The 72,089-nt window shown below is 42.4% G+C and overlaps 1 protein-coding gene across 1 annotated transcript; it reads left to right on the top strand.

Annotated features, from left to right (window-relative positions):
• The first annotated feature begins 24,884 nt into the window (after positions 1 to 24,884).
• Positions 24,885 to 68,776, top strand: LOC311437841 (uncharacterized protein). Its single transcript, XM_084521604.1, has 4 exons — positions 24,885 to 25,240; positions 27,772 to 27,878; positions 67,453 to 67,601; positions 68,694 to 68,776. The coding sequence occupies exons 1-3, from the start codon at positions 24,987 to 24,989 to the stop codon at positions 67,584 to 67,586; spliced, it is 495 nt and encodes a 164-aa protein (XP_084377730.1). The 5' UTR covers positions 24,885 to 24,986; the 3' UTR covers positions 67,587 to 67,601; positions 68,694 to 68,776.
• Positions 68,777 to 72,089: the final 3,313 nt, after the last annotated feature.

The raw sequence follows: 72,089 nt of genomic DNA, 5'->3' as shown, positions 1-72,089 counted from the left end.
GATGAAGGAAGATACTGTTCAGAGAGGAGATGAATAAGAAGGGGTATGTGTTAGAAGTATATAAATAATTAATAATATTTTAAAAGGTTCTTGCTACTGGGATAAAGGGATATGCTCTAAAATTAAAAAGGCAACATCAATTTGGAAGTGTTGAGAATATTATTTTTTATGATACCCCGTTAAATTGTGGAACTCCCTGCTGCAGGATATTAACCACTGAGCTTACAGACTTGGTTAAGAAAACAAAATAAAGGGGGAAGAAAGAAAAAGAAAAAAAAGAAAAAAAGAAAAAGCTATTTCTGTGGATAGTGAGAACATTCACAGTTACATTAGAGAAAATAAAAAATTTATAAGAAATATCAGCCCTTGAGATTCAAGGCATAAATCCAACCACTAACTGCCTGGGGTTATAAAGAAACTTCCCCAATGGACATATTAGTTAGTTATTTCCCATTTTAAGTGTTTTACATCTATCCTTGATGCTGGCCACCATCTGAGACAAGGTGTTACAACAGTTGGACAATTGGTTTGATTGGCTATGAAGGTTGTTATATCCTTGAGAAGCGTGGCAGCTCTCTCCCTCCCTTCCCCGCTGTCTCCAGCTGTGCCACTGAGCCACCCTTTCGTAGCACACAGCGATCAGCTGACAACAAGACACGGCTTCTCCTTTGCTCTCCGGGTACTCAGATGTGTGGGTAACCCAGGGACAGACACAGTCCTGATGTGAACGTGGGAGGATGGCACAGCCACAGATCAGGCTGCCCACTGCAGTCCTGCAGGCTGGTACCACATAACTCTGTCAGGGACCTTGGTGCTGCTGTGCAAGAGCTGTCCCCCTGCTTTGACCCCAAGGAGAACCTACATCTACGTGTCAGTACCCGTTTCCAGCTCCCATCTGCAGCTTTGGCAATAATAGTCCTCCCCATGACAGCACTGGGGCTTCTCTAGTCTGCAGCAATGCAAAAACAGTCATGCTACAGCAGACAAGCAAGCGACACAAGGAGTACCTAGTTTGCTTTCTCCTCTTCCTGCCTGCTTAAATTTGCTCTTCATCTAATCTCCTCTGCCAGGCAATTTGAGATAATCAGTGTGGCTTTTCAGCTGTTGTTCATCTATCCCAATTTCTCTCTCTCTCTCTCTCTCTTTTTTTTTTTTTTTTCTTTTTTTCTTCTGTAAACACTGCCCCATCTCATTTGCCTCATTTCTCTTCATACAATACCTTGAATGGAGAAAGCTCCGTTCCTCCAAGGCAGAGGGGTGAGAACTGGCTGTAACCACTCTGCCAACATTCACTGGCCTGTGCTGGAGGAGCTGAACTGCTGCCAGCAATTAGAGGTATTTAGCAGTTCCCTGGTTAGGGCAATTACTTAGGGGAAGCAATTTCAACTTCTCACTCAGGAAGGAAGGTGCTATGTTGTTTTTGACCTCAGGAAGAGTTGTGACTGGTATACTAAGAAACACCAACCTGTAACAGTGGAGTCCTCATGTGAGTGCCTCAGTGTGTTTTTTGTAATGGGTCAGCTGCAACTGCTCTAGGAAACGTTCTCCCCTCTTGGCTGTCTCTTTACATTAATTCAAGGAGACTGGCATGTGCCACCTGCATTGTTGTACAGGATGCTGAACTGCCATTTGCGTGCTCTCAGCTGCTGAGGCGATGAGGAGAGACAATAGGTAAAGCAGACTGTTCCTTTCCAGGGGTGTAAGGACTGGAAGAAGTGCAAGGGGAGGCTCTTGGGAAGTAGAAAATGTCAGGTTATGCTTTCCCCACAGGTGTATTGTTACATACTCTTAATTGCTTGATTTCACAGCCTCTGGGGAGGACTATTTGCTTACATACATACTCAAAGAAAAGATCCCACCCTGATGGACGTAGCCTGCAGAGGCTGGAAAGTTACCCTATTAATGTACTCTTCAGACCTATTTACCAACAAACTGTCTTACCTCTTGACTTTATTATCTGTCAGCATGATGCTGAGTGTTTCTGGGAAGGGATGCAGACATGGACAGCCCCTCTGACCTCCACCATAATCTACATTTCTTTGGTCTTCCCTCCATAAAAATATTCAGGGAATGGGGGGTTGGAAGAGGAGTAAGTTTTTTGTTTTAAGCCACGTATTGATTCCCTGGCTCCCCTCTCAGCTTGGCCTGGTCTCCTGGCTTTGTACATTCACTTGTGCATTCAGTTCACCATCTTCTGGCTGAAGCCTTCCTGGTCTTCAGTGTAACCCGACATGTTTTAGCCTCACTATTTAGATAAACACCTAGACCTCAAGGTCCATCACCACATGGGTATCTGGGAACCTTCTACAATACCTGGTTGTATCGTCACAGAAGAGAATCAGGGAAGTCCCCTATTTTCCTGCATTTTTCTTGTCTGCTCAATCACCTAGTGTCTGGACACCTTGCAAATGTTACCGTGCTCTTACTGCATCTTCTGAAGTGGTTTATCGGCATTATTTCACTCTCATGATTAAGGAAATTGAGATTTATAACAAGGTGGACTGGTAGTGCTCAATTCATTCATAAAAACTGTTCTGGGGTGAAAATAAATCCCTAATCTCCCACATCTCTACGTAGTGTCCTGACTGCAAGACCTTAGTTTAGCCTTAGAATTTCTCATTGCCTGCCTTACTGTACTTGGATGTCTGAACTTAAATTCTCTGTTCAGCCATTTACTTTATATTTGCCTTCTTTTGTACCACAGCTTTCTGTTGGCATTGCTATGATCTTTTGGAAAATATTGCTTAAATGACATCTCCTTGAATAGAATGGACTATTGCACTCTTCTGCTCTTCAACTCTTTCAGGGTTTCTTTAGGTTTGGTTTTGTAAGTTTATGAACAGAGCTGGGTCTGTTTCCTTAATGTTTGAATCCCTTCTGAAGATAGTGTTTGTCCGAGAGTCAACTTTATACAGTAAGTTAGGGTGACCTTAAGTTGCCCAGTTTGTTTCCTAAACTGTTTTTTGATGGTTCCCTTAAAATGGATGTCTGGAAGATGAGGTCATTATTAGGCACAGTGCAAAGGCAGGTCTGTGTGGTGCTATGACCTGAATGAGAACTTTCCCTTTGTCTGGGGCTGCTCACAGTATCTGTTTTACCTTAATGATTGCCAGTTAGTGCATGTGGAATAACGTGGTACTGAGCCTCAGCCATCTTCCCTGTCCCACCCTTTTCTTTTCTTACACTGAAGAAAAGTGGACTTCTTCTCAGTGCAGAGAAGGAAGCCTGAACACAGTGCAGAGGAGCAAGCTCCCAAACAGGGCAGAAAAAATGAGCTTTGGCTGCATGCCCTTGCTTGGCACTGAACAAAACAAGCATATGGAAAATGAAAGTGAATGAAGAATGCTTTGTCTGGGAGGATTGGTACAGGATGTGGAGCCCTGCAAGACCGGCTTCTAGACAAGAGTTCACCACCGTTCAACATGCCCTGTGCCAGCTCTGGTGCTCCCCCACTTCTGAACTTTTCTCAGAGCAGTGTTTTTCAGAAGGACTGTGCAGGGAGCATCCTTTTTCCCCCACTCTCCTTTCCACTCCTTTTTACTTGCTCTCTGCTTTATACTCAGACAAGCAGAATCTGCAGTGGTTGGCAAATTTAGCTGCTGCTTTGTTTTGTTCCCCCCTCCCTCCCCTTTCTGTTTTTTTCCTCTTCATGTTTGCCAGTTGTCTGCTCTCAGCCAGTAGTTGTTTTATGCAGTGGGTTTGCATTGACTGACCCTCAGCCTCGGTTTTTATGCGTATTTTGGTCTGGGAGCTACCTGCAGACCCTTTGCTGCGAGTAGTCGATATTCATGATTCGATATTCGGGTGACATGATTGGTCAATGAGGTGACAGAGCTGTGCTTTTGTTCCCTGATTAGATGGCTGAACCTTTGTTAATTACTTCTGCCAGAAATGAAGTCTGTTGTGTGATTAAGTGGTTCTAAGCTACAGGCCCGAGATTTACTCTCTATGAACTCTTGTTCCAACGGGGCTTTGTGTGTGTGACGGCTCTCTAAAGCAAGTATAAACAGCATAAAAATGACCAGAGTCATATTCTATTTCTAAGTTATTAAAAACGGTTGCCCTGCATGCCTTTGCTACACATTTGATTCTAGTAATGAGAGTCTACCTTTACAGACCATGAAGCTTCTTTTGGGACAGGTTCTCCCAGCGCGTCATTACGTACCAGTGTGGATCAGACAGGCTAAAATCCCCGTACCAAAGCAATAGCAGCAAATAATCCTATGCTGACAGAGATGGAGTGAGATGGGAGGAAAACAGCCCCTCTCTGAGGCCATGTGCTCTGCTGCATCAGCCCATTATAATTTTGATCAAATGTGGGTACACAAGTAACCCTCTTGACTTAGCAAGAGCATAACCTACAGTGTTTATGGTGTCTTTCATAAATTTTTATTTTTTATGTTGTCTTGATGCCATGTGGTGGAGGACAGGTGGTATCTGGTGCCCTGTGCAGTGCTTTGGAGCAGAGTTGATGCACCAAAATCTTCTGGACAAATTTTCAGCCGAGTGACTGAATACTGGATTGGTTCTTGTTGTCATGTTGCCACAGCGTCTCCAAGCCAGTGGTGAAATAATGGATGCTATGTATTATTAACTGTGTGTTCAGAGCCTCAGCATCATATCATAAATTCAAAATATTCATAAATGGAGCTATTTGGGTAAAATGTATGTTATCATTCATCCGTGTTTTATCCACTTTTTATTATGTAAGTGAGAAGGCGTTCAGAAGTAGGCAGTTTCTTCCAGCCAACAACCTCCTCCACCCCAATCCAAACACTACACCTGACCTAGGGGGACAAAAAGCAAAATATTTTAGCATTTGTTTTGGTTGAATGTGAGTTCCAGTGATTCCCACTACAGTGGATCAGAATAAAACACTGGCAAAAAGACACTGTCACCCAGCATGTGGAAAATTTTGGCGATAGGTGCTTTATGAATCCCTTGGAGAGGCAGACAGACAGACACAGCTGCTTTTTATTTAGCCCCTTCACTCCACCTTTTACCGGTCTAATGGGAAAAGGCCTGAGTTAAGATTCAGAGCAAACTCACGTACAAGAACAGCCTTAATTTGAGCATACTGTTGAATACAATGCGATCTTAAAATGATGCATGATGGAAATTCCTCGCAGGCTGGCGCAGTGCATTAGCATTACTCATTGCAGTAAGACTGGGTGGAGCGGTAGAAGTCGTCACTGTGATGGATGCGTGGCACGCATTAGAATGAGAATCATTACAATGGACCAAGCAGAAAACACTGGGATTAGAGTTTCTGTGATGGACCCTGTGAAACACAGTAGAATCTGAGTCACTGTGAGTCATAAAAGGCACAAGGACCCCAAACGTGCCTCATCCTTGCAGAGGCACTTTCAAAGGGATGAATGACTTGGCTGGCTGTTATATTACTTACTTGCAGCAATGTGAACAGCCTCGTGGATGGAGTAAATGATGAGTCAGGATTCCTTGCTTCTGCTGCCAGCCCTGCTGCTGACTCATTTTGTACCCTTGAGTGATCAACTTGCTTCTTTCTTGCACATCATGCGTGTGACACTGTATTTACCCTTCCTTATGAAGTATTGAGACCTGTTTCTACCATGATGCTCCTGTATGCCTAATATTGTGCATTGTAAACGGTCTCAGTGCCTTTGTGAATGAGTCTTTGCAGGGTGGAAGCTGTAGAATGTGTGGATGAAAGATACGCAATGTACCAGCATTCCATCAGGCTTGTGTGGTTTTTATTATTGTTGTTTGATGATGTTTCTTATTTTCAGGGGTTGTTTATGATTTTGAAAAGTCAATACGGCTGAAGGATAAGCCGTGTATGTTTGCTAGCATAGTTGCTTATGTGAGCGTAGATCTCTCTCTCCCAATTCCTCACAAGACTGACCAGAACTCTTTCAGCTCCTTTCTTGTGGACTCCAGCTTAGGTCCTAAAGCTGATTTTATTCATCTATCTACAGTATGTTCCCGAGCTAGTTAAAATTAAACTTAGCCATCAAAATGCTAAACTTGATAGCTCATTTATCTTTCTGTCTCCCAACTCTACATTACAATATACCAGTGATTGATCTTGCGTCTTCAAGGTACTATATGGTATAAAAACTAAGAGAAGATTAATTAAAAGCCGTCGCATCCAGACAGGTTTTTAAATAAGTTTTAGATTTAGACAATATATCAGCTGAAGCAGAAAAATTCCAAGACCATAAGCCTGTAACTCCAAGTTTCCTTCAGGACATAGAAAACTCTGTCTCCCCATGGCCTAATATCAAAGTCTGATTTGGCTGGACAGGCGCATGACAGGTAGCAGAATGTTGTATTTGCAGGCTCTCTCTCCATGAATGGTAATTGTGATGTCCTTTCCTCAGTCTTTATCAGCAAGAGCTGTAGTTACACAGTCTAAATCCCAGAAGGCAAAGGCACGGACTGGGAAAATGAAGAGCTGCCCACTGTAGGAGAAGATCAGGTTCAAGACCATCTGAGGAACTTAAGGGTGCATGAGCCCATGGGACCTGTTGAGATGCATCTGTGGCTCCCGAGAGAACTGGTGGATGAAGTTGCTCAGCCACCCTCCATCATATTTGAGAAGTCATGGAAATCTGGTGAAGCTCCCACAGACTGGAGGAAGGGAAACTTAACCCCCATTTTTAACAAGGAAAAGATAGAGACCTGGGGAACTACGGGCCAGTCAGTCTCACCTCCCTGCCTGGCAAGATCATGGAGCAGATCCTCCTGGATACTATGCTAAGGTGAATGGAAAATATGGAGGTGATTGGTGACAGCCAACATGGCTTTGCTAACGGCAGATCATGGCTGACGAATCTGGTGGCCTTCTACAATGGGGTTACAGCATTGGTGGATAGGGGCTCCCAGCACAAGAAGGACATGGACCTATTAGAACAAGTCCAGAGGATGGGCCACAATCTCCTATGAAGACAGGCTGAGGGAGTTGGGGTTGTTCAGCCTGGAGAAGAGAAGGCTCTGGGGAGACCTCGTTGCAGCCTTCCAGTACCTGAAGGGAGCCTACAAGAAAACAAGAGAGGGACTCTTTGCCAGGGAGTGTAGTGATGGGACAAGGAGTAATTAAGGTAAAAGAGGGTAGATCTAGATAAAAGGAAGAAATACTTTACTCTGAGTGTGGTGAGGCACTGTAACAGGCTGTCCAGAGTAGCTGTAGATGCCCCATCCCTGGAAGTGTTGAGGGCCAGGCTGGATGGGGCTTTGAGCAATCTGGTGTAATGGAAGGTATCCCTGCCCATGGTGGGGGGAGCTGGATGGTCTCTGAGGTCCCTTCCAACCCAAGCCATTCTATGACTGAGGACATCTGCTGGCTCAAGGGAGAATGTCAGGCTCATGTAGTTGGAGACAAACTGAGGCAATCTTTTAAAGTCATTCCCTAGCTCCTGCAGGCACAGAGCAACTTGTCTGGGCAGCATCTAGGAGCTATGCAGATGATTAATCCCTGAGTGATTAGGCAGAAACAAAACACTCCAGTATGGAGCAGGCATTTAACCTTCCGATCATTGCTGGACTTTTCTGTACGTCTGTGAAAAAGTTCTTAAACAAAGGACCAAATTTTCATCTGGACTGTTTGTTTTTGTGCTGTCAGTTCTTACTGTCACCCAAAGTTAGACCTTTTAGAAGATATAAAGGTTTGATTTTTTCAAGCATGATCAAGTACTTGCACATCAAAATGACTTAAATTGAGCCCAAATTCAGCGGCAGCTGCATCACTGAGCTGTCAGTATTTTGAGTGTGGGATCTGGAGAACAAAACCAAACAATCCAATCTGGTTTTATGGTATTTTTGGCTAAAGAAAGACACATGACTGCTGGTCAGCATGAGCTTTCTGTGCTTATCCAAGTAGTTCAGATAAGCACCATCCCCAGAAGCCTTCAACACTTGCAGCTCTCAAGCATTGAGGTGTGGGAGCACCCAGAACTCTGTCTGCCTCTTGCCAGAGCCTAACAGGGCCTGAGTCCTTTGGAAAGACTGATCCCTTACTGGTCTACTCACTGGATGCTGGACTCTTGAGAACCTGGCATTTAGACAGATGGGTATTTAAAGAGTCCAAACGGTGTGAGCTTGTTGTCTCTTGCCCACCTTTAGTCTGAGATGGGGCTTCACTGACAGATGTAGCAGGAAAGATTGCAGACTCTCTTGGAATCTGGAGAGGTTCCAGCCTCTCATGGAGCTGCAAAAAGAAGACAAAAAAAAAGAAGACAAAATGGAGAGGCTGTTATATTTTCATGAGTTTGCTTAAAGTAGGATATTAAATCCACCTGACTGTTGAAATATGCTAGCTGGATGTGGGACAGATTCCATGAGAGCATTTGAAAGCTCCCCATTTTGCTTGTGTAGTGGCAAAATGCCTTGATAGTGTATGGCTGATTCAAGGATTTTGCCTTAGGGAAGGGCAAGAGAGGGGAGGAACAAAAAGTAAAGAAGGTGACAGCAGCAACTCCACCTTACAGGGGTCAGCAAAAGTCCCTGTGGCATCAGTTGGCCCAGCTCTGTCCTCTGTCACACATTGGTGTAACTCTGGTCAGAATATGGTTCTTTATCTCTAATTTACAGCATTCCGTTCATTATCGTGAGTTTAATAATAATAGTCTTTTCTCTCTTTCTTTCTCTTTCTCTTTGTTTTCTTTCCACTTCAGTTAATTTCAATAAGTAGACTGTTTCTGTGCTGTTTGGTCTGCTCTCTGACACAGGTAATTAACTGTTTGCACGAAATCAGACAATCCTTTTGAATTTACACTAGTTCAATATTCTTGCCTTCAGATATTAGTTGTCCAGGATATGTCACATTCTGGTATTATTTTTCTGCATTTTGTAAATGGGATATGTTTTGCTTTCAGTGTTGAAAAGTAATTTGAGTTAGGACGGATACTAAAAACACATCTTCCTTCACTCTTTCAGAACTTGATTGTGTGGGTTTTTTTATCAATCCCAAATTCATTTATTTTCCCTTAACAGAGCTGATTGTGCCATGTATTTCCCCTTGAAGAAAATCCTGCTGCTAGAAAGATGGCAGTCAAAAAGCTAATCGCTAGGGATGTGGCAAACTTCTCATGCCTCATATCAAGCTCTCACATGAATCGGATGTGCACACATTTTAATTCAGATGTTTCCCAGTCTGTGCTCCCTTTAGGAATGAGATCAGCAGAGAGACTGGTGAGAAAGAGAAAACAGCTATAAGAGAAAAAAAAAAAAAAAAAAAAAAAGAGGTGAAAAGGCAGTTGGGAATAAAGCAGACTGAAAAACAAATAGAGTGAATGTGAAATACTGGACAGAAATGGAGAGTTTTATTTTTCATGAAATGAAAAATACACAACATATCTGCAAAGAATGGACAATCTATTTGCAGAAAGTTATGGACCTACGACACACTAACATTAGTAAAAGGTTTTTATTAGTTGTCCATGGAGATAAATGGGCAACTAAGTGAGCCAACGGGCATTTATTTTTCCATAAATGAGAAATTATTTACATGAGGCAGGGTTTGTATCTGAGGACTATCTAAGTATCTCCTAACTTAACATTTACCTTAATTTGGGTCTTATCACTTGAGCAGTACTCTCAGTCTCTTTTCATCTCTTGTCCTGTGGCTGTTTCTGGTTAGTGGTGTGGTTTGGTCTTTGGTATGGATGATCTGCTGTTTAACCATCAAAAGAGCTTGATTCTGCCCCTCCAGCAGGCTAGGTGGGGAAGGAGGAGGGATGTGTATAGACACTCAAGTATATTCTAGGGAGGGAGTTTGGTAAGAGCTTCATCTGGTCGGTTTGAACATGTGTACTCTGTAGCCAAATAGTCTCAAGCCCTGGATCTGCTCTGAGAGGTGATAAATCCAGTCTTCCTTCACTTCCTTCACTTATCTTGCTTCTGGGCAAGCAAGTCACCAGGTGAAGTGTTGGGAGCATTAGTAGCCCCATAAGATCAGTATCAAGTGTTCTCAGACAGTTGTGTCCTAAACTGTTTACAATCTTGGTGGCTATCATCAGTATGTGGTAGATGCAAAGTACATGCAGTGGGATGCAGGAAGGTGCATTATTCACCAGCTGAAGGGTCAGTTATGAAGTTTTGGACCTGTGATTCCAGAAGCAATTGCAAATCCATGTGATTTTTTGATAGAGAGGACAGTAGGCAGTGGAGGCCTGCCAACTGATGACCGCCCAAGTCTCATTTGTAAGCAAGTACCTGTTCCTTGTTAAACAGTGCAGAGATGGGTTGGGATTTCTTTCCCAGTGTCTAGTGGAATTCACGACATGGCCTGCAGTCTGAGGCTGTCAGAGCTTGGTTTCATTTAGATGCTGATGTAGGTCCTCCAGCAAAAGCCTTACTGGTTCCCCTGCAGGCTTTACTTGATCATTGATAAAAATTGGTAAAGAGATGAAACATCCCAGGGTGAGTGGGGAGCTAGAGGAACGGCTATGTGTAAGTGATATACTATAATGTGGTAGAGCAAAAGACCTCTGTGCTACCTCTAAGCCTTGGGTAATAGAAAGAAGCTCTCCTCACCGGTTCATTTATTCCACTTGTCATCATTGGTAGACTTGCTTCGGTAAGATAAAGCAATTCATTACAGGCTGCATTGTAGGTCTGCATTGCTGCATGTTGTAGACATACCCATGGTATTAATCTCTCGTTTGTGTATAATCCTTAGTGGTGGAAGTGATTAGAATATCAAGAACAGAGAAAATCTGGCAATACTGCAAACAGACACATACTCTTTAGCTACTATTTTTGACCTGTGAGACTGAAAACATCACAGAAAGCCAGTGAGCTTTCATTTAGGACTGCTGCACAGGACAAAAAGGAGGCAGAGAGCTGAAGTACCTTCTGCAAGGTTGGATCTCATCCCTGTGGCAAGAGCTGCTAGTGAAACCCAGATCCTCCTCGTCCTCTCATTTTGGGCCACCACCCTGTTCCTAATAACATACAGCAGATAATAAGGCAACTGTCTCTTATAGTCAAAAGCATTTAAAACAAAAAGCAAATGCAGTAATACCAGTCTGTCTTTTTTTATATCTGCTAATCATTCAAAAGAACTTCTGCGGTTGATATCACTGATACGAGGCTCAAAGGCTGAGAAACCGCTGATGACCAAAGCTAGTAAAGAAAGATAGCATCTTTTACTTGATCACCAAAGATTTATGCCACAAATAAGAGAGTGTGAATCAGGTCTCTCTGTGAACAGGTGAATGCAAACACAAGATAAATATTGTAAGAAAATAAGTATATACAAACATCCTTGGAAACTGATTCCCAATATGCTTCTGGAAAATACTCACAAAGCATCAGGATGATAATAATTAAAAAATTAATTTGGGTTTCCAAAGTTGTTATGAACTAATGCATGCAGAATAGCAAGTATTCAAGACTGAGAGACAGCAATGGAAGACTGCTTTGCCAGCTCTACTATTCCAGGTTCTGATCACAGGCAGAAAATTTTAGTTTGAAAACATCTGATAATTCCTGCCTCCGGATAATTCTTTCATATTTGGTTCTGGTTGAAAGCAAGGAAAGAAACAACGAAGAAAGTGGAGGTGTCAAAGACATTATTCCCTTTCAGACTTCGAAAACTTTCTAAAATGATTTTGGGTTGAGTCATCAGAGTTTTAGAGACAGTTTTTAGTCTTATTTCATATAAAAATTTCATTGTGGTTCTGAAATCAGTTTAATATGGACTTCTGTCACTCCTGGCATATTTGAAAAAGTGCTTTTAATTTCCAGCTAGGACAGCTCTCTACAAAATCTCAGTTTAGTTTTAAACTTCCTCAGGATGCCTATAAATTAGGGTGGGTACATCTAACAGCCTTGATGGATTGTACCAAAATCTCCAGCTCATTGAGGTTCATGGGAGAAGTGTCACTAGCAAGCGAAGAAACTAAGCAGTGAAGAAAATCTACATCTGGCCCCAGAAGCTCTTGTATTCTTTGTATTCTTGCAGGTCTAGCCTGGCTACAAATTTCTATGAGTCGGACATAAGTTCAGAACCAGATCTGGGTCTGAGCTAGGGTGCAGTGGTGATACAAACACTTTACTGGGTGAAATTTCAAGGTTTTTAGTGTACAGTCTCTCATAGGAGATAGCCAATAAAGTTGTTGTTGAGCAAATGTTACACTGATGTGGATGTCACAGTTTGAAATTTACTTCTGCTGCTCCCTTCCATGCATTTGGGCTCATTGTCTGCCTCTGGACCTCTGGAAAATGGACTTCACACATGTATTTTTCTTCCCTGATCAGGAAGGGAAGAAGAAGAAGAAAAAAAAACCATACACACACAGCATGCAAAGAAGGCAGGGATGACAGTGCGTGAGAATGGCTGCTGGGGAAAAAAAGCCATAGTCACAGGAAATTACCTTAATAGAGTGAAAATTAAGAAACAACCGACAACGCAGTCTGTCTCCAGGATACGAGCGGTATTTTCACGCCTTGCCAATTATTCTGTTTGCATCAATTTTGGTTTATTTTTATTAAGTTTCATGTTTCTTCTTTTCATTTTATTTTAAGAGGTGGTATAATGAAGATGAAAAAGGATGAAAGCTTAGAAAATATTTAATTTTTGTTTTAATAAGGAAATAATTATTCATTTTATTCCATGAGCAGGAACGGAGCCAGCCAATTGGGTTTTTCCATCTTTTCATGTTGTTTTTTGCTTGTTAGAAAGGTTGGGAACTCTATTTAAGTAAATTATCTTGGCACTGAAAGGAAAGTGGGAAATGAGTTGGAGAGGTAGGGTTAATTTCTTTCACAAATATCTAAATGTGTGCATAAGTATACTTGCTGTCTGCTATTTGAGAAATGCACTGATTTAGCTTTACAAGGGTCACTTTAACCTTAAGAATTAATGGAACAGACCATTAGCTACAAGAGGATGTGGAAGTGAAGTCCCCAGATTGCTCACGGATAATGCAAGCCTATTCCTTACCAGCCTAGTGGGGCCCCATTTATAGCTCAGAAACGAAAGAAGGGAAGGACTTGTCTCACTTAGCAATGGGTATGTACAGATTAGGTGTCTATGTCCCAGATAAACCCCTGCTAGATATCTGGATTCCATTATTGTTAATGGATACTGAAGACAGGACTTTAGGAGATAAAATATAGGTGTTTATTTTAGGAGAAGATGAACTGCACCCTAAACAGCATTAGTTATATTGATTAGAGCTTTGCTGACTTACAAGTGATGCTTAGGATGGCTTCTTCAGATGCAAATTTCTTCACCGCAGGTCCTCATATTTACTCAAGCAAATCCCACTGTCCATACCATAAATAATCCTTCTACTACTCCAAAATGATCAACTAAGTGCAAGTTGGAGTGATTCTCTGATGCTCACTAGCTGCTAGATAATTATTATCTTTTTTTTTGTCCTACTTTGCTGTTAATAGACCACCACTTGACCTGAAACAAAACGCTTCTCTCTGAACATGAGGGGTATGACTTCACTGACACCAAATGAAGCAAGGAAGGTCTCAGTGAACAGTGGCTCATATCCCTCAAGAACTTTTGCTATGTAGTGCGTGATTTATTGAGCAGGGAAAGTTGATCTGATGTATCAACAGTCCAAATGTTTCACCGAGGTTACAACAACCTAATACAACTGCTGTATTTCAAAGTCCTTCATCTGCTGGGTATCAGTAGCCAGGATTTGTGGAGTTTGGTCTTCTGAATTTGCAGCTTCCCTGATTTCCAGGTTTGATAGGCAGAGAGCTGCATTTGTTAATGCATTTATCACCAGAGAAATGCAGGCAAGAGTAACTGCGCAACTGAGAAGGATGAGTAATTTCAAAAATACAGGAGAAGAATAACTTCAGACGTAGTGGAGATTAACTGAAGAAGTCAAAGAGAGGAATAACCTCAGAGCTGTGCTCACTCTGGAGACAGAGGGAAGTGAGTGGTTTTCAAAGGAACCCGGAGCTGTCAACTCCCTACTTCGGAAGGCTCTTCTGTTCCTCAGAGGAAATCTTCCCTGGTGCTCTTTGGCTGGCCAGTCCATTTTTTTCTGCTTCTGACGCAGAGCAAGGCTCAGTTCTGTGAGTCTTGATCCTCTGCTGCCCTGTGAGACAGTGGAGTGCTGGGGACAGCCATGCTTTTCAAAATCAGAAACAACCAAATATTTCCTGCAGAAATTTCACCTTATCTAGCAAGTTCAAACCTAGCAAAAGACGCTGTTTTATAGGTATCTTACACAGGCTCTTGAAGAGAGGCAGTGGACCTGCAGTGATCTGTAGGTCGCAAGTGTGAAACCACATGAATTTGAGCATGCTTTCTCAAGTGTCTGGCCAGAGGAACTGCTGAGATTGTTGCTGTTCACAACTAGAAGGCTGTTTAGTGACACAAACAACAGTGATTGTACTTCCAATGCTGAAGGTTAGAAAAGCAATAGGAGAGGTACTTGTGGTAGGTTTTTCTTTTTTTCTTTTTTTTTTTTTTCCCTCTCAGAGTATAACAATTTTCCATTTGTAAAGGCTGATTTTTATGAAAGCTTCAGGGCCTGAAGAAATGTGCCCCATTTGATGAAATTTCACTCAGAAAACACATCAACACTTCCAGAGGTTGAAATGTTTCATTTAGGCTTTTTTACGACTTCTTGCTTAGATTCCTATTTTCTCTTTGAAACTACAATGTAATGTAATATTAAAGTTAAAATACAGACAAAATGTTCTGATTAACCTAAAAGGAAGAGTTTCTTTCTGCATTTTTTTCCTTTTGTTTTCTTTTTTTTTTTTTTTTTTTTGGAACAAAAGCAAATTTGAAATTGCAGAATTTTCTTTGGCATAGAGATTTCAAATTTCGTTTGGATCTATTAAATCACTCTGTTAGATGTGTACACAGCTGTTAGTTATACTTCCTCCTTACCTGAAAGAGCTGCCAACCCAGACTGGTAGAGATTTACAATTGCCTTGTGAAATGGGATCATGGGAGCTGCAAGCACATAGGGAGTCAGGTCTATGTGATTTCCCACTAGGTACAATATTTGAAAATCTCCCTTTGAGGTAGTATAACTGACTTCTGTGCCTGTTGTTCCTTGGAGATTTGGAGATTCTAAATATAATTTTTTTAACAGTGTGTCTCTGGGGCCCTATCTCCCTCTGTTAGTCCCCCCTCTCTCTCTTTTTAATTGTAGATGTCATGTTCCAGGTGCTGTAGGAATATAACATGGTTTCCTTACTGAACTACATTTCAAGAGATCTTGTGTCTTGTAATAATATATTCTTCTAATGATCTGTGAGGCTAGGCATTTTGAGAGAAAAGTTCTTTAATTTTTCCTCAAAAGTATTTATAATTGCTCTTAAAACTTCTTGATGTCCTAAATGTCTGAGCTTTCAGAGAAGCCCTTTGCATGACTTTCCTCTCCGTGTTATTGCAGACTTCTCTCCAGACCAGTTTCCCGGGGCTTCACTCCTGTTCAGTACAGATTTCTCCACAATGGTTAGATGTGGTTCTACGTATTCCAGATTCATGATCCTAACTGAATGGAATGACCTTAAGCGTAGGCTAGGTGAGGATATGTGCAGAGAAAGAGACTGGCTGATGGAGGAGAAATAGAGTTGACAACAAGCATGCTGCACTGGAGACTGCAATGGAGAAAGAGGCAGAAGATGGAGTAGGGGAAATTAAAAATAATAATAATAATAAAATAATCCATAGAAAAGAAAAAGAGGAAAGTGAGATAAAACAGAAAGACCTACACCCAAAAAAAAAAAAAAAAAAAAAAAAAGAAAATGAGAACAGAACTGTGAAAAAATCCAGTAGTTATGCTTCATGCAAGAACAAGTATTACTTCCAGAATCCCACCAGAGAAGGTCAAAAACATCTGTGCTTCTGGGGAGAGTGCTCAGGTGAAGTTGAGTGGAATTTCTTGCATGCACAGAGACAGTAAGAAAGGCTGTCCCAGGACTGATATTACTGGGAAGGTTTTTAGACAGCCTCACCACTGAGAGGCATTCCCAAAAGTGTCTCACATCCTCCAGGGAGAGACTCCTGTGTGACTGAGAGGCTCCTTTCTGGCACTGATGTAGCACAATTAATAGTCAGGTCTTGGTCTAGGAAATTGAGCAGTAGTTTAGGGTAGACTTGCATAATATTTGTTCCTATGTTTGTTTGTTTATTTAATACACAGAAAAAGCAAGATGGAGTAAAATAGTACATAGCTATAGATGCATGTGTAACAAAAGGGGAAAAAACGCCAGGAAAATGAGAATACAAATACTGGCTGGAACAGTGGTGAAATTAGTGATACTCTTCAGGAAATGTTTGTACATAATTTAGCTAGGAAATCGGGCAAGATTATGCTGAAACAGCCCAGGTGCATTAACATTAGTCCAAGGAACGTGAAAATTGGAGTAAAATACCTGTTTGTTATTAACTGGGTATTATAGAAACATAAGAAACAGAGTAGCAGTTAAGACTGGAATATAGGTATTGAAGGGTGTATGCTTTTCAGGCAAGACAGAAATAAAGATGAAGTTAGTTGGGACATTAGGGGCGTGATGGGCAAATAAGTAGCAGAAAAGCTAAAATGGAATTGGTTTGGGAGTAAAATCACTTTGGGGAGGAACTGGAAGAATGCTGTCTTTATTACACTTGGGTGTCTACTCTAGTCCATGATACCATAAATTGCTTTAACATGTATGAGAGAGGGAATAAAATACCTAGGAATTGTGTCAGTTTAGAAGACTGTATTTTCTGAAATTTAGATTGTAAAATAAGTGCTCTTAATAAAAGTAGAGCCTGGTTATTCTTGAATGTGATAGCTAAAAGACTTCATCACCAAATAATCACTGAGACCCATCAGAGGTGCTGCTACTCTAGCGTTGATTTCAGTTAGCAGAGAGAATTTTACAGGAGAGCTTTATGTGGGACCTAACAATAGATTGATCATGAGTTGGATAGCAACATGGTAAATAACAGACAATTTGATTTTGTCAGGAACAAATTGTATAAAGCCAACCTGATTTCCTGCTCTGACAGGTAACAAGCCTTGTAGATAACGACAGAGCACCTTGACTTGTTAGGTTTTGACACTGCCTCACGTGAGACTTCCATTAGCAAGCTAGAGAAATGCAGCCTGTATAGAATTACTATGTTATGGATTCAAAACTATTTGGAAAACCATACTTGTAAAACAGTTATCAGCAATTCACTGGCTGACTAGAAGGATCCATCAAGTTGGATACCATGGTCACTGATAACATAGGTTATGGAATAATGCATGCCCTTAGTAAATGTTAAAATACCTCACTGAATATGCATGCACATGCTACAGGGAACATGATTCAAATTCAAAATGATCTAGAGAGACTGGAGAAATAATCTGCAAAAAAAATGGGAGGCAAATCAATGAAGATGAGTTCTGTGATTGTGAATACAAGGTGCTGAACTGAGGAACAATCAATAGTAGCAGCACAAGACAGGAGTGGCCAGGTATAGTTCTGCTGAGAAGAATATAGAGGGTTACAGTGGTTCACAGACTGCCTGAGTCAATAATAATAAGTCAACTGTTGTGAAGAAAGCAAACATCACGCTGGGATGTATAAATAGGAGCGTCACATGTAAGATGTGTGAAGTAATCCTTTTCTAATTCAGCATCAACTGCATCAAGTTGTGGCCGCTGTGTTTTAAGAAAGGTATGGGTCTCCTGAATTTAGTCCAGAAGAGAAAAACAGGAATATTCGGAGATGTAGAAACCACTACGCATGAGGGAAGATTGAACAAACTGGGAGCTGCTTAGTCTGTGAAGAGAGGAGCAAAAGGTTTTATGAGGAAGGAGGAAGCTGCCATGAAGACAATAACCTTTTTTGTGTGTCCATGGTAGAGAGGACAAGCAATAATAGTCTTAAATTGCAGGAAAAAAGATTCAGATGAGACATTAGGGAACACTTCTGGAGGATGAGGAGAGTAATATAAAGAACGGATTGCTTGGGGAGGTTATGGAGTCTTTGCCAGTGGAGGTTTACAAGAGCAGGTTAAATACATGCCTGTCAAGAGTGATGGAGGTCTGGACAGCTGATCATCGCTTGAGGCAGAGATGGGCGACGTGAGCTCTCGAGGTCCATTCAAGTCCTACAGCTAAATGGTTCAGTTCAGTTCAAATTGAGTGGCTGGATAAATAAGAATGAATCATAACTGAGAGTTTATTTCTATTTCCAAAGGGCAAACTTTGTGTGAGCAAAGAAATCAGTAAGTCAGCTAGATTGGGAGCTCAGAGACTGTTAAAGAGGACAGGGGGAATACACATAACTGGGTAGTGCAAAAATATTTGGAATTTGCATCCCAAGAAAAGGGAGCAAACTTGGAGGAAATGAATGACCAACTTATTTTAAAAGGTTAATTTTAAAACATCTTGACCATAAACAGAGAGCCTAGAAGGAACAGTGGAGGGTGGGTATTGCAGCACGTTCTCTCTAATATTAATAGATTTCTGAATGTTGCCATCCCTGTAGATGAAGACCAAAAAAGTAATTTCTGGTGGTAGTGCAGAGCAGATGGGAGGAGAGAGGATGAGCTGGAGGGCTGCAAAGGAGTTACAGGAGGTTTCAGGGAAATGTAGTTAGAGAAAGGAATCATAAAATCACAGAATGATTTGGGTAGAAGGGACCTTAGAAATCATCTAATTCCAAACCCCCCATGCCATGGGCAGGGATACCTTCCATTAGACTAGGTTGCCCAAAGCCCTGTCTAACCCTCTCCTGCTTTCTTGTAGGTTCCCTTTAGGTACTGGAAGGCTGTCAGGCGGTCTCCCTAGAGCCTTGTCTTCTCCAGGCTGAAGAATCCTAACTCTATCAGCCTGTTTTCATAGGGCAGGTTCTCCAGCCCTCAGATCATCTTTATGGCCCTCCTCTGGACTTTCACTAATGTATCAATGTCCTTCTTGTGCTGGGGACCCTAGAGCTGAACGCAGCGCTCCAGGTGGGGTCTCACAAGAGCAGAGCAGAGGGGGACAATCACCTCCCTCACCTTGCTGGCCATGCTGCTTTTGATGCAGCCCAGGACCCAGTTGGCTTTCTGGGCTGCAAGCACATGTTGCTGGCTCATACTGAGCTTCTCATCCACCAACACCCCCAGGTCCTTCTCCTCAGGGCTGCTCTCAATCCATTCTCTGCCCAGCCTGTATTGTATTTGGGATTGCCCCAGCCCATGTGCAGGACCTTGCACTTGGCATGTTGAACTTCATGAGGTTCACACAGACCGACCTCTCAACCCAGGCCAGGTCCCTCTGAATGTCATCCCTTCCCTCCAGCATGCTGACTGCACCACACAGCTTGGTGTCACAGCAGACTTGCTGAGGGTGCACTCAGTCCCACTGTCCATGTCACCAACAAAGATGTTAAACAGCGTTGGTCCCAATACTGACCCCTGAAGAACACCACCCATTACTGATCTCCACTTTGGACATCGAGCCATTGACTGCAACACTTTGAGCATGACCATCCAGCCAGTTCCTTACCCACCAAGTGGTCCATCCATCAAATCCCTGTCTCTCCAATGTAGAGAAAAGTCTTTCACTCTTCTTCCACCATGTGGTATCCTTGCAACAACTGTCTTCTCAAAATACAGATCCACCTCTATTTTTCTCCTGGCTCCACCTCCAGAGGGGCTACAATAGTGTATTTTTTTCTGATTTGACCCCAAAGCAGTCACCCCTCTGTGTCTCTCAGGATCCTGTTTGTGGTAGCATTTATGAAATGGAGATTCCTGGCTTGGGGACAGGAAGCAGAGAAATGGGGCTAGTAGGGGGATGTGAGAGAAAAGCCTACCTTACTTCTCGGACTGCCATCCAGAGGAGCAGAGGATAGGACCAGCAGCTACTATTGCTTGGAGGGCATATTCCTGCAGTAGTAGCTGCCACCCTGACCCTGTCTGTGTTGGTAATCACAGCAGGGCTAACTCTGCAGCGCTTGGCATAGGCCAAACAAGCAATAGGTCTGCGGCCCTTTTATTACCCCCCAGCAGCCTGCTGCTCTTGATAACTGCCTAGTCCACCTGCACATCAAGGCAGCCTTGGAAAGGGGATTAAGCAACAAAGAAAGGTATGTCTTGGGAGGTCAGGAAGTGCAGGAATGAAGTGTGAATTGCCAGAAGTCAAACTGAGTTAGTCCCTGCAAAGGAAATGAAACAGCAGAAGGATCCTTAGCACTATAAATAAAAAAAAGAAGTGGTGGAGCCTCTATATATAGAGAGAAAAGTTTGCACAGCTCTGAAGTAGAGGAATACTTTGCCCCTAAGAGCAGTAGTATAGAGTGTGGGGCAAAGTCAGGTGGACTAATGGGAATAAATGTACTGAAAGGGCAAAAATTGCATGCAAGATGGAAACAATTCAGAAAGCTTATAGTGTTCAAACCAGGGAGGCTGGGAAATCACCATACCCAGCTGTCCCATGAAATCACAGGTCTGGTAGATGTTTGTTTGTTTGTTTTTTAAAAAAACTATTGAATCGTTGGGATTCTTCCTCTGCCTGGGTAACAGGAAACGTAGTACCCAAATTTAAGAAAGGGAGGGAGAGTGAACTAGGCAGCTGTGGGCTTGTTATTTTGGCCTCAAGGGCATAGATAGATTCAGAGCAAATTATGTCAGAAAGAATAATTGAAGACATGGAATAGAAAATGGGATATAGCGCAACATACCATTATCAAAAAGAGATTGTGCCAGACTAACTTGATATCTGTCTTTGATAAGGTAAGTGATGTTCTAGACAAGGGAAATGCAGTAGATCTCCTCTATCTGTGCTTCATTAAAATCTGGTATGGTGCCACCTGGGAAATTATTAGTTATATGAGGGAAGATGAGCATTAGTTCAAGAATTGTGAGGTGACTGAGGAACTGGTGAAAGAGGGGGAGGAAAAGGCTGTGCTGGAAGGAGGTGGCTAGGTAACTTCTTAAGTTTTGATCATGAGATCCATGTTTTCAGTGATGATTTTGGCCTAAAATTAGGAGTGGGTTAACTTTAACAGGCAGCATTATCGATGCCGAGAATCACTAGAATGTCACATGGAGTATTGTGAGGATTGGGTCAGTGTGAGTGAGAATAGCAGTATGAAAAGCAAGGCCACAGATTTGGGCACTGTGTGTGAGAGTTTCACCTACACACTGAAAGCTTATCAGTTTGAAACAAGAAAACAGGAGACAAGACTTGCTTGTTCCAGTCAATCACAGCACAAACATGAGCTCACAACCTGAAATGGACATGCAAGAGGTAAATGAGATCTTTAGATGTGCCAGGGGAGGGACATACAATACAAACAAGGGAGTACTGTGGTTGCTGCACGGTAGAAATAGAGACATCACTTGGAACAATTGGTATCATTCTTGTCAATCATTTTCAAGAGAGAAGAATTAAAACTGGAGCAAATGCCAACATGGGAAGCTGGTACAATCAGGGGAATGATGAGCCCATCATGTTAGAGGAAAAAAGGCTGCCATGTTCATTCCAGTCAAACGGAAAGTGGGAGGACACCATTATTTCTGTAAACATATAATTAGGTCAAACATGAGGGAGGGTGAAAAGCTGCTTAAATTTAAGTTCACTGTTCTCACAAAACCAGCCAGACAAATTTGTACTGGGAATTAGATGGTTTCTGTCCATCAAAGCAGTCCAGGCACAGCCTTTCAGGGGTTACAGTAGGGTCAGACAGTGTAAGGTACTGTAAGCACACCATGCTGAGGGATGAGGATGTAAATGTCTGTGAGACCAAGAAGCAGAGCTCAGTGCCTCGGGAGGTCACTGTCCACTATTGCATTCAATATACACTGGCGAGCAATTTCAGGGCAGCAGTAGTTAATGTCTGGATCCCAAGGAGCTGTATCACTGCCAGTAATAACTAGCAGCATATAAAATGGTGCCATATCCACATCTCTGCTCAGGCTGTGGCCCTCTCCCCTTGCCTCTGCATACAGTATGGATTTGTAGGGACATCAGAGTGGGGAGATCAAAACAGATTCAAAAGCTGCAAGCATGCTCAGAGACACTCCTTACCATGCTCTTGGGACCTGTGGTCATTAACAGGTGCCCAGGACACCTCTTTGTCAGCCCAGCCATGAAAGGAATTGTTCCTAGTGGAAGTGGAGAGGAAGGTGAGGTTACAGCCCTCTTAGCTGGTCCAATAAATTATCCTGGAAATTGCTGGTTCCCTGGAACATGCTGGATAGGGTCTGGGGTGGTATAAACAGGCCACACTCCTAAAGCTAACCAGGAACAGGGTTTCATACCTCCTCCTCTCCCAAAATCAGGGTCCATGTGTATGGGAAGCAGAGCCGTGGTGCTAAGAGAATTGCTGATGGAAAAAGATCTGCCTTCCTTTGCAGGAGCATGAGGGAGAACATCCACTCCGTTGCCCTGTGCACTTGGAGCAAAATCCCATCTCGAACAAACTACCACTATCACTAGTGACTGATGGCTCCCCTGTACGGGTTGTTGGCTCTGTGCTGAGATGAGTGTAAACATCCCAGGTGCCATCACCGAGAACAGTCACTCCTTCCATCCTTCATCCCCAGAGGATTTGCTCCTGTCATCCCCTTGCTTTAAGCTGGTGAAGAGAGTATCACAGACGCTCTTAGTTAAAGGAGGAGGGGGTGGAGGCCCATCTGGGCCCTTGGTTTGATTTCATATTTATGAAACAGCTTAAATGTCAGCTTGAGTGAAAAACGACACCTTCCCAAGCTTCTCATATTAATGCCCCTGGCTGCCACTGGTTTCTTTAGGAAGGCAGCTTGTGGTTTTTCCTCTCGCTCTCCCCCAAAGGCTGCAGCGAAAGATGAATTGGACTGATAGATGAGACTGCAACTGCCGATAAACTGCGTTGCTGACAGGAGACGGAGAGGGAGGTGGAGGGGGTGGCCTACGCTGAGCAAGGAGGGAGGGAGACGAGGAAGGAAAGAGAGAGAGGGGGATTGACCTATATGGCAGAGAGGTGGGAGAGTGGTCAAAACTGTACAGAAAGAGAAGATGGGTGATGGTGAGGAGAAAATAATAAAGCAAATGGCATATGCTAAAAAGAGAGAGGGAAAAAAAGATGAGATGGGAAAAAATAAAAATCCCATACAACATCCAAAAAAAAAGCACTGCAGAAGCATTAATTATACATGACAATGTATATATGCATAAAGGAATAAATAAAAATACACCCACCGCCAGCAGAGGAGCCTCCTTCTGGGTCTGTATGGAGCATGGTGCTGGGTTGCTGGATGCAGATCAGGGGCCCTTCTACTGCAGAGGCACTTGCATGATGCTGGCTGAATCCTGAAGAGATGCCCAACCCAGAGCTGAGCCAGCTGTGTCTGGAAGCTGTCAAGCTGTATGGGCGCTGTACTGTAAGCAGTGCTAGCTAGCCAGGGCCAGCATGGCCAGACTTCTCCCAAAAGTGCTTCTGTGCACTGATAGGCACATTTCATGGTGCGGCTATGATCACAGAGGTCGGACAGAGCTGGCCCATCCTATTGTCCATCTGCCTGAAGGGGCTTGTCCAGAAGATGTCCACATCAGGACTGTTAGGTTGTATGGACCAGTGGAACACGGTGGCTCAAACTCAGACAGTTAAATGAAGAATGAGGAAAGAGCCCTGAGTTCCTTGGATATGGAAAGTCACCTCTCTGAAAGGAGTCTGATATAGGTTTCTTTTTACAATAAACCCAAAATCTGCTGGGTCAAGTCTGGACAACATTGCTCAAAATGACAAGGACATTAGTGAGGAAGTAGAGAAGACACTCCGTGTCTTGCACAAAAGTGAGGGAGCTGGAAGAGAGAGAGACTTCTTAGCCCTTCTGGGCTAGTTCTTGAGGAACAACTTTTGTCCTAGCTAAGAATAAAGAAAGGTGAGGGCTTGCTGTAGGCATGCTAGTGTAAGGAAAGCCTCCACTGTGTTTGTATTTCAGGGGAGAGGTGTACCTGCCATTTTCACCAGGAGTCGCTGCCGGCAGTCTCCAAAGTTGCCTGTGGAGCCTAGTGCTCTTGGCACTAACATCTGCTCCCTTTTCTGTTGCTGAACGCTTTTGGTTAGTTTGTTGGTTGTTTTTTCTTTAACCGAGAGATGTCTCTGAAGTCTTATTCTGTCTGGGTTCGCATCGCTCAGTACCTCTATCAGCTGTTACAGTGTTTTGAGCATTATTCTTGGCAATAGCATATCACTCACTTTTCAGCATCTCAGTCAGTTCTTGTCACTTTTTTCTTCCTGATTGAGACAGTAAAAAAGTCTGCTTCTATTTCATCTTTATCCCCTGTGGTCAGCTCTGTTTACAGACTCGCTTCTTGCTTTTTTCCTTGGCAAAGCTTTTTTGTGCAGCCTGAAGCCCCCGTGTTCCTGGGGCTCCACGTCCCTCTGTGCTGGCTCTTTGGTGACATTCCTCAGCTCTGTTTCATTTCCCTGTTTAATCATCCCCCGTCTTGCCGTGGGTCGTGCTAGATTGGTTCCTGACATCACATTTATATACCATCTGCTGACTAATAACACGCAAGGGCTTGGTTTCCACTAATAACAAACTAGTCTGGCTTTAGACTATTTAGAGACACTGAGCTTTGCTTTCCAGACAGGACCATGCAAGCCAGAACTGAACATTTCTCTTGTCACCTCTGCTCTTGCCACCCAGGCTCTACAGCACCCACTTTGTAACAGCGTAAAGGACTTTTTTCCTCCGTGCCTTTGAATCTCTGTTCCACTACTAAACCAAACTGTACTTTTTTTTATTCTCTCCCAGTTTGAAAGGCCTTATCCAAGCCAATGGGCAGGTCTTACACCGTTATGGGGCTTAGCCCAGCTGCAGAAAGCCTGCTCCTGCAGAGGATTGCCCTTCTCTTGAGTGGGTGATCCTCAGCAGACTTTCATTGAAAAATCCTGCACCTGTGCCAAGGAATGAGATACACCTGAGAAAAGTTTCTTGATATTGAGGCTGCTTAGTCTGTAATGTCCTGCTGCTATATAGCAATGCCCTCCTTCCCTCTGGAAGGGGCCCCATTTCATGCCAAATCATAGGCTGTATCCAGGAGTTTTCTGGGATGCTGCTGGCTGGTCTGAGCCAAAACCATACCAAGGGCTGTGATGGCAATGTGGACAGTGGAGTTCAGTTATTGGAAACTCCCCCTGTGCTTAAGTCACTAGCCAGAAAGAAGAGGCTACATCTGCTTTTCAGCACTCAGAAGCTTGAGGCCAAATACCGGTTCATGCATCAGTCCTGGCATAGGGACCTTATGCCATGCTGCCAACTTCTCCTCGGGATGTCAATTTCAAAACCTGACCCATGCAAAAATGGGTAAGTGGTTCCCAGGAGCTATTTCTTGCCTCCTTGATCATCCCCCTGTTCCAATGATCTTAGCAGCTTTCTTGGGAGAGCAGTCAGTTGAGGCGATGCAAATTAGGCAGAAGGGCTGGAAAACAAGCGTCAAACCAAAGGGAAACCAATCACATCTGATTTTATTTTCCCAGAAAGGCCTCTCTTGCAGCTGCAGGGAACATTGGGATCGTCCACTTGGAGACAGCATCGTGCTGGCAGCAAGCAGGCTGCAGCGTGCCAGGAACAGGGTCCAGCCTCAACTTTAGCCCCTGGGTAGCTCTGAGGCATCATGGTCAGTGTTTTTGCTCAAGTTTTCCTTTTCCCCTTTGGTTTTCCTCTCCTCTGTGCCCCTGCTGCAGACCTGCAATCACTCACGTTCCCACGCTGTGCTGCCTGGCTTCCCGTGGGGATGGGAATTAGCAGCTCTAAGCACTGGAAGGAAGAGAAGTGTCTGGGCCATAGCAGGGGAGCAAGAGAGGCACTAATTCCAGGGCTGAGTGTTCCCGAGCCCCCTGCTCCTGCAGCAAATCCTCTCCGGTAGCCTCTGCTGTGAGCAGCCAGGGAAGCCAGCAGGCTCCTGCTGTCTCCAGGTGGAGCTTTTACTCCAGCTGCTGCCAGCGTGGCTCCGTCAGGAGCGCTGGCTGAGTGCTACGAAGGACACCGCGAAGTACAATGTGAAATTACCTCTGTGCTTGAGCACACATGAGCCCTGAACAAACCCAAGCCTAATGCACAATCCTCATCTCTCAAATCCTAATTAAACATCCATCGGTAATTCTACTGTTAACCCTCTCCAGTCAGGGCTGGCGCAGGGTTTTTTGAATTGGGCCCTTGGGCTCTTCAGACGCCTGCTCTGGGGTCCCTTACCTACAGGATTTAGTTCAAGTGACTCCGTTTATGGCTGGGAAGGCAACAAAAAGAGTAACCCTCTGCTACTTCCCAAATCTGCCCTTCTAATAATATTTGATAGCACTGAAAATATTACTCTCTGCTTTGGGGTGGTGGGAAGGGACATTATAAGATTTGCAGGTAGTCCTTTTCCCCTCACCTTTTGCATATTGCCCTTAAAAAAACATTTTCCGTGGCTGCCTACTCTTGGGGCAAGTTGGTGCTGGCATGGGCACTAATAGGGAACAGGGAGCCAGCGCCCACTGGTTTGCAGGTGGTGAAGCCCTTGGGGTATCAGCTGCCTCCTGTTTCCTCTGGGTGAGGACAGGAGCAAGGATGCTCAGTGATGAGAAGCAGGTAGGGTATTTTTCTTGCAATAGCCTTCTGTCAGAAATGAGCTTTCATGTATTTCCTTGAAATTAGGATGTCATCTGTGATGTTTTTATTTTGTTCGACGGAGAAAAATGGGGAAAGGTGCAAAAGAAACAGAGCCGGGGGGGGGGGGGGGAGGGGGAGAGGGGAATTTAAATAGAACACATTATTATTTTCTTTCATGGAAATGACTCCGTCATTGAGAAATAAACCTTTCTTAACAAAAATAAGGGATCAAAATGAAATATAATTATAACCAGTGCTCTAGTGGGCCTAAAACATTTTGTCTGAATCATCCTCTTTCTGGTGGACCTTCTTTTTTCATTCCTCCTCTTCTTTCTGTGGCACTTGGCTTTGGAACTGTTTGTTTTAGGAAGCCATTCCCCTGCTGTAGAGAACAGATTATGTTTAAAAATGTGTTTGTTAGGGCATTTGCACCAACTAGAGACAGCATATAAACTAACCAGGATGGTATATTAAAGCCTGGGCTGTGTAAGCTCTTTGAAAGCACAGGGAAGGGAAGATTGCAGTCACATTGGTTAAGTAGCAAAGAAACAGCTGGATATTTTGTGACCTACAGAAAGGACCTAGGAAAACCAAGTCCCTGACAGGCAGATTCAGTAGTCTTAATGATCTGTTACCCCAGGTTATGGGTCTAGCCAGGATCCAGCTTTCCAACCCCCTCTAGATGTTCAGTAGGTTGAGAGTCTCTCATCTCCTAGCATCTGCACTGCTTCCTTGCATGCAGGGATGGGGCTGCAGGGTGTGTAATTTCATGTGACTTGCTCTAATATTAATATCTCCATGTGCAGCAGTCATTGCAGTGAGAATAAACTGTTATTTTTTATTTTAAATGGTTAATATTCATCAAATGTTTAAGAAAATACTTAACCCATAATGATGACAAACACAGCGCCTAATAAAGATGGAAGTGAAGATCCTCTTTGTGAATATGTAATCAGAAGAGTAAAGAAAATTACATTAAAAAGACTTCATTATGCCATTAAATGTGTGAAATGACTTTTTCTTCTCCATTTTAATTTTAGCATATTTCTTTTTTTTTTTCTTTTTAAATATCTCTGACACTTTCATGAGACGGGTACATAAAGAGACATCGACTGCTGTAACAAGAAGAACTCTGACTGGCAGCATCCATCATTCTTGCCCAAATTTTCATTTCATTTGTCATTAAGAGAAATCAACACTATTTCTACCAATGATCATAATTTTTTTTCCTTTATTTTCCTTAGGGGGAGAGAGATCCTTATTACTACTCTGAATGCAACACGTTGTCTCAAAACCATCTATAGAGCTGCAGGCCCAGAGATGTTCCCCTACCACAGAGGCTTACTGGTGTGTAAGTACCTGTGCTCCTATTTTTGTCTGACACCCTAGGGCTTGTAACTGGCACCTCTGGAGCTAATAGGGTGAATCTCTGTAGTTTGAATTGAAATAGAAACGTCTTTTGAGAGACTCATTTGGGGCTGTGTACTGATAGCTCCAGGCAAAATGGGTCAGATGGGTAGATGATGTGTTCCACCACCCAGGAAGCTGCCCAAAACTTTGCAGTCCCAGACCAGTCTCAAATGATATAGCAGCTCCTATCTTACAGATACTGTAAGCTGAATTGCATTGTGATAGTAAATCCCTACATCTTGAAGGAGGGAACATGGTTACTTACATTGGAACTGTGGCAGACTTCTATGGGAGAAGGCAAAAAAGATGTCAGTGAACACAAGCCTGGTCACAAAAAGGGTTCAAGAGAAAAGAACAAAGCTAGTTGCACCCAAAGGCCTGGGCTCCTCTCCATTCTGCGTTCACCAGCCTTGCTGATCAGCTATGGAGAAGAGGCTGTGCTGCTCTGTTTAAAAGGACAGCAGAGCATGTGTGCTATCAGGGAAGCTCAGGAAGCAATGGGTTCCCTTTGAGAAACACAGAAAAGAAGAAAGAATGAATTTATTTTAGTTGCATGTTAACTGCAGTGTTAACTTAAACAATTAATGTTAGCTTTTGGCAAGAAACTCTAACAGCTCTGTATTTAACATGCACCTTTACAGTAAGAGGGCTTCAAAACAAAACATGTTCTCTTCTATTTAGGCTCTTACACTGCACTCATCTCCATGGTAGCCAACAAACATACACCCCTTCTGCATCTCCCAAAGCTTGTCCTGTATGTAGGTTTGTAGGGAGCATGTATGTCTGCTCTTACCAGGCATTTCTCTGAGAAGTATTAAAATTCACTCAGGACTTCCTCCCCTTTGTCAAAGAAAGCTCTTTTGTAAGCTAGGCGTTTGATCTGATGGCTCCCAATTTGTGAAAGTTTTGAAGATAACTGCAGTATATTCTCAGAAACCTGGCTTCAGTTGTGTGGAGATTTTGTCTTTTCACAGTGTTGACTTGCTCACTCTCCTTACAAAACCCAGGAGAGCTTTGGGCAGTCAGGTGCAGGCATTCGTTGGATAAACAGCTTCTGAAGAAGTCTCAAAGAGCTGTGAGGGGGAGGAAGGTCTGCAAACCAGATCTGTAATGAAGAGACTTCCCAATGCAAATGTGTTCATAGAGGCTGCTGCCTTCTCTCAGCCTACTCCTTTCCATCTAAAACAGCTGACAAATGGTTATGTTGTGTTTGCAATTACAGCTCTCTGAAAGTGATAAATTACTCTGATTGTTCTTAAATACAGGACTTCTACATGTATAATTAATACATAGACTTGAGCATGGGATAGCTGGTGGGACACATCCAGGTTCCATTTACACCATAACAGATCTAGAGCAGCTCTAGCTGTCTCTGTTCATGTAACGCTGCTACTAGATTACTCTTGCACACTTGGAATACCTTGCAGGAGTGTCCCCTGTCAGAGTAACAGAGAGCATAGTATGGCTCATATGTTTTAGTCCCCACAGATAAAAATTTCAGTTCTACTTTCTCTGACTCTCAGTAAACTGCCAACAGTCTTCTGTAGCAGTAAGACAGGATTGGTCTCTTAGGTACTGCACTGCTACACCAAAGAGCAAAATATGGGCATGGAGCATAAACCGAATAACATGCTGTTTGTGCAAAAGGACAAGATGAACAGAACCTGTTGTCTGCTGGCATAGAAGAAAAGCCAGTTCTGCGCTTCTTCTCCAGGGGACAGGCACGGAGTGTAGAGCTCAAACTCTGTGATGTAAGGTTGACACTAGTGGCAAAAAATACTCCAAGCACAGAGCCAGAATAAGAATAGGGAAAGGAAATTGTAGACTAATATAGTCTCCTGACACGGTTACCCATTAATGCCAGCTTTAAAGGTTAATGCAATTTAACTCGCTCTCGGCTATTACTCAGAAATAACATACCAAACCTTCCTCTATAAGCAGATAACAGATAAGGATGCTTTATGATAAACACCCCCAATAAAACTGTAGAAGTTTACAATGTTATGCTTGCAGAAGTGGCAGATTCGCCTTTATTTGTGCATGCGTGTGTATGGAGGAAAGCAGAGAGGAGAGGAGGGAGCTGGAAGAAGAATTTTTGGCTCTTAGACTATCAGATAGCTTGATAAATCTGTCTTGTATGTGTTGCTTCTTGCCAATACAATGGAAATGAATTGACATATCGCATGTCTGCTGCGAGCTGAGTTTCCTTTTGCACTGGCAGAAACAAAGGTGCTGCTATACAAACCACTGATGAAAAAATTTGTTGGGTTTTATTTATTTATTTATCTATCTTTTGACAGAGCAAAACCCATCAGCTTTATGGTATATCAGCAAAACATAGAGCTTTCTCTCCCCTCGTCTTCTGTTTCAAAGTGCTCTTACAAAATATTTCGGTGTTGAGGTTTTTCTTCAAAATAATAACTAAAAAAAAGGCATAATCATGTTTCACTATGGAAAACTGTGAGGCAACTTAGTGCAGGACTTACTGCATCTCCTTGTGGAGTGCACAGAAAAATATATAAGCACACACTGCTTGGGAATTATTGTAACATTTCATTAACATTCTTAAAGTACTTTGAGATCCTCTATTATATTCTTTCACAGGTTAAAGGACAACATTTGCATGTCTATGGGACAGTGAAATATTTTTATTAATAATGCTATCTTTAAAAAATTTAGGAATCAAGAAAGGCACCATAGGTTTTGTATGTCTCAAATGCACACACACCCCAGCACACAAGCACACATACGTGCAGGGAGTGCTATTTCTTAAACTGCAAGGCAGAAAGTGCTGCACCCTGGAGACACAAGCTGTGAGCTCCAGTTCAAGGGTCCTTTCGGGACATGAGACATGGATCCACCGCCTCTGCTTTCCTTGCCCTCAGTCTTCCTCCCCCCCCCTTACAGCTGTGACACTGTCAGCCTTGCTTTTGCCAAAATGCTGTCTTTAGGAAAACCTGTCAGAGGCCGGTATGAAACTGAGAGGTCATACCACACTAGTGCACTGTGACTTTGTACAGATGTGCCTTGCCTCAGATTTCTGACTATCCATTATTCCTTTGAATTACCTTTTCTACACAGCTGATCATGTCTTTATGTTTGAAGGACATTTTTTCCTTCCCTCTTGAATCGTCTGCTGTTCCTCAGGATGCTTCCATTTTTCTGTGCAGCATCTGCCCACTTTATTTTCTTTTCCTTTTTGTTAGAATATGACATTGCCTTGAAAAGGATTAATGCAATTATGTGATGTATCTGGCAAGGGTATTTTCAGAAAGGGAAGTGTTTTAGTAGTACCATGATATGAAAAACTGAGGAGGCCTCACTTAAAATACTGTGGCCTATTTGGGTCACTTCTGATCAGAAAAAAGGAAAATGACATAAAGAGTTGTAAGAATGATTAGGGGAAGTAGCAAACCTTTTAAAAAGTATGCGTGGGAGGCTTGGTAAGACTAGCAAAAGAAAGATGAGGAATACAGTTTTTCTTCATGAATACCCTCTTTGTAAATACCAGGATGCAGAATTGTTTCAGCTGGAGAAAAAAAAAAAAAAAAAAAGCAGTGCTGAAAGATTAGATGAGTATAAATTAGCTTGGAAATTAGGAAAAGGTTTCTGAACTTCAAAGGAAAGAAGTTCTGGCCTTCCATACAGGATAGCAAGGGCAAGGTACTTAAATAATTAAAAAGCAGTGCTTGCTGAGTTCATAGAAGGAATTACACTGCATTTATATTTTAATTAATTAATTTCATGCTTCAGAGCTTCCACTGACCACTATTGGGGTAAAGAAGGAAGTGCCCTCATTTCCTAGTTCTTTATTCTCTTGGATGTGTATGTAAGGGTGGGAGGAATGAGGAGTGGGGAGAGGACAAATTGATCTTCCTTTGAAGCATTAAATTGGCCAAACAAGAAATTGGCCAAAGCTAGAGACAGGATAGCAGGTGGGTTATGCTGGTGCTCCTACTGGTACTGCCTGACTAATGTATCTTGAATTAAAAGCATTGATTGGATGTGGGATCAGGAAAGAACTTTTCCCTGGGATGAAGAGCAAGGACTGTTCAGTTTGATTGCTCATCATGTCTCCCTCCATAGATGTGTGGAGCACGATCTGCTCCCAAGAACTATTTGAGTGTATCCACTTGCGTACAATTGTATGAGTCTAAGATCTTCCTAAGACCTTTCATCCATCTCAGTGTCTTGGTTAGACATTGTATAGTCACTGTGGCATTATTTTATTTTTGTATTAAATATTGTGTAGTTAGGGTGAGGTTTTTTGACTTAAATTGAAAGGGAGTTGTAGTAGACATTATGGATGTTTCTCAGCATAACATCTATTCTGTTGTGTTTTCTTTTTGTTGTTTTTTTTTTTTTTTTTTTTTTTTCTGTAGTTATTGGAGGATGGAATTGATAACCTACATGGTCATAGAATCATAAAATCTTAGAATTGTTTGGGTTGGGAAGGGACCTTGAAGATCATCTAATTCCAAACCACCTGCCATGGTCAGGGACACCTACCACTAGACCAAGTCACCTTCTGTTCTATGTCTTTTCAGCAAGTAATTCATCTCCTCTGTATTTTTGCCACTACCTTTGAATTATTTGGATTATTTTCCTCTTCTTTTATTCTTTCTATCTTTTCACTCAGTTTTTGTTCTGCTTTAATGACCTTCCTCCTTAGATTTCTTCCTCCATTCTCTGCAGGTTAATCTTGTTTTGTTCTACTTTTTCTACTGCAAACAGATTGCTCGGAGGTTTGTGCATGAAATCTCACAAGTGTGGGACTCTTTTTATTTCCTGGATATCCACATTTCTGGCAGTTTAATCACTGCAAACCTGAATTGGATTAATATGAAATTCACAAGTTATTCTTCGCTTCATCCAAAATTCATGTCAAGTATCTAGACCAACGTCTCCAAAACTTTCAAATATTATTTTCCTCAAGTGCTGTGAAGCATCCTGTGTTATTCAGACCCCAAAGAATAGACGGGTAGAGCAAGGACCCAGTCCCCCAAGTTGTCCATATGAGTGACCTACCCAGAGTTCATCATGGTTCTCTTCTGATATTTCTTGCTTGTGGGATCAATGGTGCATCTCTAGGGTCTTATCTTTACACCAGATTAGGGCATGAACATGGTTCACTTGCATATTCTTGGAACTCAAAAAAATTGCAACCAAGACATAGCTCCTGGCATCCTGTAGAATGGAGAGACTTTCATAACTTGCCTGTCCTTTTTTTTCCTTATGTCTATGGAATGAGACTTTCTTGTATGCACACTGAGTGGAGACGTGCTACACCAACATCACACCATTCCTTTGACCTTCACATTTGTATTGGCAGTTCTGAAATGGGGAAACAAGGAGTAATCTTTGTGCCTCTGTCCTGGCTAATACAAGTATCAGAAAGAGAGGACACTGGATCTCCTGCTTGACATTCTTCTGCTAAGAAGATGATGAGTAGCAGCAGGCTGGTACCACTATTATTCATCTCACATGCCTGCCGTGGCTGTGTATCTGTGGTTTAGATATACTAGGCTTCTGATGATGCCCATGGACTCTGAATTTCCAAGCTAGCCTTTTATCTTGGGGAATAAGTCCTTCTTTAGTACCTTTTCTAGAGAACAGCAACACAAGACATATCCAAAAGACTTACTGGCTTTCTTGGCATAGCATTGCAAAGACTTGCTTAGTAATAGAGCTGATTCTGAATTTTTCCACAGCAAAATAAATAAGTTTTAAAAATCTTATTTTTGTTTTATATTCCATAGGAAGATTTGAGTTTATACACAGCAGATGTTTTTGTTGGAACAAACAAAGTTCAATGAAGCTTCTGCTTAGGAAGTTTTCTTAGGAAAGGATAGAGCCGTGCTGCCGAATATTTAATAACTAAATGCTCATTTTATGTGAGAGAGACAAGTTCAGGTCCCTGTTCTTCTTGATCCAGACCAAGGACTTGAACCCTGTGTGACTTGCATCTCACATAATTTCCCCAGTCGCAGTGCTAGCTGTGAGTAGTTAAACTCTTATTCAGAATGACAAAGCACATCATACAGCAAGAAACCAAAGATGTCATAAAACACAGATATCTACATTAACCATAGGTCTGTCTGTGTTGTCAGGAACAGTGCTGAAGAAAGGCTGAGTGAGACACATACTATTTTGACAAGAATGAAAAGGGGGGAAAAAAACAACACTAGCTCAGGCAATGACAAGGCCTAGTAGCAAAACAGCCAAGGAAGGGACATGAAAATGCAGAATAGGTTTCTGATGGGAATACAGGCTTCGAGAAAGAATGAAGGTAAACAAATAAGAGACTCTAAAACAAAGTACAGAGTTCATTCTTTGATGGATAATGCTCTCTTTCACCATAGAAATCTGAATGAAAAAGGCAGGGAAAATACAGATTTTGGAATGAATTTGTATGAAATATGTCCAGTCTTGCCACTCCATCTCTTCTTTCTCTTCAGATGATAGTTTAGCCTTATGTGAGCCTGGCTGCTTCAGAATAGCTGTTTCCAGAATTTTTGTCTGACTTAAATCAAGCAACCAGAAGAGAAATGTGCTGCTCGATCCCATGTTACATGCAGCAGAAGCCTTGGAGCTACTCAGCTGAAACAGTTCAATTCTGCCGCTGAAGAACTGGAGGAGAATCTGATACCATCCTGCAGGGTGAAGGTTCATAAAGGGATTTTTGAGTGGGCCCAACTTCATATGTGCAAGTAAGGGAAAAGTGAGTCAATGCACGATCTCTCAGTGCTTCTGCACAGCCTGTGCCAACTCTGTGGCTACAGAGAGGTGAGTGAGCAGTGTCCTCGGGCACACTGTATTGCTGAGAGGCAGGGTATTCTCAGAGGGAGTCCGAACCTAATAAGACAGCCCAAAGCAATGTCTGGGGAAACGGCAAGCACAGGCATTGCTCTAAGTTCTGTAGCCAACTAGAGAAGGGCTGAAATCACATAATTTCTGTCCCCACTGTGAAATGTTCATGCCTTCGAATGTCACGGCGGCTGCTGAGCCTTCAGCCTGTACATCCCTCCAGCTACAGCCACCACCCCTCCAGAGACTTCTTTAAAGAGTTGACTGATTTTTTAGGGCTGTTCTGAAGCAAATTGATTTAACTCCTTTGTGCCTGCACTGAAACTCCCTTAACTCTAGGAAAAATGTCAGGTCAACAGAAATTGCTGACATTCTCCATCTTGCCAATGCCAAAAGAGCAAAAATAATGACAAGAAAATAAATGCCAAACATATAACCCCCTCTACCACCTTCCTATCCCTTCATCAGGCCTTTTTTTCCTGTGTAATATCATGAGTGAGAAGAGAAAACATGCTGAGGAGCTATGGCACAGAGAATCAAAGGAGGAGAGGTGTAACTGGCAGGTAAGGGTCAGGACAGATAGTCTTTTAGGGATCTTCTTTTAATATTTTCCAGAAACCCTTGGCTTGCTCAACCCTTGGCTTGCTCAGACTTTACTCTGTGTGACATTTCATACCTGTTTTGTGGTGACTGCATTCTCTGTTCTCTAAATCCTGCTGATGACAGGACTCCCCTTGCTGCATTTTCACTGCAAATCAAGAGCTTAATGCCCTGGTGAATGAACTTGGGAATTGTTCTCTCTATATAACTTTTCTTCCCTCGCATAGCCTCAGGTGAATTCAATTTTTATTTTTTTTTTTGAAGTCCTAGAAATTGCCTGCTTACAGACTTGTAGCTTCGAACCACCAAAGTCCCGTGTGGCTCTTCTTAATTGTCCATATAAATTGCTTTCTATTTTGGACACCATGAATATCTCAGCAGCATCTGCTTCTCCCTTCTGGGCACCACCAACTGTGCATGAAATTCCCCCCAAAGAGGCCAGGTAAGAACTCTTTCCCATTCTTGAAAAAATAAAGAAATAAAGGAATACAAAGGACAAGCTGACTTCCCAGCACTCTAAGCAGGTGAAAATGGAATAAAATATGGTATTAAGCCAAGAGAAAGAAGATTCTAAACAGGAATAACCCATCTGTTCATAGACACCTTCCAACCAGAATGAGGCCCATCGTGCTCAACAGATTTCTTCACCAGGATTTGTTTTGGTACATTGCTTAGCAGCAGCAAGTCTATACAAGCCATAGACAGGAAATAAATGTCTGTATAGGCTGAAACTATAAGAGGAATCCAAAGGATGGCTAGGGAACTTATTTCTTCTTCAATTCTTTTTAACCCCTTTCACTCTGCAATCTCAAAGTACACTTGCATTTGATGTTGGTCAGTCTACAGTCTTCTACTTGGGAGACTGGGTATCATTCACTTTATTTAACTGATGAAGACAGAGGGAGATTAAGTAATGACTTTGCAATCTCATAGCAAGTCAGAGGAAAAGCCAAGAATATGATTCATATGTCTTAACTTTCTAAATTAAGCACAAGATCACCTTTCCTAATGGAATGTCTGCCAGAGAGACTCGAATGGACGTTACTTCTGTCTTTAAAGAAGTTGAAGAACGGCCTTTTGAGAACACTTACCAACATTAGCTTAGGTCTGCAGTGGAAAAGTTCTAACTTACTGGTGGGTGAACCAGAGAATTCTGCTCTGAGAAAGAGTGAAGACAACAATGTGGATTAGCAAATGCACAGTGAGAAGCATGTCTTGCTTTCTTCTTCAACATCTCTTTGAGAAAGTGCCTCTCCCACATCCTTTCCTAGATTGATGGGTATACCTGAACATGTCCTCCAATATTATGTGTCTCCCAGTCCTCTCCATCTGTCTACCAGCCTGACCTTTTTGGGGAGGTATGGCAAAATCATTGCCCAACTGGTATGGCTGCAGTCATGAAAAAGAAGTGTGAAAAACTGCCACGCACAGTGCCAATCTTATTATTATCAGTCAAAGCTGCATTTTCCACTCGGCATATAATTGTGCTTTGGATTAGATGGGTATAAATTGAAGATTGGCTACAGCATAAATGTTCATTAGATTGAAACTAAAACAAAGCTAAATTATCAGAGAGTCTGGGAGGGAACGTGTTTTCCTGTGCACTGTGTTGGCAGTGCCATCTGAGTGCCTCTGTATTATGCTGTTTTCATGTCTCAGTTTGGAAAGAAAGAGAAAAAAAGGAAAAAAAAAAAAAAAAAAAGAAAAAGTGACATACAGGAGAGAGGTGCTCAAAAGAAGGTGTTGGTTTTCTTTTCACTAGTACATATTGTTCTCTCCTTGCACTCTGTTGCTATCTATTCAAGCTCTGACTTACAAAGAAATTGCTGAGGCTGAATTTGGGTGAGGTAGACCACAAGTACCAGGAGAAGGGAAATGAGGGGACTTGCTGAGAATAATGAAGGAATGTTGTGTGGGAGGTTTTGTTTGTTGGTTAGGAGCCCTTCACTGACACTTTTTTTCCAGTATAGCTCCATATTAGCCTAGGAGGTCCTCTTAAATTCCCTTGTTACTTCTAATTATGACGTGGACAGCTTTCTTCTGACTGCATCTGACCCAGTAGTCTTCTCAAAATTGCCTGCCATACTTTCATGCTCAATATGCAGCACACATAAGACTGCTCTCTACTTTGATGCTGTTCTGGTTTTTCACATGGCACAAAGTGCGATGCTTTGGATCCCCCTTTTTTTTTTTTGTGCTACATTTAGTGTTCAGTGTGCTTTTTCCTGTTCTGTCCACCTTCTTCATCACACTTCCCATTGTCTTTTTATACTGGTTCAAGCCAACAACTGACAGTAGGCCATATCTGGGAAAAATAAAAAATAAAAAGAGAAAAAAAGAAAGCATGTTTCTTTCCTCTGTCTCCCTTATAGCTTAAAAGTCCATATCCTGAGTACTGCATGATGGTCTAAGGCTCTTTTGGAGGCTGTGTTTGGAAAACATCTTGTGTTACAGCTGTTGTGCTCAGCTAGGCATTCAACTAAACATTTTCTGGGGTTGGAAAGGGACTATACTTTCTTTTCTTTCTTTCGTTGGATACTGTGAGTCAGTAGAGCTTTTATGAAGGGTTGGACATGGTGAGTCATTTCTACTTCTATGTCTGTAAGTATTATTTTATAGCATCTAGTTACTTTTGTTATAGGTATTATGAGATAATAAATAAATAAAATATTATGAGTTAGTGACTGCAATGCTGATTCTGTTAACAGGCTTATTCTCCCTCTGTTACCTATATTTGTTTAAAGTGGCTTCATTTAACATTTATGTAGGCTTTGGTGCAGAGAAAATGTGTTACAACAGGAGTTTGTCCTAAGGGATCCTTACAGTACTAACAGCTACCTCATCTACTGAGGCAGATATTGCTAAATAATGATATGAAAAGACATCATCTAGGTCACTTAAAATCATTTTTTACACACTTGTTTTGCAATGAAACCCAGTGAAAGCTAATCTGAGCTTATCCTTCTAGCTTTCTGTTGACTGTGAAGAGGTACAAGCATTACCCAGGCACTAGGTGGAAGATAGATGCCATTGCACTGCTCTGTTACAGCTCTCGCAGAATAGATTGCATTACTTCAGATGTGGTACAAAAGGCAAATTCACTCTCCTTGTTCATCTGACTTCTCTTCCCCACTCCATCAGTGGATTCTAACCTGAATCTGAGCTAAATTGTCTTCCCCTAAGGTCAGAGAAACATTCAATTCCAGAGTCTGCAGGGGGAAAAAAAAAAAAAAAAAAAAAAGATAAAGAAAAATGGAAAATCAGGAATTCTTCTTTTCTAGTTAGGCCTATGTTTATTTCTTACTATGTAGCTTTGGGCTTCATATCATCATGTCTTTGTACTGTGCTTTTCCCATCTGATAAATAGGGTTGATTTTAATAATAGCCTCCTACTTCCTGCATAATGCTTAAAGCCTGCATATCCCCATATGAAAATTAAAATTCTTACTACTACAAAATATTTATTTTCACTTCCTTATTTATTTCTACTTACTACTACAAAATATTTATTTTCTGCTATTTTATTTTTCTTCAGGGTTGATGGAACCCTGCAGGAGTCTGCTATAAGTACCTTCTCTTGGGATCGATAGAAAATTCCCAAAGAGAAAATCATGTGTATTCATCTCAAGTTTGGGTTCCAACATGCTGCTGTGCTTTAGGGGTATTAATGAGGCAGGAAAGGTCACCTGTTCCTGAAAGAGTGAAATTCAGTCTCTATGTTCAGTGTTTTCTGGGATCATGCTCCATATTCCATACTAGCGAGTAAAAAGTACTTAGGGGTATCAAGAGAATCCAGAAAAAGCACAGTCTATAGGATAGCAACAAAAATAATTGTGCATGCATAAAAGTCAGAGTCAGAAATAGTCTAGAAAAAAAAAAAAAAAGATCAATGTGATAGTTGTAAAACTGGGTTGGTTTAACCTAGACAGAGAGAGAAAGAACTGAGAGAAAAGCTACAGTCTTCAATAGCATAAAAATCTATGGGAAAGAAGGAGGGATGAAACTACTCCCCATGGCTGTGATAGATAGAACAAGGAAGTAATGGGTTTAAATTAAAGTAAGAAAGGTTCAGGTAAGACAAAGATTGATTGAGGATGTCATGCAGTCTCCATCATTAGAGGTCTTTAAGAACACATTAGATAAATAAGTTTCAGGAATTACATAGGTTTATTTGATTCTGATCTGAAGTCAAGGAAGATGGACTAGATGACCTATAATGGTCCCTTGTAGCTCTTTGAATAAGACAAAAGAATGTGATACCTTACAAGTAGTAGGAATGTTGTAGCTCCAAAGATCTAAGGATATCAGCAAAGCGAAGTTTTATCAGAATAACTGAAACAGATCTTTTATTAGACTAATTTTTTATCCAAAACAAACAACTTAGCTTGAAATGTTCTGCTTCTAAACTGGGGGGGAAAAAAAAAATCATGTTTCTGATTTTTTTCCTGTTTTTTATCATGTCTTTCAAACAAAAGATGGTACCTTTCCCTAACAATTTCGCCTTGCTAAGTTCAAACATTGCAAAGACCTAAGGATATCTCAGAAAAGCTTAACATTTCTGCTGTGTCTTTGTTCTTCAGAATGGATTGTAGGAATATTTTTTCTGCTATTTTGAACAAGAACTGCTGATCAAAATGGTCTTTTCAGAATATTCAGTTTTCATTTCAGGTTTGATTATTTGCAGTTGTTCCAATGAAGCATGTGATATTTCATCTACTTCCAGTTTGCACAAACATACAGGTATGTCTCTCATGATGCGAAAGCCTTTGAAAGGCATTGAAATTCACTTGCTCTTTTAAGTATTCAGGGCAACAACAAAACAAAACAAAACACACACACACACAAAAAAAAAAAAAAAAAAAAGAAACACACAGGGAAAAACCACTGCACTGATCACACCAGCATTCCTGGAAAGCATTTTTGAAAAGTGCCTGTGTTGAAAGACAGAGTTTGTAAGAAAAAAGTCAGGCATCTATCAGTGACTATCTTTTTCTGCAGCATTATCCAAGCTTTAAGGATCTGCTTAACTGTGTCATTCCTGTTCTGGGGATATCACTTTTCTCTATGCTGAAAGAAGACCATTTCCTCACTTGTCATTTTTATTCGAGGCCATTCTGTCAGGATATATTCCCTTTCTGCCATGCAAAGATCCATCTCTCTCAGAGTTTCTCAGTGCTCTGCATTGCTGTGAACACCTATTCCTACCTACAGAATATATTTCTTTTAGCTCCCCAGAAAGACATTTCATAATACAGGAGTAGAAAGAGAGAATGAGCTGTCACTGGAAGGAGTCAGAGTTGGTATATTGTTTTCTACCAATTCCCCAAATCCGAAGCTTGGAAGGTCTGCGGATTAGACTAAGTTGTATCTACCATAGTTCCATGTCTCAAAAACAATCAGATTGTGTTCTTACAAAATCACCTGATGCACTTGCCAAACAGATGACAGAACCTGGTACTGGATTGACATAATTCCATAAAAGCTAGAATCAGTAAAAGAAGAACAGAACAAAGGGGTGATTCACACTGCTCAGAAATGCAAACTTCTTCAAGCAAAAGTATATCTCATTTCACTCACAATCAGAATTTCTTTAAATTTTAAAAAAGAAACAGGACATGTTACTAAATACTAAAGGTAGCTTTGGGCCTGAGCAAGCCCTATGAGTTACATGAAGGATCTATTTGTGAAGTTGCAGTTGTCTGTGGACTTCCCTAGGAAATCATAAGACATTGACATAACAGGTTGCCAACTTACCAACTGAGTCATGATAAATAACTGTTTTCACTCTTCATGTACAGCAAATGCCAGATAAAACACAGGTCTTTAAACCTCTGTCAAAGTGGACTGAGCTAATGTGTTTTCCTTGCATCACTGAGCTACCAGTCAAACAGAGGTTCCATGGAAACCCAGATGTGCATCTGAGCACTTCTACAAGCATCAGTCCAAGCATCTTTTACCTGCTGATCTTTTGCTTCTGTTCTTATTGCATGACTTAGGCACTTTCCAGGAGCGCAAACACTGGCACTACTAAGTAACTATTCAGGCATGATAAATTCCTTTAGACAGAAGAGTGCTTTCAATAGTCTTCCAGCTGATTTGAGGTCTTTAGGCTTCTTTAGCATAAATATGTTTTTCATTTTGCTTTTTTCCCTCCTTTTTTTTTTTTTTTTGATACATACAAGCTTTAACTTCACATTTATGCTAAATAATAGCACTGTTAAAGAAAGAAACCTGGTACTAAGAATGCAAAGATTTGGGGTAATTTGTGGAAGAATCACCCTCAGAAATCATGATATCAATACTTGCTACTATATCTATGCACCAAGAAAACTCCCATCAATTGACCAGGGAAATATTCCCTTAATGATATAATTTCACTATGGCAGAGAATAACATCTGCAACCTGATGTTTTCTGTGATGTTTTCAATATCTTCATCTTAGACCATGAGGATAAAGACCATGGATTTTGAATTGAGTTCTGTGGGGAGCCAGTGGAGACAATAGAGGATAAGTGTTATGTGTTCAGTTGTTCATATTGCTTCAGGGGGCTGTAACAACTGGAATCTCCAAAGGGTCATTGCAGTCCTTAATCCAAACAGAAGGTGAAAAAAAGCTTGGCCTCCCAAGGCCAGGACATCATGTGTGCCAGAATGGAATGGAGGCTTCTAGCCAAATGGGGATGGCAGAGAGCTCTGCTTCAGCATACTCTGTCCATGACAGGTTTCAGAGCCTTTCCTAGAGCACTGCCTGAACAGACTGTTTGTGGCTGTTCAAAATATGTAACTGCTACTGCAGAGTGATCATAAACTATTCAAAGTGCTTTTTTTTGCCTGCCAGTGTAATCTCCATCTTCCTCAGGTTCAGCTCACACAATCCGTGCCTCATGCACAGAGCCCATCAGGCCAAAAAAAAATGAGCCACCCTGATCTCATGGTATCATCATGAGCGGTGAAATTAAAGCAGGCCTTGGGCTAAAACTGTGGCACCTGAGTCCATATTCTCCCACAAAACGTTAGACTATACACAGATTTTAGACAGGAGTGAATTGGGAACTGTTCTGATGGGTCTATGTGAGTGGAGCCATGAGGTCTGCAAACCTATTGATACTGCTTAAGAGTTTTGGTATCGATCTATAGGCTGCTTACTGATGCTTTGTCAAGGCTATACATTACTTATGATGGGAAAAGTTTCTCCCAAGTTTGAATACTCTTTTCTGTTTTCTGATTTTTAGACTGCACACTGTCTATTTTAATGCTCCATCTCTCTTTAGCTGTATGCTTTTTCTCCTACAATTTCTGCTATAGGACCTTGAATTAATGTGATTGTATGTTTTGGATTTCTTTGTGGCTTTTGTAAGAGAAAAGTAATGGATTCAGATTCAGGAGTAAGACCGACACACTGTTATACTTCCCAAGCTGCAACTAGCAGCTCTGGCAGAACTGAAATATTTAACTCCACCTCCTTTGAGGTGGAGCAGTCCACAAATTTCAGATCCAGATCGGAACTGTCAGTATGATTTTAGCACGGCGACTTAAATATCACCCTTCAGTCTCTCTGCCATGAAGAGACTTCCTAGGAAATGTGTGGACATAGATGGAAAATATTTGAAGGGTTAAAACTGAATATAAAAGAAGTCAACTGAGGAAAAAGGAAATTGTTTTCTGGTTTGTTAGCCAAGCCAGAAGTAAAGGGAATAAAGGTCTGGCTTGGATCAAAAGAGAAATTTTGGTATGGATCATACAATATGCTGTTTATTTCACTGTTGCTTAGAAAATCAAATTTAGGTGGCCAATGTCTCTTTTGAATGTCAATGTCATGTTTCGTTATAAGTTATTTAATTCTGTTTTAAAATATATACATATATTTTCTTGCTTGCTCTACAAAGTTGATCAATTCTTAAAAGAGTATGAAAAGGTTAAGGTTTGTTCAGGAAATGTCAAAGTGAAACATTTCAGTGTATTAAAAACTTTTTAATGAAAATATCTCATTAGAACTCCTCCATTACCTAGCTTTTCTGTTTATTTATTACAAAGATTTCCCATAGGGACAGGGTAGAATACTAAAGAAAGGTGGGGTAGATAAAACTGCTTGCTAAATCAAGATGATCCCCACAGTCTCTATTTTTGAAAACCCATTTTACCATTCCTCACCGTGTTCTTCTCCTCTTTTAGGGTGGGCTATCAATTTGTCATTTGGGTCATCACTTTTAAAGCTCTAAATCCTAGTTACATTTCTGCCATGTACAACAAAATTTAGTCCAGCCTAGGACTTCATCTGTGTAGATCTTTTGCAGCTCTGGGCAACCAGGTGAAATCTGACTGCAGGTTGTAATTTCTCCAAAACTCAGTTGGCAGTACTTGTGAGTTTTGCTTTAGCCCAAAGTCTTTTTATTTTATTTTTTTTTCTATCTTTCAGAAAGAATGTAATAATAATGGTAGAGGTAAAAGATTATGAAGCTTTGCCACAAGCTCTTTGAGCAACTTTACAGAAAGCATTGGAAGTTTTGTTACATTGGTTCCCCATCTGTAAAATGGAGATAAATGACACTGAACCACACCACTAGAGGGTATTTTGAGGCTAAATTATTTAATGTTTCCAAGGCTCTCAAAGCCTATAGTGATGAGCTCAGTAGAAAAGCCTACACATTACATAAACCCATTACACAGGCCTATGCAATTAAAAGTGATAATAAACTTTCTGTATTCATGTGCATGAGCCAGTTTTTAAATATTAATAACATGTTTTTGTTGTTTTTGTTGTTTTTCCAAATGCCAGATGTGCTGCCTCTGTCTCTAAAATGAAGAAGGGCAGTGGGAGTTCATCTGAAAAAGCAAAGCCACTCAAATATTTACATGTTACATCAGTACAGTTGGAACTTCAGCTCACCATAAGTGAGCCAGCCAAACACCACTATCAACTTTGTAGAGACAAAGCAGTCTTTGGTAACCCCTATTGGGTTTTGAGGGTCCCAGACAGTGTTGTTCACATGTGAGTTTTTTTGTTACCAAACTGAAAAAACAACGTCCAAGGATGAGCTTCCTGAAGACAAATGCCTCATCTCAGTATAATGCTAATTCTCTCCAAGGCTCTTCTCTCTCCCAGGGATTTTATTTTCTCTTTCAGAACACAAAGCTGCAGCCAGGAATTTGGCTGCCAAAAGCTTCCCTTTTTCCCCTGGATGCTCTTGCATACTTCACAATTGAAAGCCGTAGCCAGAACTCAGATGGCTCAATCCAAGGTTACCCTCTCCACAGAGCTCTGTTGTGTCCTCTTCCTGCATCCATGGCTATTCCATTGATTCACTGCAGCCAAGCTCATTTTCGTTCATGGACTTACACGAGTGTATTGTCATGCAAATTGGGGATGGAGGATGCTGGTGGACACTCAGGAGGAGGATGGCATGGGGACAGGAGAGGTACAGTATGCACGTTGCGTTAATCACTTGACTGCAGACTGGGGAACTCAATCATCAGCCAGAAAAGAAGCAACACATTTCATGTTTAGCCACCTCATATGGACACAGAACAATGAGCTTGCTTCACTGGCCATGTCCTTTCTGTGTGTCAGCCATGAAAGGAGATGAATACTCACCGAGTGTACTGAACACTTGCCCAGAATGCCTAAAAACTGTGGGACTGCAAAGCCTGTGCAGTGCTCCAGTCCATAACTAATCCATTGTCATGTGCTTACAAAATGCAGACACTGCCAGGAATAAAACTCAAGGCTGAGGACCTGGTCCAAAGTCTACTAAAGTCAATGGTTGTTCTTGCAAGGACTAAAGCAAGAACCCTCTTTATGAGCACACTTCAGTGTAATTGTAAGCAGGAGTAGTAAGTGCACAAATTCCCTCGGGGCATGCCATTTGCAAGAGAAAGAGGCAATCATACACTGTCAACTTACTATACATGTTTTTGAGAAGTTGATGAACATCAGCAGGCCACGCTCACTACAGTTCAATGGAGCTGACTGCGTACAAATCTAATCCTCTTCCAATTTAAGTCAAAGGGAGTGCTCTCACTGATTTCAAAATGACAAAATCTTTGGCTCAGAGTGACTACTGAAGGTCACAAAGGTGAGCCTTAACTTAAGTGAACGTGAAGAGAGCAGAAAAGAATGAGGTGGTGACAGTACAGAGTAAAAGTCAGCTCCTGCAGAATGGACCTGTGGTAGCTGCACTTGGATGAGCTTTTCTAAAACACAGAAACAAAATCTCCATCCTGCCAAAACTATGTGAGCTATGCTAGACCTGTAAATAGGAAGGCAGAAAAAATAGGCTCTAATTGTCTCAAAATGGCGCTTCTCTAAGCGGTGGCATTCTTTACCTGTAGCCAAGCAGCTCCTGTAAAAGCCTCAGCTCTTTCCTATGTTTGCACACATCAAAGAAATGACTCCCAGTATGATCCTCACAAGCAAAGCATCCTCGTGATCAATGCACTCAAATGGCAACGCACTCAACACCACTACATAAAGTCAGTTTTGATCCATGGAGCCATTCAAACCAGCACTGGTGATTAGTAAACCATACTCTGCAGCGCAAGACGTAAGCTTCCTCCAGTCAAACAAAAGACTTAGTGTTTCTGAAACAAATGTGTCTGTGAATTCTACAGGCAATCTGTATACCGGATTCTGCGGTGAAATTTCTACCTTAAATCCAGCTTCTGCAGACGTATGAAAAGGGCATAAGATTATATGTTAAACCTATGCATATCTTTCTTTGCTCCTGCATTGAAGGTTTTTATAGGTTGTGCCATACAATCTGCACCTTTTAAGACAGCAACACTGTCAATACATATTTGGGGAGAGTTGTCAGGAGCCAGGTTTTGGTCTGATAAAGCCGTATCTTTCATCTTACATTCTGCAAGGACGTGGAATACATGTTAAAGGCACTGAGAGAGGCTGCAACTGGTCTCAGCCAAACTTCACAGAAGATAATTGCCAAATCACTATCATAATTAATTAGTGTAATGAAAAATTAATTTTAATAGTCAATGGACATATCAATAACCCAAAGGTATAATATGCTGTGTAATCTGAAATATTTACATGGTTAATAATTGGGCATGGATTCTGCAATAAGACACTAGTCCTGGCTTCTAAAAGAAGTTCCCAGCACAGCTCCTCGGGGATGATGGTCTGTACTGTTGGTGAAAACTCTACCATCTAACCCACAAACCACAGTCCTGTTTTTTGTATTTGTTTTGTTTTGTTTTTCCTTGAGGGAACCTGGGCTTTTCAGCTCAGCACACCACCAAATTATCTGTGACAGAACCACCCTGGAGAGAGGGAAGGGGGCGCAAGCCACTAGCTCCAGTGGATCTTGAATCCACCCAGATACAACTAAGTGGAAAAGTGTGGAGGGATATATGGCAGGTTCCCCTTCCTCTGAGGAACAGATTGGGTCTAGAGGGGGCTTTGCAGGAAGGCAGCGTGTGCAGAGCCTGCTGAATTGTGGAAGGAAGAGTAATGAGGCTGACATCAGTTTGGGGCTGGCCTCTAGGAAACTTGCTCCTGCTTGTGGGTCTGTGAAGCAGGAGAAGAGAGCTCTTCAGGAAAGGGTGAGAAATAGCCAGAGCAGATATGCCTTTTCTCTCAACAAATATGGTTGTGTTGATTATAGTTTCATTATTTTTCTGATGGTTGAGTCATCTTTCTGACTTAGCAGACAGAAGTCACCTCAAATATATGTGGTCTTCTGTGAGGAGTTGTTCTCCCAGCTGTGATGTTTTCCAGCTGGGACTGATGGAAACAACTAATGAAGAAGAGGGATGCTTTAGGTTTGTATTTTTCTGGGTTATATTTCCCTCTCTGTGGGTGGGCTTGGGGAAGGGAATCTATCAGGAGTACTATACACTATGATCTTTCAGCTGTGAGGTATAAATGAGAAAGTGAATAGAAAGAGCTTCGAAGGTTATTTATGATCAAGCCTGTGATTCCAGTCTCTGTATTCTGGCATGGCTCCTCATGGAGATGCGATGGAGGACAAAGGACAGAGGATTTTAAGTTTTGTGGGTGATCTTCTCTCACACCTTTTTCTAATGACACTGAGCACACTTTCTCAATACTAGACTTCAGTGACTTTCAGCCCTTAACTACTGAGTGTGAAATGCACCCAGGCTATGAGAGGCTCTACTATCCCATTAACAATCCCCTAAACTATCATTAAAAATAATAACAATAATAGAGTTCAATATCTTCTGCTACAGGCTATGCATAGGAAATATCTGTGAATTAGCTCCAGATCAAGATGGATCTGTAGTATTTGGGGTTTAATGTTTTAGATGTGCTCTAGGTGTACTTAGATCTTGCCTGAGGATTTGACCCTACCTTTGAGTATTGCCAACACAGACAGAGGAAAATATGAAAAAAGAGAACAACAAACAAACAAACAAAAAATCTTCTTGGCATATCTTGGAAGGGATACTAGGATGATACTTTCAGTTTTATAATTTTATTTTTAACTATGGTAGACAAAATAAATAAAAAAAAAAAAACGGGTCAAAAAGTCTCCTCTGACATCTGTTCACTAGAGCAACAGCGACCAGTTGGTCTGTATGAAAAGGTCCTTTTGCTTCTGCGGCCTAACAAGTATTTGCAGAAGCAAAGAGTATGCAAATTCTTCTCAAAGTCACTTCTACAAAGCTTTCTGCCTCCTGTGGCTGTAACAGGCTTTAACTGGTATTTCAAAGGGTTTATAATCAGGGCTCTGATTTTAACAATTAGTCTGATTTTATTGGGAGTGACTGCCCTGATCAATGGCATAAATAAGGCATATTATCAAAGGTTGGCCCGGGACTGTGGTTAAGTTTGCACTAGATGACAAGTCTGTCTCGATGTGTTACTTTTCTCCTTGCCTGTGTTCCCAGAGCATCTTGTCTGTATTCAGAGTCAATGTGAAATCTCACCTCGGAACATGATAGCGCTTTGTGGTCTTGAAATCGGCTTTAGATAACTCAGAGTCTTGTAAATGGCCCTTTTGATCAATGAACTGAACAGAAGAACCTCTAATCAACAGAAAAAAAAATAGTCTCTGTGGCCTGGGCTTCTATAAAAAGAAAATGTATGGAACCTCAGCTATTTCACTGTGGATTTTGACACATTCATGAAAGTAATTGTGACAGCACAGGTGTAACCCTGGAGTTACAATGAGTGATGCGAGGATTGCAGTATCAGATATGCGAATTTCTGGAGGGGTCTGAAGTGAGACTACACTTAATCACATTTCATCTGCACCTCTCCTGAAAAGGGAAATGCTGTGGGGTTTGCTTGTTTGCTTGTTTGTTTGCTTTTTTATCCTTGGTTTTGAGATAGCTTTCAGGTTTTGTGGCTTCTTTGGAACCTGTGAATGTTCCTGGAATAATCTGTTATTCTTGCTGTCTTTCTTCAGAGCTGGAGTAATAATTAGAGGCTGAAATGAAGATTTCAGTCAAGTCACTGACAGGGCCTAGGAAGAACCTTTTCTCTTTTTGCCATACTGGGTGATATACATTTTCCACGATCATTCAGGGCCTTGGGGAGATCTTGGACTGAAAACCAGCAGTGGTGAAGATCTGTGAAATACTTATGAAAGGTTTGTGAAAGGCAACTGAGGAAAGCAAATGTATCAGCCGACTTGCTACACAGGGGTCACACATCCGCTGCAAGGTGTTGAAAATGTTTGTTGGAAGCATCTTCACGTTATGTGCCTAGCTGTTGTGAAGGTACAAGTTGTTGGCACTCTTTATTCCATGTTTTCTTCCCATATTTTGAGGGAAATGGGTGTTACATTTCAGGGCTTTTAGTGCCTAGGGTACTATACTAAGAAAATACTAATTCTTGTGGATGCTTCTAAGTTTGGTGCCTGGTTGCCTTTGTTTGCAGGTCTTGAAGGACTTGGAGTCCTTCTGCAACTGATAATCCTATATTATTTTCTGCATTGCACTAATAGTGTCCCTAATTAACATATATACACAAAATGCATGGTGTTGTAAAGGGATAGTAAAGATTCAGGCTGGTGACAGCCACCTACACTTGGGAACAATCTACTTCATCTGAGGGAAAACCTGTTAAGCATAATTCCTTGCTGATGGTGGCTGAGAGCTGTGCAGGCTGGCGTGACGGTAACGAACTGCTAAAGAGTTAATGCTTTGCTAGCAAAGGGAGATGCTCCTGACATTCATTTGCATGGTTGAGAGCAAGTCTGGACTATTCCTATGAAATTACTCAAGCTTTTGACTTCTTGCTCTTATCTGTTCTACCAGACTTTCTCTCATGACCCCATCTTTTCCTACTCATTCGAATTTCCTGCCAAAAGGAGTGTATTTAAGGGAATGCTCTCTGCTGCTTCTTGTGCTGTTCCTCCTTGATGAAATAATGGCTTGCCTTCAGGCTGGACACTAACAGTAAACTGACACAGGAATGGTAGCAGGCTTTTTGTTCCCTGTGCTCTCTGTTGTCCATACACATGATGTCCCATTGATGATAGCAACAGTGGGAACTCTCAAATAGAACTCTAAAATAGGAGCCTCAAGCTGGGAAATAGGCTTTGAAGTGGCTGGTGGCCTTGGCTGAGTTGTCTGCTGTTAAGCTCCTAATGTTGCCATAGATGCAGTAGTGGGAGCAATATGGGAGAGCGGGGAATGGATCTCTGGTCCAGAGTAGCTTAATATTGCAGGCAAAAGCTAGCAGCAGCAGATGGGCGTTGATCCAATTTATCTGAACTGGGGATGGAGCTGCTTAGTTCTGCCGCCTGTCCTTGATAGCATTGGACAGATCGAGTATTTACTGGATGCACAGAGGGTTGTGCCTGCCTCCTCTGCCCGAGGGCAGGTGGAGTGGCAATTTACTTGACAACACACAAGGTGTCATGCCATTAGTCTGTAATCCACGGGGACTTACTGTGTGCTTTCTGCTCTGTACCAAGAGACACTCCCCGAGTGGTCTAGGTGAAGTGAGAGTACTTTCAGGGCAGCCAGGTCCCTCATTACTGTCTCCTGTTGATCTTAAATCAGCACAAATTCATTGCATGTTGTAAATAGGTCAAAAGCAGCAGGTTGGCCACTGGCTCCCTCCTCATTACTGCATGCAACTCATTATGTGCAGAGGCAGTCTCTCCTCCCATCCACACTGACCTGCCAGCATGTCCCTTGGAGGGGCAGGGAAGGAGGGCACAACTCCAGTCTCTTGTCCTATGTCCCTTCTGTCACATCAGAGAAGTCCTGTGGAGCCTAGCCACTCTTCCCACATACTGCATGAAGCTTCCTTTGCTCTCCCACCCGTGGTTCCCTGTTTAATGATGGTTTAGGTATTGCAAAGACATGGGAGAGGTCTTCTTCAGCACACAGCCCACACTATAAGGAAACAGTGGCTCTTCAGAAAGTACTCAGAGAGCACTGGTACTCCTGAATTTCTACAGCAAAGAAAAAAAAAAAATCCCAACATAAGTTCCCTCAGCTCTTTCCTATATCCTCTGTAGTGTAAGCATATGGACCTGCCTAGGGATATCCCAACACAGGCTACTGCCAAAGTTCCATCTCTCTGAGAACTGGACAATGAGCAGGGCTCTACTGAAGTCCTCTAAGTCTAGTGAGAGGGCCCATTAGACCTACTGATCCTGCCTCTCTCTCCCTCAGTGGCTGAGGGGAGAGAGGTTTCATGACTGGCACAGAAAACATAATTATTCTCCAGTGACACAGTGTGGAGCTCTTCACTGATGTTCTGGTCCTCTCCCTTCTGTACTCTGCACACAGGTGGAAAAATAGGGATGTACCTATTTTTTTTAACCTATTTTAGGGGAATGAGATCTCTAGCAAGACACTAAGCAGTGTTTCCAGGTCTTACTAGCACTTGCTGCTGTATGGCAAGAGCAAACATTGGGAGCAGGGTTGCTGAATTTCCAGGAGCCTCCACTGAAGTGGATGGTTTCAGAACAAGTTGTTCCCAAGTTATCGCATCAAAGGCTTCAAACTATCTGCAGCACAAACACGCCCACATTAGGCAAATGAGCCTTTTGTTCACTCAAAAGGAAGCACTTCATTCAAGTATCTGTTCTTCCACATCCTACGGTCCCCGAAGCTATGGATGTAAAGAATAATCCTGTAATGAATGCTGAAAAGGCCCCAGACGAGTGCTGAAATCCTCTCTTGAGTGACATCTTAACACTGGTGTGATGGCTCAGTTTGTTGCAACCTCAAATGCTCGGATTGGGAGTTTGGGGATAGCAAAACTGAGGTGTTCGGATTTGTTGGGGTGGGGGCTGGCTCTGAACCTGTTATATGCTGAGTGGCTTTGTGGAGCTTACTTAAACTGGAGATGTTTGAGCAATCCAGCTCTCGATACTAGCCCAGCAGCAGCTTACTACACAAATACTGCCATGCTCAGAGGTAAGAGCAGAGCTTATGAGAAAATCCATGGAGTTTGTGATAATCAAGATCCACGAGTCTAGAGAACTGGGAGAAAACTTATCTGGGCTTGTGAGGTAAGAATCAAATGGTGCAGAACAGGCTCTGCACACGAGATGCTGGATGGCTGCAGCTGTCACTTTGAGATCTCCCAGAGCTCGAAATCTTTCCTATGGGGACAGTGAGAGGCACGTGCTAAGCAGAGACCTATTCACATAATCTTGCGGCTGCAGAGAGCTAACTGCTTTGCAATCTCTCATTTCCATCTCCCTTCAAACTTAATCTGAAAACACCTGCTCAGATAACCCTCTCTCCCCCCCGCTCTTGTTTGCCTGATATATGAAGGCTTCAAGTAATTCTTTGTGCAACGTTTCAACAGCACTGTCTTGCTGCTTTCTGTCGTTTGCTTAACACTGGTTGTAGTACATCACTAGGCCATCTGCAGGAGACCCATCATTCAGTGTAGTACAAAATTGAACTGTGCTGTAGTGTGTTTTGTTTACAGGTATTGCGAATGAGTCATGCCTGGCCAGGTATGAATAGCAGAGGAGGAAAGGAAAATCCTGGTGTTGTAAGCTGAAGTAGCAGTGTCCATTCACAGCAGGAGTTTGCAGGTGCTTCTTGGAGAAAACCAGTCCAATGAAAAAGCCACCTTCAAGGTGCTGGGAACCTTTCACTATGAATGCACACACCCTTGGAGCAAGCACCTCTGCCAAATGGGTGCTCTGGGGTCAGCCAGCCTCCATCCAGGGGAGATGCTGGTCGTGGAACGAGTGAGCCAGCCCCACAGGTATGGCATCTGCACACCCAGCCAGGCTCGCTTCTGGCTTTCCATCGTCTTCTTTTTAGTGGTACTGACAACTTGAGAAACAAAATCCCATCCCCTGACAATGGGCCAGTTCAGCTGCAGATTCCTTTGTGTGTCCGCCAGCCCGAGTAGCACAGCATACACCAAATGCAGAGCTTAAAAGAGCTGCAGCATCCAAGCCTCTGCTTCCATTTCCCCTGAACTCTCCCAGTAATTCTTCTTTCAGGATGAAATGGCTCATGCTTAGCCTAAGCCCAAAGGATTTGTTTAGGAGTTGTTGGATTTCATTTTACAAAATTGATCTGGCAATTTATGACTTATGCAAGGGGAGAGATATTTTCTAAAGAAGGAATATTTTAGAAATCAAGCTTGCCACATATTTACAATAGTAGGTTTTATTTTCCTACGTTTGAACCAATTTGTAGCCCTTTTTTTCAGAAGTGTTGACTGCCCTTATTCAGTGAACTCAACATGAACTGCAAGCACCAGCATCTCAAGAAAGCTGATTTTTGCTTCACAAACACCAAGGGAGTGAGGAATTGCAAATAAGAATCTAGCCATACAGCTGCAAGCTGCATCTCAGAAGCCTTTTCCTCTAGCCATAATTTCATCGGCATCACTTTCAGCTTGGCGTCAGTCACCCCATGGGCCAGCCCACATGTGTGTTTGACCTACTCAGTTGTGCTTTCTCCCTGAGCATGTAGGCTTTGCCCTTTCCTGCCCTGACACCCTCCCTGTTGACATATCTACTGAAACTGCTCAGCTCAGCAGCAGAGAAAAGATAGAGGTACAGCATCTTGCTGGGCACATTCTGCCCCAGTGTTTACCCATGGGTTTGCAAAGAAGTAAGTGTGCATCTGGCCTGGATTAGCAATTTCCAAAGTGAGCTTTTCAGCCATGGCATAGCTAAGAGCTCTCAGTCAAGCTATAAATGTTATTAATGCAATACACAATGTAAGAGGAGGAATCTTTTTCCACTGGAAAATACCAACATGAAAAAAAAGTTGCCTGAGGGTTGTGTTTGATATGTTTCAAAATTTCAAGGAAAACATATTTTCAAAATGACTTTTGGAAGTTTTCTGTCAGAGTAAAATGTATGCTAATTACAGCAAAGGTCTATTTTTTTCATACAGGTTTTTAAAGTGGTTAAAATAAACTGTGTTCAGTAAAACTTATTTTGGATTTTTAAATTCTCTGATTTAATTTGAGAATTAAATTCCTATTTATTTTGGGCTGAGGAAAAAAAATAATCAGCATAAATTTTATCTTGCATGCTTAGAATATAAGACATATTACGCATGCTCTGTCTACAGAACCTTCTTCTTCCCCTTATTCCCCAAAAACTTTTGAACTAGTAGTCAGGTCTCATCAAAGCAATATGGATAGGAGAAAGTTTTGCTTTCTTTTGATAGAAAGGCTATAATGTGAAGCACCTGTTACTAAAAGTCATAGGGAACCAGACTTCCCTAATCCTTCTCAGGAAACCATGTGAGCTTTGTGTTCCAGGCCTGCAAGAAAGACTCCATACCCAGCTCTGATTTAAAATGTTTAAATTAGGGTGGGGTCTAGGAGTTACAGATAAGGAGACTGCTGAAGGGAGTAATGAAATAAATACCTCTCTGGTTGACACGACCAGTAAAAGCAGAGTGCCTTTGTCTGAAGGCATGTATTTGTAAAGAAGTTACAACCTCCGTAGATACAGATCTTCCAAAAGCAAAGTGGTATATGTGACTAAGGATTCTGCACTGTTTTCCATCTCTGTCCTGCTTCATGGTCTTGGACAAGCTGTTACATTTCCTTCTTTTTGGATATCTTTGTTAGGTGGCGTGGACTTCTCACTTGCATGTTTATTCAGCATCTATCACAGTGGGAGGCCCTGGATGTGACTGTAATACAAACAACGCTGACAAATCCGTGTTTCCATGGTAGGCTAAAAATCTCTTCCTTCTGTACCAAATAATGGCAAGGGTAAAAAGTACTTACTTTACATCCATAGATCAAAAGCCTTCCTGAGCACTTCCTGTAAAAGCCTTCCTGTAAAGTGGCACTGACTTAAATTGTGCTATGTGAATTGGCAGCCGGTTGTGGTCTGAACTTTTATCTCCTGGATGCTAATTTTGTGAACACTGTCAGTTTCTGTGGGAGGAAAGACGATAAATCTTCTGTATACTTTTCCCCAAAAAATAGGGATACATCTGTCAGTTGCTATGTCCAAACATAAATAGTTGCACAGATTTTTACCCAATCTGGATTACTGAAATCCAGCTTTTTCATCCCTAAACTCAGAGAATCTGTTCCACAATGGAAGACCAACCTTCTGTAGTACATAAATGAGTCAATGTTTGCAAGGAAAAAGGGAGGGTTTTCTCCTACTTACAAATATAAAATGTCTTCCCTTTTCACTACATTTTAGGACAGTGCTAATACATGCTGCCTGTCCAGATCTTCTGTGCATGGCTGCAGAAGCACTGGTATGACTTGTGTCACACCTCTAAATCTGGTTCTCTGGAGTTCATGGGACTGATGCCAGGCTACAGTTTGGGTCTGCCTCCATTGAAGCCATGGAGGGGGCTTCAAAATCAGCTTTCCATTATTTCTGGACCACAGAACTATGCTCTGAACTTCACCTAATACCTGTATCTTCCTCTGGACTAAATCACTGCATGTGAAAAATATTCTGCAGCTTTTTCCCAAGATTTTTGATTGCCAAATAGAAAGCATTAATTCCCAAGAGACTCCTTAGGCAGGAATACCAACATGACAGGTAGAAGAGCTTTGCAAGACCAGCAAGAAAACTGTTAAGCCTCACCTATCTTTGGCATGGTTAAGAGAAATTTATTTCTCCGCTGCGGTGTTTGTTTGGGGCGCATAGTGCTTTTTAAGCACTGCCATCAAGTCTTCTTAGTTTGAAGCACCTGAGTCTTGAGGGAAGCATCAGTCTTCCAGGACTACTACTGTCTCTCTTCTGAAAACAGTTTGGAAAATGGATTTTTTTTTCATGAAATCTTCAGTAGTCTCGAAATGAAAATACTGCAGCAGCCTTTCAGCATAAACTTTGGCCTCAACTTCTTTTTGTTAAATTGAAACTCTCTTCCCATGCAGTATCACCTGTGTATTACTTCTTTATCTTGATGCTGCTGCCTCCGGTTAGGCACCTTTTTAGTTCTAACCAAGTGTCCCAGTCACCTGACTCCATGCTCTATCAACACCTGGGTTTGTCTTGATTCCAGACCAATTTAAGAAAAGACTGTCTTTTTGTAGAATTTTACTACCATCTCTCTGCAATTACAGAGTGCATCCTCTTTTCAGAAGTATCGTGAGCAACATTCCCCAATTACATACCTGAAGACTTTGCACATGCTGACCCTGCCACATGCGTGGTTCTAGACCTTTAGATATGGCAGTTCCTAAAGTTCCATGCACACATAAATGCAGTGGTGCTTCTTCCTCTGGGCTCAGGAAGAACTTAAGTCACTCCATGCTTCATTTTCCTAAACGTTGCAGCTCAAGCCCACCTCTGAGCACAGAAGATCCTTTCCAGCATACATGGGAAGACCCCTCGCACAGCCTTTCTCTTAGGATGACCCATGGCTCTAGATGTCCCTACAATGTCTCCCTGCAATGTTCCTGAGAAGGGAACTGCATGCTGCTTTGACACTCTGTTTCTAGCTTAGAGTTGCAGGGAAGGGCTGAAAGATCCATCTCCCTCTTGAAGCTGGATGGATGAACTGAAGCAGCAGACAGAGCCTGGAGGGAGAAAGGAAAGAACTGGTATGAATATTAATACATATAAAATATATACTATGTGATGCATCTCTCTTCTCACACATCCAATGATCATCTATCCTCCGTCACTCCCCTCCCCTCCGCTCTGCCTCACTCTGTCTATGGAGTAAATGTTGGATTTACATTTTCAGTCTATTTAAATCTCTCATTTTTGCTGCAGTGTAGCAGGGGAAAAGCCTTAACTCTCTGTTTGCTGTGCTGCATCTGTCAAGCAGGGAAAGAGAGCAGAGCTTTTCTCCAAAGCCATCGAACTGTTTCTACAACCTTTTAGTCTCTATTTCCTATAATTCTGGCTGGGCAAAGGCCATTGAATCTATTTGCAAATGTACTGCACTTTTATGAAACCAAGTCCTCTCTTCCACCCCTTTAGGTCTTTAAAATGAAATATATAAAATACTGCACAAACACAAGTTGCTAGATCTTGGAAGCTTTGCAACGCAAGTCCATCTGCATGCATTGGCCTTCTACAATGCTGAAGAAAGTTAATATGCTCAGGTATGCCTTTAAAGTAAAGATGTTCAGCGGTACAGTAGCGAGGCTTGCCACCTACCTGTCTGGGAGATCCCAGGTGGAAACAACGCAAACGTACTTTGCACAGAGCCTCTTTCCATAACTTATGGGGCTGGGGTACAAAAACTGTAGACAGGTGCTTGCTCTATTACTGCTTATGCACTTGTAAATTCCAGAGAATTTATGAAGCTTTCAAATTCTGCCTGGACAGAAGTTTTGGGACAAAAAATGGTGATATTTCTGAATAGATGGATGTATCAAAACTCCAACAGCTATCTGCATGGATATGCTGTATACCTTTTCTTTGTCTTTGACATTGACATTGGCTTCCACCCTTCCTGTTCCCCTTGCAAACTTGCTTAGAAGCAATACTAGGGAAAAGGAGAGATGACATAGATGCTCTTAGGCAGCTGTGTCTCAGAGGCCACACTGCTAGCTCTTAAGGGGATCTGGGGTGACAGTCTGTCAAGAAATCAAAAAGTGATGTGACAGCTTAAACGATCAAGCATGCAATAGTAAATGGTGAACACAGCACACATCAGGCTGCACTGGAAAGTATCTCATGAGCTTGATGGATGCAGTCAGCCACCAACAGTGAAAACTGACCCAACAGTTAACAGTGATGCTCCAGGCATAGGTAATCTGCCATTTTTCTCTTTTCCACTTGCTAAAGTAACAGGAACAACTTAAACATCCCTTTGGTCTCTGCCTTGCAGGCAGAGAGCTGCCAAGGAAAGGCTGATGAGTGGCTGATCCTCTGCAAACTGCAACTTGCATTGTTCAATACTGTGTGACATGATCACAACTGGTTATACAGCTCAGTGGGAGTGGGTGGTAAAAGAACAGGAAAACTGGGACCTTGTGCTGATACTAAGCAGATCCTGCAGGCCTCTTGAAATCCACTGTTATTTCAGCTGGCATGGGTCTGCATCTCAGTCTAGGACCTCAGAGAAGTTGGGGTTCTGTAAAGCTGCTCCTCTCTCCACGGCACAGGGTCAGAGGAGCAGCAGGGCGCCACTTCCTCCCCTATTCACCCTCTACTTTGAGCCATCTCCTCTCCCAGCCTGCCTGAAGGGAGCTGATGATGGAGATCAAGTATAGGAGGCTGTGGTGTGGTCACCTGGGAGGTAGGGTCTTTGGGCTGAAGGGAAACTGGAGAAGCTCTTAAATTTGTCTCAGATCTCCATCTTCCCTTTCTGCCAGTTTGCAGTGTGCTAGTATTTTAAGACGTGTTTTTGACATGCTGTGTTACATTTAGCTATGATCCTTGCATTATGGTTGCACCCAACCTTTGCATGCTGCATCACGATTGCTTTTGCAGACAGGTGACAGCAGGTAGGTGGCAAGTAAAGTTTTGAGGCAACCCAATAAATAACTAAAACATAAAATAGTGACTAGCTCATGGGTGCTCATGGATCGCTGCCCAACCTGTGTCTTGAGTGTGGAATGGGATCTCTGAACAGCTATATGATAGGGTTATTAAAGCGTATAGTAAAATACCCATGCAAGGTGTATTGCAGGGAGGTGAGAGAGAAGAGAGTGAATTAAGGCTCCCCAAACAGGCTTAGGTCTAAGTGTTTGCTAACAAGCAAGCGCTTGACTTGGCAACATTAATAATATTCTTTTATGGTAGGTTTATATATGAGCAAGAGGGAAGATGAATCACATTGTAGAAATAAAGTCAAGCACTCACGATGTTGAGAATTGGCTTGGCTGGTTAGGGAAATAAAGGGCCCTTCAATCAGGGAGCGGAGAGCTAATTGTCTCATTAGCTTATCTGTCTGGGTTGTATTCCCCTGAGAAGAGGGTGGGAGATGGAAAGGAGACAAATGAAATAAATGAAGCAGTCCTCTGGGAGGAGGATTTTCCCTGAGAAGTGCAAGGGGCTAGTGGCTGTACAACAGCACACTTCACTGCAGTGGCTCCAGGGCTTGCCTGCTTAAAGATGAAGCCTGGAAAGCAGTGGGAAATATCCTGGAACAAAAGGGATGGGGAGGGGGAAAGGAGCATGACCAGGCAAATCTCTGCTCTCTCTGCTTTAAAGTTTCCTGTCCTTCTCTCTCCTCACCTGGTTTTAGTATCTCAGCAATATGGTGTTGTGGTTTTCATATGGAGAAGTATTTAGCAGACTTGAGAGACCAAGCTAAAAGTAATTCCTCTGGAATAATCCCAGAACCTCTTGGCAAAGCCACTGGGGATCAACTTGCACTGCTACACTGGCATTTCTCCCCAAAATATAGCATCTTGGGAACACTATTGCTGGTGTGGTATTTCCATACTTATATATATAACTCTAGGATTTACCATTCATATTGTGCTTGATCCTGCAAGGTGTTCTAATACCACTTTAATGCAAGGAAGCAATGTCGCACAAGGGGCCTTTCCATCAGCGTTAGACTAAGATCCTTGCACCAGTAAGTTTATATTCAGCAAGACATATTCCCTGTATTTTTTTCTTTTGGAATAGCCACTCTTGTGAACTTCCTTGCAGACATTCCCTTAAACTAGAAGCAGGTGAAATCCAAGACAGGCACTGCTCAGCCTGCAAGCCCTGGGGCTGAGGGCACAGCAGCTGTCAGGAGATGTGTTCTAATCCAGACCTTTGCCCAATTTTGGTTATTTGCAGAATACTAGCCTGCTGAAGTTTAGTTTTTTCTTGATAATATGGCATTAGTCCTCATGGGTATCATCTTATAAGCTTATAGTTAGATACAGAATTAAAAGGAACTTTTGTTGGTACCATTTAGTATGAATGGCTGTGAGTCAGGCTTCCTATGCTGACTATGCTGAGATAATCCTCCAAGCTACAACGTGTTCATTGTGAAACCTAGAACTGCATCCAAGTAGAGTGTTTCCAGACAGCTTGCTGATATTATCCACCACCACTATTACATAGCACAAGATCATCCTGGAACAAACGAGGATGTGCTTTCCTAAACACCAGACGCAATGACCTCTTCCAGTGTTGCATTTCTGAAATATCACCTGTAGGAGGATTGTCTTCAGAAAATGTCCTGATCGGAAAAATAATAATTAAAAAAAAAAAAAAAAAAAAAAAGTTGAAATTCTCTAATATGCTATTTCTGGCTTGAAACACTTTTTTTTCCCGTTTTGACTTTCAGAAGGTTAAGAAACTAACTGATTCCTTTAATAAAACTTGATAAGCTACTTATTTGATGGGAAATTTGAAATTTGATGTTCTCTTCTGGGATGGGAGGGATAAGGATCCATTAAAATCTGAGGCTGCTTGCAGCAGGAAGTCATTTTCTGTCTAATTCCACTGATTTAATCAGGTTTGGAAAATTACTAGTGAAAAGGCTTCCAGCATTTTAAATGCTATTTGCAACAAAATCCAGGCAGAGGATCATTCTAACCAGTACTGGCCAGTATGTAAAAAGGTGACCATCATCTCAAAGACAAGTCCCACAGGTGAGGAGCTTCTTGGAAGATTTTTCTCAGCAACACCACCCTCAGTCATTTTGCTTTCTGGGATCTGGTGCCTATTAAAGAAGTTATGTTTTGAAAACCAAGGTATTATGCCATGGACTGGAAGGATGTCCACAGGGGCAAATAGCAAGCAATAACTGCTCAGCCCTCTCCTTCTGTGCTGACAGCCTCTCAGAGGGACACGTACCTGTTTTTATGGCATCAGCTATTTTCTCTGGTTTCTCCCTACCCATGTATGTCTCTATGTCTGTCTCTCTAAATCCCTTTCCATTCTCCAAAGAGGAAAATGTCATGATAACAGGGTGTGGGGGGGAATACAGGCTTTTGGAGCCTGCAACCATATTGGGCTGTCATCCAGCCCACCACTGATCTCGGAGGGAATGCATTCACCATCTGTAGAGAGTCCATGTCTCACTGCAGCCATCTGTTAAGCTCCTCAGCCCACTTGCACTCTGAACAATGGCAGTGCCTTCCAGAAATCCTGTGGGAGAGCATCCCTCCCTCCCTCCTTTGGGTGACACTCAGCACACAATGCTGCCTCTGAACAAAAGTATCTGTGGTTGTGCCAGAGAGACAGCTTTTCAAGGCAAAAACTGTTTGTGCTCCTAATCCAAGCATCATAAAGAGCATGAAGACCTGGGAACAGCTGTCTTGAGGTTCTTGAGGCTCTGGGACTCCTAATTTTCTCATTATTTTTGGAATATGAAGGATCTTGCAAGCCCCTGAGTTTACCTTATATAGATGGTTCTTCTCCACCTTCTGAGTGGGAAAAATAATGTGATGAATAACACCAGCATCAGCGAAGTACCTGCTGTCCATGGAGAAGATAATGCAGAAGAGATCTTGGCACCACCGTACCATTGACTTTGAAGTGAACCTGACACAGAATCTACCCTTGGAAACCCTGTTATACTCTAATCCATGGTCCAGTGGGTATCAGCCTTTAATCAATCTCTTCATTCCTGCTAGGACTCTTATTTACCACTCATGCCATAAGCTGCCAGACACTGGTAGAGCACGATTTAGGCACTCAGTGATTTCCAATGTCACAAAGGCAATCCAGATAGTCATCTTATTAAAAGGATTAGCCTACCACAAGCTCCTGAAACCAGGCTATCCTATCCTCTTTAGGGATGACTTAACTCAGACATCTCTCTTTGAATTCGCTACTGCGCTGACCAGTCAGCCACATCACCCTGGCAGACCTAAGTCAGAAACTGACCTAATGGACCAGTGATAGCTCCTCTCCAAAGCCAAGGGCTTCAGCTGGACCTGACACCAGAAAGCTGAAACAGCATCAGACGGAACAGGCTAGTTCCCTGACTCCCACATGTCATCTTGGCTTGCTTTAGCTGCCTCCTAAGAGCTGCTGCCGCTACCCGAGCCACGTGTTCCCTGGGATTGCAGGGTGTTTCCAGATATTGCTAGGTAATTCCTGTCTTCCTCCCACCCCCGCATAGATCACTTGCCAGACTCTGAAGGAAGGAAAAACTTCTCAATTAACATTTAGTAGAGACACTTGCCTTTATTGCACAAGAACAGGGATTTGCTCTTTTCGCTGTTATTCTGCCACCTCCGTACTCTGGTGGCATCGAGGTGGGAAGAACCTCTCTTTTTTTACCACCTCACCTGCTGCTGCCTAACCTTTGCGATCTGTGTACCAGCCTGGGGGCTGCTGTCTCTCCAAATCCTGTTTTGGGAAGTGAGGCCCTCACAGAAGACAACACAGATCTGAGCTGAAAGAGAGCAGGAAGATCTGTTGCCAGCGGGAAATAGGGCTTTGCTTGCGAAAGAGAAGGTGCCCTGATAGAGATGTCTTCTGCCACTGAACATGGCTGTTAACAGGGGAGTGGATGTTCTGTCAAAAAGTTGTCAGGAAGTCAGGCAAATATTTAAAGAAGCAGATTTCCTCCTGAGGGTGAAGAAATACTGCTCAGCACTTGACAGTGCAGCCTGGAAGCTCCCAGCCCCAGGGACTAATATGCTCGCAGCCCCTGTATCCAAAGGACGGCGAGAGAGGGCAAGGAAAATGAAAACAGAAGGAAAACAGCCAAGTAATTCCTACATACAAGCAATCATGCATAGAACAGAGTCCTGTGCTTTGTCTGCACAGAAACAGACCCTCCTCTCTGCAGGCTTCCTGGGGAATGGGTACATGTGCCTGGAGAGCCCGTCCCTTCTGCCAGACACCACCTGCGGGGAGGTGCATGCCGAGAGGAGCGGGAGGGCTGCTGGACATGCACCACTACCTTGGGAAGTACACAAGGACGTTCCCATCCATCAATTTACATGCAGATTCTGCCCGAGCCAGACACTGAAACTGGCTTGTATACATGAGCACGCTCTCTCGATGGGGTCTCTTCCTGTAGGGGAAGGAACTGCGCATAAACAACAGGGCAGCATTTAATGTCCGCAAAAGAAATGGGTTTCTAAACTTATCTTGGCAAATAGGACAAAACAAGTGCTCTCAACAGACCTGCCAGGTAACTAGATTGCTCTGTATTTGATAAGCAGCTTGTGCAGCCTCAGTGGCTGAAGCCCAGGTTCAAAGCTATGCCCCTGGCTGAGGAATGCCAGTCCAGATCTTGCCTAGCTGGGACAGTGTGTAAGAACTGGCGATCTCGCTATCTAGAGAGGCAAAAAAAGGATGCTCACTGGCTGTGCAAATGCCTTTCTGTATGCAGCTTCCCTTCCCTCAGACACTTAATTGAACACCGTGCTTCCCCCAGTCCTTGCAAGAGAAACACCATTGTGAGCCTGGGCTCTCTGTTGTGAGCATCCACTGCAGGACATTTAAATATTGTCCCCTTTGGCTATGCTGTCTGTGGAGATTAGCAATCTTCTCCATTCCCTGCCTTCCTCTCAGAGAGCCAGGCACTCCAGCTCCTTCCCAAGCACTGACCTAGTTCTCTCTGTCCCCAGGGACACATTCTGCATCCAGGTCCATCCCATGGCCAAGGCTGGGCCAGCGCAGGGGCACGACACACTCTGCCTGTGGCTCGGTAATACAGGCAGCAGCAGAGGCATGGTGCACACAGATTGAAAGTGGATTTGAATATGGGCTCTTGAAAAATATGAGATAGCGCACAATATGTTTTCCTCGGTGCTGTAATGTATTTCAAACAGCTCACTTCCATCTCCTGCACTTTAATTAGCATGAAAATTGGCCAGTTCCACAATCCCTTTAAATACATTCGGTGTGTTACCAAATATATTTCAAAAACAGTTACACAGAGGGAGGCCAGGGCCTGGGGGTGGGATGAGCACTCCTCATTTTGTTCAAACTCATTACTAACCTGTCTCGTGGCTGCCGTAAAAGGAGGCTGGTGGGTCTGGGTTCAGTTTTTTAGTGGACTAATGTCACCAGGGGAAACCTAAACACACCGAGCAGTGCCTTTGGCTGGTAGTATGAGGAGCTGAAATGAGAAGGCAGGAAAAAATAAGCCCTTCAGCTACTCACGTGATGCTCTCTCCCTAAGCTGAGGGAGGACCACGGAAGAAGTTGTCCATTTAGGATGCTTGCTGGGGGTTTCTTCGACCTGCTAGAAGTTGTCCTCCCCAGCGTGAACTGCAACCTCATCCTCTCCATCCAAGAAGGAGAGGAAGAAGTGGGGAAGAGGGAAGGGACAGAGGTCCCAGGGAGACTTCCAGAAGCCTCTGGCCCATGCCCCTGGTTGGAGAGGGATTTCCACTGGGCTGTGGAAATGCCCCAGTGATTCCCTCGCAGATAGTCCCAGAGCCTCAGAGCTCTAGGATGGCAAAATTAAAGTGCTGCTGGGCCTGCAGGAGAAGTCAGGATCTGGGGAGTCTTGGGGAGGAGCTGCAAGTTCCTTGTAGCATCAAGCATCACTATATGCAAATGCAGGTAATTTCATGGAAATGTATGTAATTTTATGCAGATTTAAAAGCTATTGACTTTCTGTCACAAGATGTTGGCAGCTATGGTATTTGTTTGAGTCTTTTTCTTTCCCTATTTAAGCCTTTTTTTCCCTTTTGGAACTTAAAAAAATTAAATATTCATGGAAACATTTCTATGAGTCACAGGGAGAGACTGCATCAAGCTGAAAAGTTCAGATGTGTATCCAAACTTCCTCAAAGTGCTTTGGGATAGGAAGCGGGGTTTGCGAGTGGGTTGTTTTCAGATACAGTCTGCAGAAAAGCCTTTCCTACCAGAACTTCAGTTTGGACTTCTGGGTGGCCAGCAACTTTTCTAAGAATAAATGAGACTTCATCTTGTTTAGTCAGACAGCGTCAGAGAATATCTAAGTGGAAAAACAGAGGAGAGATCGCTCCAACTTTAAGTACAGAAGCCAGTTGCAAGCAACAAGCGAGGGCTTTGCTGTTGTTTTCTGCAGTTTTCGTTGTGTTGCCTGGAGCTGGAGCTGCTCATTATCAAGACCCAGTACAGCGGATAAAGGAATAGAAAGGATCTGATTGCCTATGAACAAAATGGGTGTCAAAACAGAGGCTGCATTCCTTGTTTGTTGTATGCCCTGGTATATTTGTGGGAGCAAGTATCCTTCTCTGGAAGCTGTTGAATGAGACCTGGGCTTCAAAATAATTTAGGGCTGGTTATGGTGTGCAAGGCCAAGCCTTGCTTTGGAGACACCATCAGTGAGGGCTAGAGTGGGAAGGTGAAACAAGGGTGTGAAACAAGGACAGAGGACAGCCTGAGCCACAGCCACAGCAGTGAGGGGAGATAGACAAGGGAGGAACCACGCAATCCTACTGCTGTTGAAGCCCCAGACCGGTGCAGAATTCAGCTTGCATACTTAAAAGCCTGTTATGCCAGGCTTGGGGATCTGCATGATTTGCACATTGGTCTCTGCTGGTATTAAGTGAGCTATAAAACCACGACAGTGGCTTGTAGGATCACCACTCACCCATTGCCACCTGTGTGTCAGGAAGGGGTGGGCTGCATGGCCCACCCCATGAGCAGGGTATTCTCCAAGAAAACCTGGGGGCACCAGGGAGTGACTCCCTTAGTGGGGAGCAAGGGCCTGAATTTTATGGCTTTACCAGCTTGATGCAAAAGTCACTTATTTTTAAAAGGTGGTTTGGAAAAGGCTGACATCATTTTTTTTCTGAAATGACAGGAAAAGAAAGGAGGTCTTTGCAGCTGGCTGAATTGAAATGAGTTAATTTGTTCCCATCTGAATGTTTGTTTTTAATGATGCTGGAGATATTATTCTGTTGTAAGACTAAAGTATTAAGCACAGCTAGAACTCTTGCCCGAATTACTATTTAGCTGGTAACTAAATCTAATGAAAAGTAAATCATGTACACACAGGCCTTAATAAAACCTTGGTTTGCTATATCCTTCTCCCCTTGGTTAGAATATCATGTCCTATCTGGCATAAACCTTGAGCTTAAATAACAAGAAAGATTGGCTAATGAAGTTGTTTTTCCTTTTTTTTCAAACTCTTGATTCAAGAGGTGTCTAAGCCCACACTGTAACATTTGTCCTCTTTTGACTTCCTGAGTGATGAGACTTTTTAACAAGTTAAGGAATTTGCATCTGGATCCGTACTTGAAACACTTTAATGCTTGGGGGAGAGTTCTGCAGTGAGTGGCATTTTGGGAGGAATGAACTGCTAAGTTTGGATTGAGATTTTGCCCTATATTTCAAACATCCTAACTCTGGAGTGATTCAGCCTCTGCTTTCTGATTCAGGAAATTCCTTAGTTTTTAACTTCATAATAGAAAATGTTCAAGAAAGGAAAAAAGCAACCTTTTCATAAAAGCTCTTGGTGTTTTATTTTTTTGCCTCCATTGCCATGGAAGTTGCCACAGAACTGACCTCCTATCTCTGAATTGTTCTTTGATCCAGGTTTTTTTAAGTCTTCTTCTGCCATCAAAAAAAAAAAAAAAAAAAAAAAAAGCTAATAACAGCTATCAGAATATTAATTAAGAATAATTCTGTGCATCAGTGCTTTCCAGAATAAATCTGAAAAAACAGTAGTTCTGAAGGATACGGACCTCATCACCTACCACAATAAAAAGCTCACTCTGAAACCTACTGACATCACCTCTGACACCTAGTTTGCTCCTGGATTGATTTTGTTTCATTTTTGTTTGTTTATTTGTTTGTCTGTTGGTTTGGTTGCTTGCTTTTTGGCTTGTTTGGTTTTGTTTGTTTGTTTTTGTTGTTGTTACTGTAAATACCATGAAATCCTTTCTTTTCTGTCTGAGGCTTGTTGCAGCTACTCCTTTCCATCTGTTGAAACTCCTTAGTTTCTACCATCCTGTCACACACTGAAAAAAAATAATCTAGTGCTGTATAAAAAATGTAGGGTCTAGGTGTATCAAAAATGTAGGGGCATTTATTTTGCTGGGCTCTCATAGTGCATCTTCTGTGTCCCAAAGACTTCATGAGGTCTTTTCCTATTATGACTCACAAACAGAATATCTCATATACTAAATTAACCTGAATGCAAATGTAACTCCTTTTAAAACGCTTCTCTCTTTTTTTTTTTTTTTCTTTTCTCAAAGCATTCATAAGTTATCATAATGCTTTTCTCAAAGCATTCATAAGTTATCATAATCAGGTATGTACAGCAGCAAGACAGACATCTCTGTTCTGTCTTCCTAAGCCAAATTCAAGACCTCTTGCAAGAGCTCCACTGTGGACACAGAACATATTCAAGGAAAGGAAAAACATTTTATACCTTTATGGGTGGTCATAGCTTGGGGTAGGCTAACAGAGAGTACATCTGCAAGGCACAAGATGACCCAACACCACAGAGTACTGGGGGGAATGAAGAAATAACTGTTTTAGATGTGATTCGGAAGAGACTATCAAAAGGAAAGGTAACAGCAAGAATAAAATCCTCATGCTCTGTGATAAAGGTTGCTAGAAGCAGAAATGTCAGGGTTTTTGTTTTTTTTTTTACTACTGTTCCTCTTGTCTGTATTTGAATGCATGTTAGTGAATGTGGGGTATTTGTTTTAAAGTCTCTTTCTTCCTTATCAAAGGCTGTCTTCTGACTTCACTCTGTGTTTTTGCTGGAAAGCTGCATTTAGTAATGTAAATGTGATTCTTCCCTGAAGCAGCTGCAAAGAGTGGCACAATTCTGTCTGCGCTTGCATCAGTAACACACATTAGCACAGAAAGAGAGCAGATTGATGGATGACATGGATGACTCAGAGGATTTATAATGCTTGTGCCCCATCCCTTCAGCTCCAGGACATCAGCTTGCATCTAAGCCCTGGACAAATTCTAGTGTCCCAGCTAAAGGAGCAGAGCAAGACAATCCAAAGGAAGCAGGAGAAGGTGAACGTGAGGACAGAATAGCAAGCTGGTGGGTCTACTGAAGCCTTAACAAGTCTGTAAGTAAATGGCACTCCTCTTTCTAGTCCCTGGTATAAATGCACTTAAATGCAATATTAAGTTCCTCCCTTGCATGTAGTTCTTTGGTGTGCAAAGAGGTAATGACTTTTAAATGACCGATCTAGGCTATCAATCTATTTTTGAAGCCTTATTTATTTGTCCTTGGGAGTGACTCCTTAAAAGTACAGGCCCATCAGGTCTCACGAGTTTTAAAAAGCCTCCTCTGTCTCCCCACCTTTGTGCTCCCATCAACTATTCCCACACCTCATGACCTTACAGCACAGCAATGTGCAACTTTGCTGTCTGCCAGGTGTGCCTTCTTGTTCTGCTCTGCGATGAGCTGATTTCACAATGCAGGGCCAGGGACTATGCTATTGTGCCTTTTGGAGGCATGCATCTCCAGTGTATGGCCCTGCTACACCGCTACAATACCTTTTATGAAGACCACATGAAGCTCGGATCGTAAGTACTATGAATAATCCGGGAAAGCCTGGGAGAACCAGAGACTAAAAGGGTTAAAATTCCCTAGTCTAATTTACCTGCTCCTCCCTCCCAAGGGAACTCAAAACCCCAAGGGTTCTTCGAGGCCTAAACCTGACTATAAGAATTACGGAGGTTTTGTTTTCCCTCTAGTTGGGGAATGGAAACCATGCTACGAAACTACGATTAATCACAACAAACCAGCAGCTCATGGCTAGAATACTAACTATGGAATACACAAGCAATGCTTTTGTGATAAATCTGTAAGGGTTTTTTTGTTGTTGTTTTTGTTTTGTGTGTGTGTTTTTTTTTTTTTTTTTTTTTTTTTTTTTTTTTTTAAGGGGGGGAAAAAAAGCACTGCCAAAAATGTGTTGAGTATTTTCAAATAATGAGTACATTCGAGGAAATTTTGATTTTGCTCAGGGACCATCTGCGTGCAGAGAAAGGAACTAAATTCTTTCAGCAAATTACTGGCTGCAAATTATTTTCTCAGCACTAGTTATGAATGTTGGAACTGCACAGCTGAAAACGCATTATTAAGCTGAGAACTTGGGATTTAGGGACCTTAGCTTGTGATTTTTTTTTATTTTCTTTTCTTTTTTTATTCAAAGTGTCCCATGCTACAAGATTTGGAAATGGCAGGAGGTTCAAAAGCATCACCCTCAAGGTAAGGTACCCCAATATGATGGACAAGGACAATTTTTAGAGAATATTCATGTGGTGGTACCTGCAGAGGCATAAGGGGCAGCGATCAGTGATAGAAATGAACCGTCTTGGCTGCTGATGTAGAACTAAAATCTGTGTGATGTACTTGAAGCAAGAGAATGAAGCAAGAGAAGCTCAGCAGGTTGTTCAACTCCAGGACCGTCATAGCCAGCAAAACTCCAAGATGGGCACTTCACCAGAGACTGGTCCAAAGGTATAGAGAAACATGGAATTTTCTTAGCTGGCCCATGTAGAGAGCAACCATTTCATTTCACCAAGCTGTGGGTAGTGAGATGGGTGGTGCAAATTCAAAATGTGCTTGGTGAACAAATACTGTGTTAGAAGTCTCTTCCATGCCAGCCCTCACACAGGTGTGTAGCTGCCTTGCTCTCACAAAATAAAAGCTACAGTTCCCAACACCCAGGATTCAGATTTTTGAAATACAGGTTTGATGTGCAACGGGAACTGGAGTCCTCAATTTTGAAATATTTTTTTCTATTAGGGAATATTCTGGAGAAAGGATTTTTTGTGTATGTATGTGACTCTTGTTTCAATGTGTGTTTTATTTTTATGAAAATGACATGTCTTTCATTTAAACTGTTTCTTCTTGCATTATCTAATGTGTCACAGAATACATTTTCTAGAATTATCTTATGAAAAATAAACTTATGAAGAAAAAGCAGAGCTATTTTCCCCCACTCCCAGCTTTCCCCAGGAAGTTCTGGCTAATTTGACCTAATTTCATGTCACTTCTTGATTTCAGTACAGCAAGGCCTGCTGTATTAAGCCCTGTAATCACTGCTCACTCACTTTACTGTAACCAAAAAAAAAAAAAATCAGATTGCATGTTGTGAAATAATCTCATTATATTTCAGTTAATTGAATCCAGGAATACTTTAATCAAGCTGGGTGTAGACCAAAATGCCTGCTTGAAGACCTTAGAGATGTTCATATCTTGGTACAAATTTTGCAGATTAGTTTGAGGCTTGGAACATCATTTCCAACTCTCGAGGCTTGGTCTGAGCCCTGATGGAGAGGGAAGGGAAGGTAAAATTTCCTCTTCTGTCTCACATGTGATTCCTATGTCTTTTTCTAATGTGTGCAGTCTGTCTGCCATCAGATACAAAAGCCTTGTGCCATGAGCAATCAGACTCAGTGCTCATTTCCTGACCTAAACAGTTCTGGACTGGTCTCCTTCCCAATACAGAGCAATAGCTAGTTCCAGACAGAAATATTTAAGCGTGGACCCAAATCCAGCATTAGGAGTAATCTGTAGCCCTGTGTTACAGGTGATGGAAAGAATTATCAGAGGGTTTCCAAGGATCACTAGTTCAGCCTGAGATGCAAGTATTATTTGAGGATTACAATAAAATGAAATTCAGCAATGTTATAAAATTAATATATATATATATCTATTTCAATTCTTGTATTTACTGCCTGCCATTCCTTTCCTAAAAGTCCAAAATACCTTTTTCTTTGCGCTTCTCTTGTTCTCTTGCCCCCCTCCCTCTCTTCTCTTTTCTATTTGCATCCTTCTGTCTCTCTTTCTTTCTTCCCTTCCTTCCTTGCAGGAATGGACCTCTGAATTTCTTCCCTACATTGGATTTCCAAGCGTTGAAAGGCTTCTGATCCATTAAAGACTTCACGGCAGGAGGTTGTTTACTGATTCAAGGGACATCTATAGATAATATTGATTCTAATAATAGCCTACCCACAGGTTTGCAGGAAAAAGTATTCCTTCTGTCACCTTATTTCTGCACCCCAAAAAGTGACTTCACTCCTGTGAAACAATGGAGAGTCTCCAAACGAGAGGAAGAGGCAGAAAGTGAAGCAATGAAGTAAAAAAAAGTGTGAAAACACCATGAAGAGGAGGAAGGAGTGAGAGCAGTCCTGAAGATGGATCATGGAGGAAAGGGTGAAGGAGGGGAAAGTGACAGGAAAGATCAAGAAAAGAAGGGGAAAAGGTGACAGCATATGTGCTTGGGAAATGAATGTAGAGGATGAAGAGAAAGCAAAGGGGGGGAGGTGTGTGTATGTGTGTGGAGGGAGAGATTAAAAGAGGCAGTAACAGAAAGAAGTGAAGTTGTCTAACATGTAGAGATGGGAAGTGACATGTTTGTTTGAATTCTGGGGCTGCTCAGCCTGGCTGCACTCTGGTTTCTGCCTTTGATCAGCTGCATGGCAGACTGGTGTCAGATCAGAAAGCAAATGAGATGATAAAGCGGCTGAGGCTGCAGTGAGTTTAACAGCAGCAGAGTGGCAGGGGATGGAGGGGGAGAAACTGAATGAGGTGAATGCTCTCTGTGCTTTGGTTCGCAGGGTCCTGGTGGTGAATGCGGCTGCCTCCCCTGCAGAGAGGCTGAGCCTGGAGGGAGCAAGAAGCTAGGCTGCACCGGGCACCTGCAGGAGAAGGACTCATCGCTCCGTGCTGGTACCGTTGTCAGCAGTGCTCTCGCCGACTGCAAGACTGGTGGAAGCATCAAAGGGGGTTAGTGGGCTGACAGAGTGATTAAAAATATCGACTCCTGCTTTAGCTCTTGCCTGCTTTAGCTCTGCTTGCTTTCCAGTTTTTGGGTTTGCTGTGGCTAGCAGAAAAGCAGGCAAGTGTGGGAAGCTTTCTTGTGGCTGGCACTTATCACTTATGGGTTAGGGGTAAACAGATAGAAAAGGGAGGCTTTGCTCAGGGGAGGAAAAATGACTATCCCATTGGCTGCATAACACGGTCACTGGGACAGACACTGTGTTCTGACTTCACTCTCTGTCCTCCCTGTTGTCTAGGAGGAGGAGGGAGAGGGAAAGATTGATCTTGTGGGTGGAAATTCAGGACTCCAAAGGTCAAACAGAAAGGACAAGGATCCCCAGTAGCCAGCATAGTTCAGCCACACACTGATCTCATCGTCATTTTTGGTAAGTTCTGGTGCATTGTCCAAGCAGAAGCCTTGGAGACAGGGTCCAGGACTGGGAAGGAGCTCATGGAGCTATCAGGAATTGCAAGGGGCTGGAGGCGGTGGTTTCTACAAGGTGATTGATCAGGGTCCTGAGCACTCTCACTTGACAAGGACAGCCTACGTAGTGACCACAAAGGTCCATACAGGCCCCTACCCTCTGGAGTAAAATTACTCTTTCTTTTCCACTCAGTGCCCTTGGAATGTGTGCCTAATGATGATCAATGAAAATAGAAGCCCTGTTGCAGTGAGAATCATGAGGTCCTGCTCACAGCTGGCACACGGAGGCATGGCTGTAAAAAGAAGATGCTGGGCATTAGGACTGATAGTCCCACCAGATTCCTCTTCACCTTGGAA

This window comes from Aythya ferina (assembly GCF_964211825.1).
Source record: "Aythya ferina genome assembly, chromosome: 1".
NCBI lineage: Eukaryota > Metazoa > Chordata > Aves > Anseriformes > Anatidae > Aythya > Aythya ferina.
This window is presented reverse-complemented; position numbering and strand designations above follow the sequence as displayed.

Coding starts and splice junctions, on each gene's coding strand:
- LOC311437841 (XM_084521604.1), top strand. CDS start 24,987: ATGCTGCTGGCTGGTCTGAGCCAAAACCATACCAAGGGCTGTGATGGC. Junction 25,241..27,771: donor CCTGACCCATGCAAAAATGG/GTAAGTGGTTCC, acceptor TATTTTCCTTAG/GGGGAGAGAGATCCTTATTA. Junction 27,879..67,452: donor CCACAGAGGCTTACTGGTGT/GTAAGTACCTGT, acceptor CCATCCCTTCAG/CTCCAGGACATCAGCTTGCA.